Source organism: Protomyctophum bolini (genome assembly GCF_963924005.1).
Source record: "Protomyctophum bolini genome assembly, chromosome: 5".
In the NCBI taxonomy this organism is placed as follows: Eukaryota; Metazoa; Chordata; class Actinopteri; order Myctophiformes; family Myctophidae; genus Protomyctophum; species Protomyctophum bolini.
The window spans coordinates 35071340-35131070 of record NC_137866.1 but is presented as its reverse complement, the minus strand read 5'-3'; the positions used below and the strand labels follow the sequence as shown (position 1 = coordinate 35131070).

Sequence of the window (59731 nt, the reverse complement as noted above, 5' to 3'; positions counted from 1 at the left end):
ACGTCTGCGTGTGTGTGTGTGTGTGTGTGTGTGTGTGTGTTGACTGTGGCTTGATGAAATATTTCTCCATCATCGACTGCATGCAGTAACCTCTCCCCTGCCCTTCTCCAAACGTATCAATTTAGGGTGGAATTAACATTTGACAATATATGCGTTTTAGCAAGTGTACGTGGCCATGTGAGTGAGACTGTGTTTGTCCTGTGAACCCTGGGAGTATGTTTACCCTGCCTCTTGTTTGCCACTGTTTCTATTTGTGTTGTGGTTAATATTGGACAGTGGTCAGGAAGATTTGGGGAGATGATGAGGGAACTATGTGCTCGCCTGCGGGTCAGAGTGAAGGCGCAGGGGGCCTGGACAGTGACCCTAACAATGGTCCGTATCTCTCATCATGGAGGGGGGGTGTGTTTGACACACAGCGTGCTTACCCAGGATTAATGGTGCCCTCCCACCCGAAGCACATCACACTCCCTGCTTCTCTGGTTCATTATGCCAAAGCAAGGCTTAAGACTAGCATTGCCTCATGAAGACAGACACTCTCTCAATGGTGAATTTAGTTGTAACAACAAGGTATGTCTTTAGATTCTAAAGACATACCTTGTTGTTACAACTAAATCTAAAGTTTAGAAGATATATGTCTATGGAAGAAAAAGAGAAACACCTTCAGCCTCCAAAGTTACAACCCAAAAACTACCGTTAAACAGAAAGAAAGTAAGTTTGCACCCAAACTAGAGCCAAATAACTCTCATTTAGTGCTGTGTAGGAGCTGTTTCAGTAGAAATTATGTGTTAAATCTTGTCTTGGGAGAAGAGGCATGATTTATTTATCTGAGATATGACCAGGATCAGTTTCAAGTCCACCAGGTTAAAGTCAAGCTTGACTACAGACATGTGATCATATGATATGGTCAGTTCCCCTGGGTCTGCCTGTAGAGGAATTTGCATCCCTGGTGGTAAAATAGGCTACACAGTCTAATGAGCAACGTAGTAAACAGGGCTATAATTTGACGACTTTACTGAGACAGGTGATTGTTACCGGTACTCTCCATTGTTGTAAATGCAGAAACAGTTGCTATTTCATCAGACAGACTGTGATATTTATATGGCAATATTATGTAGTAATGTTTGTTTAGAGCACTTTTAACAAAAAACGTTTGCCAGCCAAGTCCCTGAACTTGTTTCTTTTTATACAATAACACTGCATTCATGTCTCGTAACGTATATAGTGGCAGTGAACGTTACACAAGCCCCTCACTTTTTAGTGTGATTTTTGAGGGGCACTAGCCGATAGCCCCTCCTACATACAGCTTTTGTAGTTTTGTCCCCACACGTCAATGAAGGGACAATGAAGCGAACATTTACGTCATATGTAGACGGGAAAATCGGCTAACCAATCACATAAACTTTTACATATTGAATGGATATTGAATGGGTTTTTGAGGGGCGCTAGCCCCTCCTATATACAGCTTTTGTCCCCATACGTCTCATATTTGCCATTGACAATGAAAGGAGAAATTAGCTCATATAAGCCTCAAATATGACATACATTTGTGGAAACACAAACATTAAATGCCATTGACAATGAAGGGAAAATCTACGTCATGTGTAGACGAGCAAATCGGCTAACCACTCACATAAATTCAGTTGTTCATGGGATGATGTATGATGATGTATAATGATAAGAGCGCCCCTCACTTCACACGTGTGTAGACAGAATAGAGGAACTCTGAGTCCATTGACATCAACACATTTAGCTTTTAGACATTTCTGACTCACAAACGCATTCTCACTGTGACAAATTAGTTGTTACTGACTAAACTCATGGACAAGAGGTGGTAACTTTCCCGTACACAGCCATGTGTCACGTCCTAATGTGTCCCCTCCGCCATCCCTCAAACTGGCCTTGACCTCTGAGGAAAAAAGAAAGGGGGTGGGCGTGGGGGGCTGAGAAAGAAAGCAACTGAGCACCAATGATGAGCATGCTGAGCTGACAGGCCAGCTTGTGGTGTTCAACTATTAAACATCCGACACTGATAGATGGGGACAGTATTTAGGAGGGCACAAATGTCACCATGGATCTTGTGCTGTGGCGGAGGTGTCACATTGTTGTTGGACAGTGGCCTGAACGCCCGGGCTCGTCCCACGGGGACGGGAGAGCACTGTCACAACAGGACACTGAGGACAGGAGGAAGAAGAGGAGGGAGAAGAGATGGGGGTGTTGGGGAGGAAGGGGTCTAAGAGTGGACTTAAACCTCTTAAAACCTCTTTGGCCCTGATTCACTTTTGAGCTGTAAGCATGCCATAAATCCTTTAGACGAGGTATCTTATACATAATGTCCAGCTTGTGTCTCTTTATCAGAGAGCTGTTTGCTGGATGCCACAGCCTCACAGCGGCCTGGGCTGTACTGTTTACTGATGGCAACAGGAAGCAGGCGCTTAGATTAGAGTGGCCTTGCTGCAAAGGATTTTGCGGTTAAAGTCCATGGCTATTGTCTAAGCATGCGTGTGTGTGTGTGTGTGTGTGTGTGTGTGTGTGAGTGTGAGAGAGAGAGAGAGAGAGAGAGAGAGAGAATTTGGGTGGGAGCAAGTTAAGCTATCAATAATGATGTTAGCTATGCAAATTATGAGGAAGGCAATGCAATTTCTAAAATAAGTATATTTATTTAGTACAGTATATTGCCTAATTTGTATAACAAAGGGCCAAAACATTTACACAGTAAAATATTTGAAAACTAAAGTTGTCAAATGCAACGTTTAATTGTTATTAGAATCCAAATATGCTCACTCGAATGCCAATGATCAAATACACTCAATTACCAACAAAACAATATCCCACAAAGCACAAATCAAACCTACAGTTTAGGAAGCCTCACGTTTCTCCTGTCTACTTGTGGAATGTAAAGCAAGGGCGTCACAACAGCCCACATGAGTAAACTAGAACTGTATACTCCTCCAGTGAGCTATCTTCATTTATTTTGGACACAAGATGAAGTAACAATATCCCAGGTAGTATCTCCATGTTTTTTTATATACTCTGCAGGATCCCACCAACCAGATACAGTACAATTATACATTCCAAGTTTTAATCTCTAAGATCTACACTTAAACTACCAGTTACTGTAGACACGTTGACATCCTCAGTTAATTTATCCATTTCGTCCTTATTTCCCGAGTCACATTTTACTCTGAGAGTACAAATACACACTCGGAGTTAAACGAACGAACACGGGATTTTATCGAGTGAGACCTCAGTTAGGACAGAAGACATACAGCACATCATTCTGACATCCAATTGCATCTCAAAGGATCACTTTAATAAAAATCAATGTTGAAGTCTATGCACTGATATGGACTTACCAGTGTTGCTGGTGGTCTGTCTCGCCTGCTCCGTGTCTTGATATAGTTTTGGGCTCAACCCTCCCCTCAGATTTTGTACTATTGACTGCAGTCCAGCCTCCAGCCTCACACACTGAACTTGCAAAATGTGTACACATACAGACATGTATGTCCAAACACACACGCACACTCACTCACTCACGTGTGCACGCACGCACGCACGCACACACACACACACACACACACACACACACACACACACACACACAGTCAACAGAGCATCCCTTTCAAACAAGACAATTACTCAGAATGAAACTGTGCGCATATTACAGTATGTGATTCCACGTATGTCTACACTTGCGTAAGACAAAATAGCTCTCTGAGATTTTCCATTATAGTGAGTACTGTATGTTACTATGATTTGTGACGTTAATGCAGTTCCCACTTAAAAATTGTAAGATTTTCTGTTCATTTAAAGTATTGTTAAACGAATATTAACAAAAATTAAATACAGCTTGTGTGTGGTCAACAGGAGACAGGTCGCATACAATCAAATCTTGAATCTTTACAACATTTAGGATTATTCTGTGTGTACTTCTTGCTTGTGGTGTCGAGATGTACAGTATATAATCTCGTCCTCTCAGTCACCATATATCAAATAGAGCATCAGCTGAAAGGCAGCGATTTGATATGTGTACGGTGACTCGGTGAGTTTACTGGGATACGTGATGACTAGCCGAGACGTCCTCAGCACGACGACAGGCATGTTAAGAGAGCCTAGGGGTTTGCTGAAGCCGTCTCATTAAGACATTCCCAGTATTGTATGTTTATAAACAGCCTCTTGTTCATCCCCTTGATGGATGGCTGCTCCCTATCAGTGTCTCTTCCTGCTCTGCTCACCCCCTGCTCCGCTTAACAAGCCCTCTGCCACTGTTTCTCAACGGTACACTCCATACACACAGATCTCCTCGTTGAACCTTGCATGATAATTCTTCTTCTGACCTCGTTTCCTGACTGGGTGGGCCCTTAATGTCTCTTATGTGCATGTGTGTGTGTGTGTGTGTGTGTGTGTGTGTGTGTGTGTGTACATGTTTAAGTGTGAGGGGATGAGAGTGTGTGTGTGTGTGTGTGTGTGCATGTGGAAAAAGGGAGGGATTCCCAGCGACAGCAAGAAAAGCGAATGCACTAATGAAGAAGAACGTGGTTGTGTCAGGGCCTTTCCAGGAACGGGTCAATAAGGAGGTCCAGCACAGGCCTCGTGCGCCAAGGCAGGGCCTAAAGGTCGGGGGTCAATTTGAAAAATGAAAGTGGAGTGCACAAAGAAGGCGTATCCCCTTTTCCGACAGAGAAGTCCAATGCTTGAGCCCTGGGTTACATCTGACACCATGCTTTTAAAATCACAGCTTGAGCTTGCCTCAAATTACACTGGTACAGGGTTTTATCCCAATGGCTTGTTTAAACCATTCAGAACGGGAACCACTTTTGGGTTGCCATCTACAGTATATAGCAAAAATCGGTCCAAAATGGGTTAAAACAGAAGGAATGGAGTGAAACACCTGAAACAGTTCAGTTGATTTCTGGTAGATTGCAACTGACCCAATGAAGAGATTCAACATTTAGCACAAAATACCAAACAGATTTTAGTGCTGAATAAAGTGACGAGAAAATAAAACTTCATCTGTGGTGGTTTATTACCTCAGATACTGCATGCAATTCACACAATTTTGCAGTACAGTGAGCAATGAGCATGTGACCGTTAACTCCCATTAAAATGAACAACTGTTTCAATGTCAAAATCTATAACAGAATAACAAAATAAAAAATATCTACATTTGAGGAAAATATCTAAAAATGGAGGTGCATGGTACAGTAGACCATGTCATGGCTAAGTCCTTACCGCACCTGGCCGGGTACGAATCCGACCCGATGCTCTTTGATGCATCTCTCTCTTTCCCTCCCGTCTCTCTACTCACTGTTGATATCAAAATAAAGCACAAAAAGGTTGACAAATATAATAATCTTAAAAACAAAGAAAAATAATACAAACGGATTAAGGCTGTCTGTGTAATCAGTCAATTAAAACAGTACTTGAACATACCGTTAACATATTTGATATAGATTTACACAGAAGCATTTTGCAAACCTTTTTTATACATTTCAAGATCAGCCACATGACTGCGTTAACATATGAAGCTAAAATACAATTATACATACTTGTCATGGTGATTCACAGTAGACATTATTCTCAACTCCTGTAAACAAGTCAGTTCTCCATCACAAAAGGTCTGTGCAGTGGCTAGTGTCATCATCATTGTCATAATATTTGGCAACTTTACAAACACTGGAATGATATTCCAGAAAACTGGGTACAGTCTAACAGTTGGGCAGCCAGGTTGCCCAACAGGTTATATCTTATATCTTCCTGCACTTTTTTAAAATAGGTTATGACCTAAAAAACCAATAGAGAACAGTCAGTTACCTGACAGGAGGGAAGAGACCCTTTAAAACAAAAGCAAATTAAGAGCAATTAAAAACAGTATGGTGACGCCTTTGCTGTGTACATCACAGCATCCCTCGCACCGCCGTGACAACAAAAGAATAATCTGGAATTATCCAAATGCTTTCCATTACAAAATAGAAACAACAGATCAGGAACGTTTTAAAAAGAATAAATAAATCTATACAATTGCACTAAAATATCTTTTCCCATGTGTCTCTGTCTGTGATTATAAGGAATGATTTGGAGGGGTCAGTTGGGATTGTGAGTGTACGTGTGTGTGTGTGTGTGTGTGTGTGTGTGTGTGTGTGTGTGTGTGTGGGGGGGGCGTTGGTTCTGGCGATCCATCAGCCCAGCAGAGCAGAGGTCTCGTTGTAGGTGCCATACTCTTGCACCGGGCGTTTGCGGTACATCAAGAACTGGAAGGAGATCTGAACCAGGGAGTAGAGTCAATGTTTTAGGAAACCTGGTAGACAATCACTTCAGGCCTGACGTCGAAATAAATGTACAAAAAAATCGAAATCATGACAATTTTCTGAAAGATTTGAGGCGCATTTTAACGATAGAAAAATAGCAGACCTACAAGTTTATAGCGCACCACTCGGTGGCGTGCTATGAGCTTGTAGATATGCTATTTTTCAAGTATAACCACCAAAAGGGGTTCCCGCTCAAAATGGGTTAACTAAACATGCAGGAAGATGCCAGCAAGGTACACAGATTTAAAAAAATTAATAAGTTGGTTTGAATGGGGATGTACTGCCATGCTGGATTTCATTTCTACCACTAAGAAACAACGTATTGTATCCTAACCAGGCGCGGAGACTCCGGGGGTGCCTGGTAGCTGAAACACCCACGGTTAAAATAATAAGCCAATATGCACCCACGTATTATGAAGACTGAATTTCCCCTCCCCCTGCTCAAAATGTCACGTAGTCACACACCTTTACGGGGGTGGGGGGCGCTTGGGCAAGAGGTGTTGGGCCGCCCAACTTGGGCATTCAAATGCTAATAAGGTGGCTTTTGTTCTGCTGCCAGGTAGAGAGTATAAATGTTGCATACAGTACAGTACAGCTTTATTTCCATTTGACTACGAATCTACGATGAAGCACCGACTCTGGCGCCTACTGACAAGATCCCGGTGCCAGACAACGTAGCTGCCGAGGCTGACAGCACTATCAGCACCAACACAACGGCTCTTTTAAGAGCTAATAGCAGCAAGCAGTCAGCAGCCGAGGGGCGCAAGCCGCGCAAATATACCCGAAAATATCAACCCATCTGGAAAGAGACATATCCCTGGATCCTGGATCTAAAGAGACTAAAGACATATTTGCGAGCCACAATGGGACAAGCAAGACTCAATCACCTTGTTCTAATAAACTGTCACAGCGATATGGTGATGGCATTGGACATGGATGTTATATTTCCACCGCTGGGGGGGGGGGGGCAGGGGGCGGGACTTTGAGCACTCACAATCATTATTGAAACATGACGCCCCTGATCCTAACACTAATAGAATACATATGGCACCACTAAGAAACTACGCACTGTACCACTAATACAATATATACTGTACCACTAAGAAACGACATACTTTACCACTGAGAAACTACACACTGAAAACATCCCATGTTGAAAACCTAACTACCAGCTGCTGGATACGAGCGGTTTCTAAATCAAAGACCTGAGAAATACTGTCACTATCTTGAGCTTGTAGATTGGCCACTTTAGCTATTTTGCACAACACAGTTCGGGAAAAAATCTACTCGCATTTTTCAGGTTAATATAAAAATGGGTTTCTGATTTACTTGATAAATCAAAAACAGTAATGTATTTTAGAAGTCTTTAGTTGCAGCCCAATAAGCCCATCTGCCTGTGAGAGATCAGCGCAGCATGAAGCATAACCAGTAGGTGGTGCTAGTGGGGAGAACCCAGCAGCCACTGTCAAAACCAGTGGTGGAAAAAGTACTCAAAAAATTATCAATACTGCAATATAGAAATACTCTGTTTCAAGTAAAAGTCCGGAATTCAAAATTTACTTGAGTAAAAGTACAGAAGTATCTGCTTCAAAATATACTAAAAGTATACCAAGAGTAAAATACTCTTTGTGCAGAATGTCCCATTCCACAAGTTCAAAATGTATACAAAATACGGCACAATGTGAGCTTGCAGATCTGCGACTTTCAAATAGCCAAAATATATACAGTGCTGAAGTGGTTCGTATGTTTTATTCTAAATACTGACCTAAGCTTTCTAAATATTTGAATATATATTCAAATATTAATTAAAAAAATCACAAAAATGTTATGCTGCCAATATACTGTACAAACCCAAACGGGGTTCCCGTCCGGAAGGGGTAAAACACCGAAAGGGATTCCCGCCCAGAATGGGTTAGGTAAACGTACCATGACATCCAGAGTGAGCGTGCCCAGACTGCCTATGAGCCATGGCAGGTGGTGAATGATGTAGCTGCCTTCGCCCAGCCCGTCGTCAGGTTCCTTCATCAGCACACTCAGGCCATACGTGGTGTTGCCCACGATGACCAGGGCGAACAGGAAGTAAGACACCCCTTCTGTTGACCTCCTTTTGTACTGCAGGCAGAGCGCCAAGGACACTTTGGTTAGGTGACAGAAGTCATATCATATTGTATACTAATACTAATAATAATAATAATACTAATTGTATACGAATCCCATTATGTGTTCTCTCCTGTGTCAATACTTACATTAGTGTACATTTGGGGCAGTCTGGAGCAGAGGTAGAGCACCGAAGACACAGAGCCAATAGAGAAGCCTATGATCTCCCTGGTGGTGAAAGCCTGGAGAGTGAGGGTGAAAGATGCACGAGTTCAACACAAACAACGACGCTAATCGAATCAATTCATTTTAGCCACTGCCTGGTTAACTAAAGAGACACTCACTTTTACTTGAAAACTGAACACTGAGCTGTCAGAGACTGATAGCAGGGCACGACCTTTGAACGCGGAGGATGTTTCATCCTGTAGGTGTAGCGGTCCGGGGAAGACTGCAAGGTTGGCGCTGAAGCCCAGCACACATACCACAGCCACCCCATTCAGAATCCTACCTGGAGAGCAGAGCAGAAGAGGGTCATTTAGATATAGACCACAAATGCTAATGATATTATTTAGCATGAGTTAGTTAGTTATCGTAGTTACTTTTTAACACTAAAATGTTGCTTCGCACTCAATTTACATAACCATTTATCCCCAAGGGTGTCAAAACTTTTTTAGGTTCCATTTTAGGTCACAGGCCTATGCTACGGTAATTATTGTTTTTGGAGCCCCAACCTTTCAATTATTCAAACATTTTTAATTGAACATAAGCAGACAGAAATGTAGAATACTGTTCCCGCTATATAACTCCTATAAACCCTTGTGGCCCGTGGACTGCAGGTTTGACATCCCTGATTTACTCTAAGGCCATTATTTACTTCAATTTTGCACTTTGTGACACGCTCTGGATAAGAGCGTCTGCTAAATGCCTAAATTTTAAATTGGGTTTGCTGTCAATACTGGGCGACATGGCCGAGCAAATTCCTCCAGGAAGGAAAGATCATCAATAAGCAAATAAGGAGCACAATAACAATAACAACATGCACCACGTTGTTAGAGGGTTCAGGGTTATAATATTGATCTAGGGGAGCTCAGCGCAGACACATTGCAAAAAGAAAGATATTGTGCGTAAATCACGTTGCCCTTAAGGTTGCTGGACTATGACATGATCCTCCGGTATGGATATAAAAATGTACTGGTTTGTGGGTTTTGTATGATTATGAACACATTTCTGAGTCTTAACTGCCAGCAGTGTCCAAGGAACAGAATTAACATCTGAATTAAAGGCTAGGTGGACATGTCAACCACCGTCAAATTGTGTCAACCTAGCATCCCTAAATTGTTTATTGTTTTCCCCCGGAGCTGATGTGGAGCATAAATCATTTTGTTAATCGGCCACATGTGGGTGTTTTTTCTTAGAACTTGTGAGAATGACTGTCTGGGTCTGGTATTTCTCATGTTGACTTTCATGAACACTTCTAACTAAACAAGATTCACACCCGACCCTCTTAATAATTATTTCATTTCGTCATTAAGACGCCATTGCTGTGTATAGTTAAACTATGCATGCAACACACACATACACACACACACACACACACACACACACACACACACACTCAGCTAACCTCTTACACAAACATTGTTCTTGTGAGGCATTTATAAAGATCACCATGCCATTTGCAGTGGCACGTTTACAGTAGGCTTGTCTCTAATTTGACATAGCCTAGCGATTTTCAAAAAATACTTCACATACAAGTACAAAAGGACTTCACAATGGCTGGCATTTTGATAACGCTTTTCCAAGTGCTCAAAGCGCTTTACAATGGTTCATTCATATATTGGTAGGTGATCACACACCAATGGTGGCAAGCTCACACCAACTGACTCATTGGAGGCAATGTAGGGTCCAGTGTCTTGCCCAAGGACACTTCGACATGTGGACAGGAGGAGCTGGGATTCAAACCACCGACCGATGGATAATTGGACGACCTGCTCTACCTCCTGAGCCACAGACGCCCCAAAAGCACATGCATAGACAAGACTTTTGTCTTGTCTATGATGTGACATAGCCTAGCGATCTTCAAAAAATACTTCACATACAAGTACAAAAGGACAAAAGGAAATGTCTGTGTAACTAAGCTTCTCAGAAGAGCGAAAACATTTGTTTACGTTGTAACTGGCCCTCAACATATGGCTTAACGCACTTACTACAAAAATATAAACAGGATTTTTTTTGTTAACATTGCATTCTTTGAAAAAAAATACAGACATTTTCTCTGAAAATGTGCAGAATACAACTAAACTTGACTAGTATCACTGCTCACATGCTATCACTGGTATAATTACCATGCTGCCTGCTGTTGTCCTTCTGTATTCATTCACCCATGATACTACTTATGTACTTACTTTTTGTTTATTGTACCTTTCCTTTCTGCCCTGCCAGCATTTCAACCATGTTGCTATGATACCTGAATTTCCCTCTGGAAACCAATAAAAGGTTTATCTTGACTTAAACTCTTAAAGATATTCAAATGCTTCAATGCATACAGAGGCTACTGACAGTGGTTTTGACAGACAGATATTGTGCCCATTTTAGTGCTCAAGCAGGAAAACAATTAGAGGGTGAAAAACAACTCACTGCTGTGGTCCATGTTCCTCGTTTTGTAGTAACAGTACATTGCTAGCATCAACACGTCAGCCAGAACATAATACACTGCTGTGTATGTCTGAAAAGAGAGAGAAAGAGAGTCAGTCAGTAGTTAAGCAGTGAAAACACTGTTTGTATATGTTATAATGTTAACACTTATTATGCCCAGAACGTCCCCACACGTCTTTATAATTACACCCATATGAGGCCCAGGACATCTGGAGACGTCATTAGATAATTTTTAATAATTATATCAGATAAAAAGTGTTAATAACCTGAATACAGAACTAAACACTTTTGCATAGTGGGCACTTGAGAACTGGGCACTACTAAGTCTTAATGAGTAGTATGATATGCACTATCATCATACGTTACTTATTAGGTGCATCCACAAAAGCGTGTGGAAGCAGTGCAGCCACAGCTGTCTGGACTATGTGTGCACACACACACACACAGCTGTTTGGACTATGTGCCCACACCCGCCAGCACACACGCACATGCACAGGCATGCAGTGCACGTGTGGTCAACTTACTTCGAACAATAACACATACCTGACACAAACGCATATGCCTGTGTGACTAATATGGCATCCCTGACCAAACGTTGATCACAAACCATTCACACCGTCTGACAAAAGCTGCCGAGTGAGTGACAGTAGCACAAATTAACATAGGAATGAGCCAGGCTGCATAACAATGGCTAATTGGCCAGTGTGTGACCTGTTAAGTATTATAGGGTGTTTTTTTAAAGGAGGCATAGTTTTCAGATTTTCTGAAGCAGTATGAATATTTATGTTACTTTAGTTAACAGGCAGTGGCTGATAATGATGATAATGATAATGATTTTATACTGTACTGAAAAGATGCAAGTAAAGAGAATACAATGTAATATATATATATATTGTATGTTAATTATGAATAGGTCTATATAAGAGTAGGTTATGCGAAAGGTAACCCTGGTTCTTTGACTGTTCGGTTTCGGCTCTAAAATCAACCAAACCAAATACTAAATATGCATTTTTTAGTGGTGCAACCACTCCTATAGATAGCCATGTGTGTCCCTGGGTCTGTCCCTGGCTGGGTCTGTCTGAGCACGGAAATAGCGTTATAGCGTTTGTTCACTGTTGCACAGCCTAACACACAGACACACAGGTCAGGGAGGAGGGCTTGTACAGTACAGTACAGCACAGCACAGACTAACATCAGTCACTTTTTTGGGTGCGGAAACCGCAGATGTGTCGTCTCCGCCTACAGGAAATACGTAGGCTGCGACCATGAGACCCGTTACGGAATCGGTCCATAAGCGTGTGACAAAGCAATTTGCCAAAAACAAAGAAGCACCGTTGTTTGGTGCACTCAACTGAATTTGAATAACTGGATTTGATTCTGGGATGAGTGAATGACTCTGCTAAACAGTAGCTGGTGAGTTAATATGATGATGTAATCTCTCTACAGAATAGAGGGCAGCTGTTGATATCACACCAAACTTAAATTATCTTTTCCAAAGATCTATTTTGAGCTAAGAAATTGTGAAAATCCTGCCTGTCTATTCTGTCCCATAGTATTGTGTATTCTTGACACACCAGCTTGTGTTCTAGGACCCATTGTGTAGGGGAAATTAATCTTCTGTGTGTGTATGTATATATATATATATATATATATATATATATATATATATATATATATATATATATATGTATATATATATATATATATATACACACACACACACACACCGGTATATATATATATATATATATATACATATTGATATTGAACAATGAATTATAACAATGATTACTTTTAGATATGGATTTTAAAATGAAAAACAACCTGAAGATCCCAGAACCAGTTTTCAATGTGTGTCCTGACCTGCTCCCTTCCCCAGGTTAACACCCACCAATCATTTTAGATATTTTTTTAGTACTACTCATTCGATACAGCACCAAGATACCCATGTACCTGGCTAAATACTAATTGTTATGATGAATTGAACATGGTGGGCCCCTATTGTAAACAAGTGTAATGCTTTATGGTGTCGTCCACAGTTAACAGTTTTGTGCTTGAAATGTACTGTCATTCTCCAATCTGTTAATAAATTCATCAATCAATCAAAACTCACTTGCAGTGGAAGTTGGTCCGCTAGGAAGGACCCGACCAGATTACAGCTGTCACCTCCCAGCCACAGCAGAAGAAACCAAATGGACAGAGCACTGTCCATGTTCCCAGTTTTGCATGAACTGTAGTACTGTCTGCAAACAAAGGCACAACGCAATTAATGACGCCAGCCAGGTATAAAAACCTTATTATAACAACCTTAGATACTTGTCCCAAAACAAAACACTTACGGCATTGTGGACATTATGAAGCAGAGAATGGAGAAAAGACCTAGGTAGACACTGGCCATATCTCTGCTGTCCACGGCACATTCTCCAAGCCCATCCCAAACCCATTTTGTCCCATTAGGACACAGGGTGGACATGTTTCCTTCGCCGCTGCCTCCAAAAGAACCTCTTGTGAGAACCCCATCTGTCCACGTATTCATCTAGAGAAAGAAAATAATCCTTAGTAAAGTTTATAGTGCAATAAATAACATAACACTATAACAAGGAGGCAGCCTTGCACACAGTGGACCACATCTGACCCAACTAAATTATACACTCAGCAATGAAAACACATTTGATGTCAAACTAAAAAAAACAAGAAAAAAATTCCATAACCAACCATACTTGTTTTGTTTTACATAGATAAGTGTACTTGATGGATATACATTACCTCAGCTCGAACTATCATCTTCTCTACTTTTAACTTCATTCATGCATCTTGTTTTTTCTCATTATAATACTATTATTATTATCTTGTTTATTATATTGCTGTTAGCACAGTCTAGCAGAACATGGCTATTTGCCTAAAATGAGTGAGTGACAAATAAACCCCTCTTGATTCACTAGGGCGGGTCAAAGGTAACACCTCAATCCCATTGTCCTGATTGTGAGGACATCAATAATATAGTTTGGCAAAAAATAGCCTTAAATAAAGCGGGCTATTGTCATTTGCGTTTCGGTTTCCGACTTTCAGTTTGAATTACTTGCCCAAGAAAGAGAGACAGAGAAAACAAAGCAGGGCATTTACATATCGGGTTGATTATGGTCTACTTTGAAGTGACTCTAAAAAACCCAGGTAGGTTTCTACTGCGGAACCTCTAGCCCCTCTCGGAACCCTACATAAAGCTTTTATGAAATTTGATGGGCAGAAACTTTACTACATTCGGGTTCTGCTTGCGGGGCTACGGAACCTCCGAACCTGGCTGCGGCAACTTTTGTAACCTATTTCCCAACAATGTATCACACCTTTCAATATGTCTGACATTTATTTACTGATGGATGTGTGTCATGATATTCCGCTGTGATACAACTGTTTGTTTGTTTTGACAGCCTACAAAGCCAACAAAGAAGAGCTTCCGTCCGTGTTTTTTGAGGACATTCTGCACAATCTATGGAAAAAGTCAACACAAAGACCCAGCTAGCCAGCCGGGGTAACATTAGCTAGCCAGTAGAGTAGACACAGGTAACAATAATACATCTGATCGGTTCAGCCTGCGGCGTTACATCAACAGCAATCCTCAACGCCTACATGAGATCAAATCTAAAGAAGATAAATACAACCATGAATCTTACCTGTATTAATGTAGACTGCATTGCACTAGTCCCACAAGAGCCTTCCAGATGGCAGATTCACACTTCTGACTGCAGTGCTAGTGCAGTGAGGAAAAACAACAGTCAGACAGACTGCTACTGTAAACAATTTGGTTTTCATCGAGCTGATTGGTTCTCGTGCATGCAACGTCACAGAAACGGGGCCAATGATCTGTGACGAGCTGGAGCAAAACAAGAAAGTATGTGGTAATAATAAAATAATAAGTATATGTATATATAAAGAACAGTACATTTATACACGTTCACTTTTTTGAGAAAGAAAGAAAGAGAGGAAAATAAAATAAAATATAATAAAGCTACGTTATTCGCAAAAACACGTACTAGATCTAAAAACACTGGTATAGTTTGATTCTCTCAACCTGTTGAATTCCATGGGTCCAAGATGTTTTTTTTTAAATTTCATCCTGCCTCCATGACATTGACGTTGTGCTTTTTGTGTAGGACGAAGGAGTCAATTTTTTACAAGTTGAGTTACAAGTTACAACACCGGGGATTGTACTGTGAACATTTCACACATTCAGCTCACATATCAACAAGGCTTGTTAAGATTATTATTCGCTCATTAGCCTGCACACTCTGCGTCTGCGCCCACATTAAAGGGCCTCCTCTTCTACGAACTCTGCATTCTCACAAGATGATGTGAAGATCCATTGAAACTCACTGATGTAACAAACAACCACACAATCAACTTTTTATCAACAGTTTAATCCTAATGTATATATAGGCTACTCAGTAGAACTAAAGGCTATTTGTTCTAATTTGATATCCTGTTTATTTGATCTTAACTATATCCTGTTTATTTGATCTTAACTGGTTTATTTCCTTATCGCTATGCCTATGACATGCTCTATCATGTGTTTTATCTTGTTTTTATAAAGCACCTCCGCTTCCAGCAGCTGGAGAGGTACGTATATAGCCTAGCCTAATTCTTCAAATGCATTACAAATGTGTAGGCTACTTTAATTATGTAAATTAACACATAATGCATCCTATTCATGCCTTATCGTCTGGTAATGAAATGCTTTTATGCGCGGTAGTTTAGATTAGATTCTCTCTCAGCTGATGGCTCTTCACGTGTCACCACGGACTGCAGCGCAGACATTCCATTCCCTCCATGTGTCCTGTATGTAAATGTGCCCATTATTATCCACATGTGGATTCGACGTTCCAACGGAAGTCAAGACATACAGATCAAGCGAACTAATCAATAATTAGAAAGTTGTCTTTACCTGCAGATAAGGCTCGTTATAGCGCCGAGAGAAGAGGCCACTTGGATGTGCTGGAAATGCAGTGAGTGTCAGTGACTTCCGAGATAAAGTACATTCAATCAGCTGACTGGTCCCAATGCTGACTAAGCACTGCATGGTGTCAGCTCCTCCTGGAGACAAGTCTTTTTTATATATAAACAATTTGCTGAATGTAAAAAAAATAATAAAAAGAAACAAAGGAAAAATGTCACTTCTACCCAGCTCTGGTCCATAGCTCTAATGGACTATGGACTATGAGCTAACTTCTACCTGGCATTTTGCTGACTGGAAGAAACAGTGATTAGTGTTTTAGTTGCCTGTAAAAGTAGCAATACCACAATATAGAAATACTGAGACTAAAATACCTCCTTTTAACATTTCACGTTCACAAGTAGCCTAGGCCTACATTAGCTCTGGTTCATATAGCCTTCCTGCTTCGATTCTGCGAATTTCTGCCCCATGAACCAGAGCTAGGCCTACATGTACAAGTAGCTTACTAATTATGCAAAATAATAATATACCGGTAATCAAATTATAATCATATTATTGGACTCTTCATCATTTAAAAGAGTGATAGTTACAACAAAGTTAAAACAAAGCTCTATATTGACAGTAAGTAATTATGCTAGAGTATTTGTTCAATAATTGGAGTCTCCCTGCATCCATGCAGCTCTTTAATGAACAGAAAATACAATTTCAGGTGGGTCACCAATTTCATCCAATCAGGAGAGACCTCATTTATCAGCTATAGTTTGATACCAAATTTGTCTGCTCATATTTTTTGTTTCATCACATCCAATTTAAACACGTTTATCCTGTAGCAGTGTAGCCTGTAAGAGTAGGCCTACTCTCTCCCCAATTATGAAATTGGTATCCAGACATGAAAAGCTGGAAAGATGGGGAGACCCCATTAATAACTTGGAGCTGGTAAAAGTGGGGCTGATTTTATGACTGTGCTGCTGGGTATGCCTATCAGTGAATGTTTTTCTAAATCTACAAAGTAACTGGTAACTAAAGCAGCAAGCTGACAAACGAACAATAATTTATCTGGGGAACCACTAAAGATCCATGGGTGTCTCCGGATCTTACATTGAGAAACACTGTTTTTTTTAAAGTGACATTTGAGTGACTGGGTCAAAGATATAGGGCTCCATTTGTCACTATTTTTTTTTTACTATTTTTTAAAAACATTGTAGAATGGCCATTTCAACTATTCAAAAATGTTTAGCAAAATAGTACAAAAAAAAAAGGGCAAAGAAGTTTAGGGATAAGGGGTTTAGCGGTGACGAAAATGGGGCCCATAGTCTTCCCAGACACCCAAGTATCAGTTTGTGTCAATGTAAATGCACATGATTGACAAGCCTTGGAATTACAATAAATAACAGCGCCACCAAAACCCAAAAGCCCTTGAAAATGAACTATTTATATATTACAATGTTCAAGAAAGAAATCCAGTCTAATAATGGTTCAACTCGAAGGCCTGAAAACTGTCCGTTGCCCCCCCCTCCCCCCAACTTTCTAGTGATATAAAGAAAATACATATAATACATATACAAGTTATTTACAGTATAAAACAGTGTGGAATTATCAAATAGCCTACTTAATGTAATAATAAAACCTTAAAACTTGTGGTCTAATTATACTAAGGCTAATCAACATCCTAACTGACCATCCCAACCTTACCCACCACTTTAGACAATAGGATATATTTCAAGAACAGATTTTTATTGATGACTCACCCAAACATCTATAGGAATACTTTCATTGGGTTAGATTCTCTTATTTACACAATGCTTCCACAAAGTCATACAAATACTTGATAGGTTTCATGTCAAAGTATATATATTATACATTAAGACCTGGGAATGAGAGTTTCAAATGTTTTGTAAAGCAACTGTCACAACAAATCTACAAACATGGTAATAGAAAAAAAATAAGTGGACTGTTCATTAAATTAATTACCGCAAAACAAAATATTTTCAAGTCTGTACAATAGAGTTCTTGCGTGTCCACGAACTGAGGATGATGAAGGATTGCAGATCTTCAATCGTTCTGTCTTAAAAACGTCCAGACAAAGGCAGATCTCATTACGCATTGTGACAGATCGTTCCGAGGCATGAGAGAAACGATCAATCTTGTCTTTTGACATGTCGCCTTGAAAAGAAAAACAGAGTAGCGCGGCGCGGATGAAGAAGACGGCTGTTCCTCCGCTTCTCTTGTCCTCCAAATTCAGAGATGAGTCTCGAATCTCACTTTATGTGCATAACCTTTTCATCCAATTTTAACCGCTTGCGCCTGGGCTGTACAAAGTCGTCTCCAGAGTCGTCTGTGGCCTCCTTCTCCTCCACCTCCTCCTCAACTACTGACTCGTCTTCCGGTGTCTCAGGGAAGCTTTGGTCGGGGTACATCTCCAGGAGCTTCTCCTCAAAGATGATGCTCATCGCCTTGCCTGATATTGCCATCTCCGAGCTCACCTAGCGAAGGGGAAGGGGGCGGGGAGTGTCAACGGGAGAGGAGAAAGGAGGTAGGAAGGGAGGGGTTGGGAGAAAATTAGAGCTGGTTAGGACTCTTTGTGGCAGGTCGGTCCCAGTTCAACCTTGCTGTAGAGACAGAGCATAGGGTATCTTGCCTCCACCACCGCCCCTGACTGCCTTTCTTTACAATTTCTTATTTTGTTGAGTCATTCTGCACAATGCAATGATCCAACAATCTACCAGTAGATTCAAACTACAAAAAGATTGTATAAATATTTGTATGGCTTTGCTTCCCCCTCCTTTAACACCAGGTAAAAACTGCAGATCCCTGCATCTGCTGGTAGACTTTTAGATCTTTCACGTGTTCCTTGTGAAATCATAATTCCGAATTAATGGTTGTGGAGCCTCGGCGGGGGGCAGGACACCCGTGTGCATTTGAAACGGCTTACCTGGTTATTAATCTGTTTCTCCTCATCATATACTTGGATTATGCGAGACATCTAAAAAAAAGGGGCGATAACAGTAAAGACAAGAAAAGCAGCAGGGAGGCAGGAGCAGAGCTTTACAGCACAGGCAGGTTAGCCAACAACCCAGTCTGCGCTGCAAGTCCTAGACTATACCTCTTAGCCAGTGAAGTGATGTCTCAATCGGTGGTGTCATTCTACAAAGCATCTCACTTCCCAATTGCTGATGCTGCAGCGTCACATGCTCTATTCAGAGTCACCTGCCTCTGACTGGTGAGGGAAAATGATCTGCTTGGCGTCGTCAATTCTCAATGAGTGGCAGACAGGAAGACAGTTTGAATTGAATTAAATGGGCATAAAACCCAAGTCCAATTTTTATAGTTTGTTTTCCTGTACAGCTTAAAAACTATAGAAGGATAAATACATGGCAGGCAGACCTTATAGCACAACATGATGTAAGCAAAGCAACGCAGCTAATACAATTATAATGGACTACCGTCGATGCTTTGCTACATTGTTACACCTACAGCTAACACCCATTATTAATTGTATTAGCTGCAGCTGTGTTTCTTACATCGCTGCATACTATAAGGTCAGCGTGCCATGTTTTTGAGGATGCGTGGCTTTTGAAATTAGGTCATATGGCATCCAAGTCTATGGACTTTTAATGTTTGTTTAGGGTGAGGTTAAACAAACATAGACGTCATGTGGCCAATATAAATACAGCTTGTGACTGATTTAGTTTTATACAACAACACACTGCATTCATGTCTCGTGTATAGTGGCAGTGACTCTGCAATGAATGAGGCATTTTTATGTACAGGAAAACAACCAACAAAGCCTTATGTTTTGATTCAAACGTTGTTTTGCACTTTCAATGATCAAAAAGTAGCTGACACTAACCACTTCTTTGTAGTAAGAAGAGAGATCTCCACACAGACATATCGTATATAGACCCTTAAAATTAGGACACACAAAAGGATTCTCACAAACTCAGACAGCAACAGACTGGATATAACCCAGGCTCAACACTACAATAAGTTTGATTACATTACAAGTCAACTTACAAAACGAGTAGGCTTCAAACCAGAGCCCAACTGAAATCAGATTTTTGGATCCAATGCCGAACCCATTTTATAGAGTCCTAGCCCACCAATTACAGACGTTTTGACCGATAGTTGTTTTTTTTCTATAATTTTTATCCCACGATTTTGTAACCCATTTTTTTCACCCAGTGTCAATTATCTAATGTAATCCTGGGCGCTACACTCCCTCTGCCAACCTGGGGAGAGTAACGGACTGACCTCATGCTTCCTTCAATGCATGAGGAGTCCAAGCTGCTTCTTTTCACCTGACAGGGGGGAATTTCCCTGGTTGAACGTAGCGTGTGGAAGGAACACGTTATTCCAACCAGCTCCTTTACCTTCCATCAGGTGCCCCAGCTGGCCAGGGAGAGGCAGTTTAGAGACCAGGATTACTGCATGTTTTTTGTGAGGGTAACTATACTAGGGGACAAGGGGAGAACATGTAAACTCTCCACAGAAAGGCCCTTTCGCCAACCCCACCTCTGGTATGGCTCTGACACTAATGACATGGAGGAAAGAATATGCCCCCCAGCACCCACAGCGTCCCCAGTGGGAATCAAACCCAGGACCTTCAAGCTGTGAGACGACAGCACTACAAACTGTGCTACCTACCGTTCCCTATTGCCCGATGGTTCTCATAAAAGATACAAAATCAAATAAAAACTCAGATTTGATTGAAGTTTCTATTTGAGAACATTTAACTTAAATATATGAAATGAACATTTAAGGGCTGGCTGCAATGGCTTTTTGTGACCTTTATTGTTACATTTCTTAGTAGTACAGAAGTTGGTTGTGTCTCAGCCAATCACATTCTCAGTAGACTTTCCCAGTCGCCTCGGGCTATGGGATCTAAATTAAACACTGCCTTGTGTCGGCACCTGTGCATCCCGGGGCAGAGAGGCAGGCCATTTCTCGCTGCAAATGTGCTCAGTTACATATTTTAGTGTATTGTTCAAGTTTAAAACGGGAACGTTGGTATTGCACCGTCAAGCTGCCACATTGTATAAGATTAAGAATGAAGTAGCAGCTGTAGCATCTCGATCATGAGAATCCGCTGCATGTGGAGGGACATTGAGCTATGGGAATGGGAATCACACAAGTGAATGAAATCATGATTCATGATTCTTTATAGGGGCATGTTTGCTGATGTAATTAAAAAGATAGGGTAAGTGATTTTCTTTGCTTAAAATATCTGTTAAAAAGCAATATATTATGATAGTACCGGTACTCATAATTTGCTAGAATAGAGTGTTCAGTAACAGGAGTCTCCATGTCTCTCCAGCTTTTTATTAAACAGAAAATGCATTTTCAGGTCGGGATAGCAATTTTATCCAATCAGGACAGAGAATGCAGTCAAGATACAGATTAAACAAGTGTAATTGTAAGTGATGACACAAAGAAATGAGCAGACAAAATAGGAATTGGAACACTATAAAAATTAAGCTGATAAGTGGCTACTCTCCCCTGATTGTCTGAAATTGTCACCTACCTGAACATGTATTTTCTTTTTATTAAAGAGCTGGAGAGACAGGGAGACCTCTGTTACTGAACAAACACTCTATAGCAATGATAACTATCAGAATATAGTGATTTCAACAAACAACCTTTTGTTTTAACCAAAACAATATACCACTGTACTTTTAAGTACAATGTTTTTGATTGACTTTTACAGACTTTGGCTTAAAAGTATATATATTTTTTTTTAAATGTATGTTACTGCAACTTCAAGTGGGGTATACAAGTATTATGTTTGTTGAGCTTTGTCCATTAGTAAACGCTGCATCTGCCATATATTTTTAATAGAGGAACAGTTCCCTCTAATGGTACTTTATCATATTGCTGGTTGAAATTGGTTTAATAGCTCCTGCCAATGTTATCGCATTAGGTTTTTGTTTGACAGCAAGTCATTACATTATTTTGAAATTAGAGTGTTACAGACTTTCGATATAAAATAATTATTTCCAATCGTGGGGATCTATTGATAACTACCGTATGTGCCGATTATGCTCTATAAGTGTGAAAAAACCTTTCAGAATGTCTTAAATTATACAATGAACAAGCAAGTAAATATAAAATACACATAAACCAAACTTTAGTTTAATTAATTACTAGAAATAACCCACTTACAAGCTCATGAGTCAAAATGTGATGCATTATAACTATAAGCTCATTATCTGCTTTGTGTCCGTGTAGCATAGCTCAGTCGGTAGAGTACTCGCCTTTCGACCACAAGGTTGAATCCCAGGCCCTGACAAGCAGTAACATGGCTTGGGTGTGGCAAGTCATTCGCCAAGTACTGGGAGCTGATGGTAGGTGTTGCGCTCCACCTCAGCAATTGATCTCCCAGGGGTCTAACGCATTGTGAAACGGGAATAGACTCCCGCAGACCCGCACTCTGGCCGATACAACAATATATGGCGATAAAGTTGCATCTGATATCGGTCTGGTTCTATTTCAAAACGCACCCACGGCGGGATGGAAAAGTGGATGTAGCAGCCAGTTTACAAGAATGGTGAAAAGGAGGGAGACAGATGTACATTCTCCACACACATTTATCAAGAAAAATCTCACTGGAAGATTTTTCTTTTCTCTTCAGGAAAATAAAACCACAATATTTAAAGACCACATTTAAAAAATAATACATTTAAAAAGCTAGCTTTGAGAAGAAAAAAAAGAGAATTCAAGCTGAATTGACCACAGACGTGTACAAGAGTCAGTGTTACGGTCCAGATGCTGCGTTAGTGATATTCAGCCAATGTTCCCATAGTCACAGATGAAGTGAGCACCCAGCGACGCCACACCACCACTCCACAGCACTGCAGCCAATGTTAAGTCAGCACACCTCCATGCAAACAGTAAGTATGGCTGCACCATATAGAAGAGATGTGCCATATGTTGCTGCTTTAGCAACACCGTAAGCCTGAGATATACTCAATTGCTCAATTGAGTGTTGTGCACCGACAGCCAATCTACAAGCTCACAGTGCACAAGAGCTTGTAGATTGGCCATTTTCAGTGTGCGACTGCGACACAATAGAGTATAAATCATATAGCATATCGTCTGGTCCATATGCACAAACGTACGCATGCGGGTGCCCATGCCACCCTTCCCCAGCTCGAAACACCCCAACCCCTGTCGTCGTCCCCACATACAAAAGACACAAAAGCAGGCTGAGGAACTCATGCCACTCACCTCGTTGTACTTGGCGCAATTGTTGAAGACGAGACGCACGTCACTGACAAAGCCCTGAAGTGTCTTGTAATACTGGGAGCTTCTCAGCTGAAGCTTCTTCTTCACCTTCTTCAGGTCCATGGGGTGCTTGATGATCTTGTAGTAGTTTGGCACCTGAGTTGGAAATGAGCAGGCCACAACAGTCATGAATACAATCAAATAATAAAATGAAAGGTCAATGTGTACTTTTGATAGATATTTGTGGGTGGGTTAACTTTGTGACAGTGGAGAGTGAAATGAAATGTAGGGGGGATGATATTCAGCAAATGGTCCGGCTGGCCGGAAATGGAACAGGCACTCGCTGATCGGAGCATTGCCACCCTGTAACCATTCTATCGGGACCCCCCTGAAAGCCTAATTTATTACTTTTTTTTTACTCAGAAAATCATGTCATGGGTCCCTAGAAATTGGTATTATTACTATTATTGTCTATTAAGGTAGAGGACATCCTTCTATTCAACTAATGAGACCTTCAACAAGTAGCCTCTTGTGCTACTACTATGTAAAAACAAGAATAGTATCATTGACTGCCAGGTGTAACAAGTGCTGTCTCCGTTGTGCATCTGTCCCCCTTTTTATTATCATTTCTTTTTTGTCACAACCTCCCGGCCGTCGTTTGGGTTAGTTTCCGACGTTCTTTTGTCCCAAATCCCAGGAGGCGTGTGTGCGTGTGTGTGTGTGTGTTTGAGTGAGAGAGAGAGTTGAGTGAGGGAGATAAACTTACAGAACTGGCAACAGGATCCCTAAAACCCACACTGAGCTCATGGCAGAAAATGTACAGCAGGAGCCGCTCACATTTCTGGGAACACAGAGAGACACGTTAGTATTGATGGTTCATGGTGTCACAGAGACTCATGGCTGTGTGTTGTACTGTCTGTGTGGCAGCGTTACTGACCCGCCGGTCCTCATGTCCCAGAGCATGGTCAGCCGCCTTGGCTTTCTTGGTGTCATCGGTGTACTCTATCTCCGGATTGGTCAGGTTCCGACAGAACGTACAGAGGAAGTCACCCCTGAGAGGAGGGGGAGAGGGTAATGCTCAATTTGTGCTCCATCGTACGACAAGTGTTGTGGACCGAAAATAGCAGATCTGTAAGCTCACACAACCAAGTATAAAATAGGGCATAAGTTGTTAAAGGGTACTGAGCTTAGTGAGCTAATCAGTAATCACACACAGACCACATACCTGGGGAAGATTTTGATGGTCGGGACATGACACTTCATGTGGAACACTTTGGGACAGCGGTCGCAGCACAGCAGGTCACCGCCGTTGACGCACACGGCGCACCAGTCCTCGTTGGGGTCGTCCTCCTTCACGCCGGAATTGGTGGTGGCGTCGGCCGTGGCCACTCCCCCTGCGCTCTCCGCCGTCCCTTTGTCCGAGGAGTTGCCGTTTGTCAGCGGCATGTCCACGGCGGCGACGTTGTTCAGGAAAGATGTCGCGAACGTCGTGGTGGATGTCCAGGTGGAGGGGACGCCCGTGGACGTCGTGTTGGATGACCAAGTGGAGGGGACGCCCGCGGACGTCGTGGTGGATGACCAAGTGGAGGGGACGCCTGCGGACGTCGTGGTGGATGACCAAGTGGAGGGGACGCCCGCGCAGGACGTCTCAGTGCCAGGCTCTGTCTTGATGCGCTCCCCTTGGGTCTGGTGGACGTCCAGGCCCGAGGACGGCACGCCCGGCAACGCCAGAGGACTCATGCTCTCAGGACTGCTCATCTGGGGAGGGAGAGGTTTACACAAGCAGAAATCAGACAGGATAGATTTGCCATATGATGAACATGAACAACGCTTTTCAACGAGAAAAACTCTATACTTGATTGATAGAAGATGGGTATATATGGGTATACTAATTCAAATACATTGAAACCGCGTTATACGGGAAAAAGGGGTATTTACTTTTTCATCCGTGTACAATGCCCAAAAATGTCAGTTGAAAATACATCATCTTTGACTTACAAGGTAAAAATAGGGTGTCCCGAGTTTGCTAGGACTCGTGATCTATGCTAAAAATGAGTGTATGTATCATATACCATGCAGGCGCTCCTCCCAGCATCCTTCTCTCGCTCCATCTTCACATTGGAGGAGGTGCCGGTGCTTTGGCAGCTGTAGTCCTCAGCCCCAGGCTCCTGTTTCACCCTCACCTGCTCTGTTGGAGCACTGGTGGCGGGCACCAACCTGCCCGCTGAGCTACAGCTAACACACACAAGACAATCAATGAATATAGTACAATCTGTTTTCATTTGTGCAGTTCACATTTCCAACCAGCAGAGGACATCAAAGTCAAGGTACTGAAAATATTCTCCTTTCAAATGGATCCTTCAAGAATAAAAAAAAAAAGGGAGAATAATAATTGATAATCACCTCCTCTCTATCTAAATCCACAGGACTGATTTCAGTTAATAAAGACAAAGCATTGCTCAACTGTGTCCATAAAAGGTTTTAGCGGGAAGATGCATATTAAAACATAACATTTTCACCACAAATAACCAGAATGCTTTCTTTGCAGCTTCCGTGTTATCTCCAGTGATGGGGAATTGAAGCAAAACTGCTTTATATGTAGCCGCTGTGAGCCGCTGTGCACCAGACTATCGTAAATCATTTGTGAGTTTGTACCGCATCGCTGAGCAAATGTAACTGGTTGTAATGATAGCCAAGGGGTCTGAGCTAATGCGAGTGAGCACTGTGCTCATAATAAGGGGTCTGAGCACTGTGCTCATAACATAAACCCCCACCTTCCTGAATAACGCAGAAAGGAAAGGAGGACGGTAGAGTTAGTGTGGACACGTGGCATTCCTTAGGTGTGCGTATCCACTCGTTATTGGATATATTAACGTCAGATTACGGTACCCGTTTACTTGACAATTAATAGTCATGTGCGTTCATAGATAGAACAATAATTATCTCTTTACTGCACATCTGAATTGCCAGTTAATTATGGAAATCTGAACTCTGAATCTGCAATGGAGATGCTGTTTAAAAGCTATGCGGAGAAGGTGGTGTTCCTTCCTGTGCTCTCACTCACTTCATTGCGCATTGCATTCAACGCATTGAGCACTTACTATGAGACCTAGCAGATCATGTCTGTCTGTCTGTCTGTGTGTCTGTCTGTCCCGCTTTTGTGCCCATATATGGAGCTGAGTGATTTGTGTCACCATGACTCGGCCATAACCATATAAGGAGTCCCCAAAGCAGCTATACGTCCAAAACCCAAATATGTACGAGCTGCGTTCGCTTCCCGCGTTTGCGCGTCTTACTGGTAAATGTGTAATCATTATTGGAAGTATTACCAGAATACACACATATGTCACCCAGTGATGTCACACAACATATCACACTACATTACTGGGTGGTGAACCAGTGATGTCAGAATGTGTCACTGTGTGTCAACCCAGTGACAAATTCTGATGTCACTGGGTGATGTCACTGGGTGTGTTGCTGTTTCATTGGCAAGAAATGTGGATGTTACAGACATGCAACCCTATGACTAATAATGTGTCAAGTATTACTTTAAGAGTATGAAATGGTGGCAAAAAATGACCACAGCTACAGACAAAACTCTGCTTTCAAATAAACTATAGATCTCTGTGTGAGTGAAAACAGCCCTGTAGTAACTAGTAAACTACACTGTTGAGAAGCGTTACACCATTTCTGGCGATGCAAGCTTTCAAGATTTCCTGATGTGAGCCTCATTTGTTATCAGTGCCTTGTTCACAACAGTTTGTTGACACTAGACTTGCTCTCCTCACAGGGATTTTTAGAAAAGCTGATATTTTTCTAGGGAAATTTTAAAGGATGTGTAACGGCAGTTACACAAACAGTGCCACTGGTCACTCACAGATGTTATAGTGCTTTGCCAACAACCTTGAGCTCATCACCACCAACCATGGAAGTGACCATTGGCTTCTGGGAAACCGTCCCCCTTGCTATGCTCCTGCCTCTGCCCGCAATGAGGGCAAACGGTTCATCTACTGAGTAGAGGGACATAGGCAGTGACCTGGCCTTCCTCAGAGACCAGAACAACTCCGCCTGGTTCCCTTGGTGAATCTGTCCAGATTGTTTGCGTCTGTTGTGTGTTTTGGTCCATGCAAGGGCCTGTTTCTTACCTGCCCCTGCTGCCTGTGCTGGACGTGCTGGAAGGACGTGCTGGAGTGTGGTTGTTAGACAGACCTATGCATGTAGAGAGTGACAGAGAGAGAGAGAGAGAGAGAGAGAGAGAGAGAGAGAGAGAGAGAGAGAGAGAGAGAGAGAGAGACACACCGGGTTGAAGTGGAGCAGAGATCGGAAGCTGGTGAAAGCCAAAGTTGAACTGTACTGAAGATTAGGGATTTTGAAACTATTCATCACAAGACAGTTTATCATTAATACAAAAAATGTGACGATCAAATCAGTATATTCATTTAAACATGCATTGTCTTTTAAAGTGAGTAATCTAGTTTTGAGTTTGCTTGATCACCGCACGCATGCAACACTGTCATATAAAAAACTGACAGAAGCTGATCATTCACAACTGTAACTATCTCCAGAGTCCTGCAGTCCCGCAATTAAGGAGAGACAATCTCATCGGTCACTAGTCGACTTCTTTACAATGCCATTCTAGCCTTAAAACCTACCTACATATGTTATTAATATATTACTTTAGCATGAAATATAGGCTTTTCTAAACCAAGCCTTGTTTCAAAAATGGTTACCGTATGTGCTATGTTATCGTATTAATCTGTGAATTCACTATAGTCTACAGTTTAACCCATTGATTCTTAGCCATTTTAATTTCAAGGACCCCCAAATTAGAAATAGAAATGAGAAATTAGCCTAGGCCATTTCATTATGGTTTTCATATCTGGACTGGGACCCCAGTCTACATGGCCAAAAGCCAGTGTTCAATTTCATTTAACTTTTTGGTAACCATGTGTCCGACAACAATGAAGCATCGTGTCTGTCTGACTGACTGTAGAAGGTGTTTCTACCTGATGAGCCTGGAGAGTGTGTGACGGGTAGAGGAGAGAGATTCATGTCCAGACCTCCCAGACCCCCCAGACCCCCCAGCAGGGAATGTGTGCTGGCTGCGAGGTAGCGATTAAGAATGTGGCCCAGGTTGCTGGAGCCCGCGTCCTCCAACTGGTGGTGCCAAAAGAACACAGTGGTAAGACACACACACACGCACACACAAATGATAAAGAGAGAAACCAGATTCAAGACTGGATGTTTCAGAGGCAGAGTGTTTTGTCAATTGTATGCAGATGGATGTTTTTACTGAGAGCCCCCAGCCTAGAGCAGATTGATTTTCTTGTTTTAGCCATTTGGGTATGTTTGGATACAATTCTGAATGTGTAATCTAGCCTAGCGTATATTAGAAACCTGCAGATATCGATGATTGATTCTAGACAAATTTAGTATGAAATCCTCGTTCATCAGTGCTCATTCCAACTTCTTTAATTCTGTGCTTCAATACATCTACCAACATATTCCTCATGCTTGTGCAAAGTCATGTGTATTGTTTGTGCGCATAACAACTCACTCTCAGCCAAATGTACAATGTATTTTAACCATCAACCTGGTTAAAATGCCACTTTGAGCATGTCATCATAGGCAAATTATTTTATTTATTTATTTAAGTAATTTATATACTGTATATATATTAATTATTTCTTTTTTATCCCACTATTTTTCATAACCCATTTTTTTCACCCAGTTTCAATCGTCTAATCCTGTGCGCTACACTTCCTCTGCCAACCTGGGCAACAGACTGACCTCATGCTTCCTTCAATGCATGAGGAGTCCAAGCTACTTCTTTTCACCTGACAGGGGGGGGGTTCCCCCGGTTGGACGTCGCATGTGGAAGGAACACGTTATTCCAACCAATTCCTTTCCCCTCCATCAGGTGCCCCGGCTGGCCAGAAAGGCAGTATAGAGATCAGGATTACTGCATGTATTTTGTGAGGGTACCTACCCTAGGGGACACGGGGAGAACATGCAAACTCCACACGGCCATTTTGCCAACCCCACCTAGGGTATGGGCACTGAGGACGCAGAGGACAGAACACGCCCGCAGCGTCCCCGGCGTGAATTGAATCCAGGACGTTCTAGCTTTGAGGTGACAGTGCTACCGACTGCGCCACAGTGCCCGTACACCGTGCACCATAATTTCGTTGTGCAACACCTAGGCTGTACCAGACACAGACTTGTGACCAAATTAAAAAGGGAATGTGCATCCCACAGGAAACCAGAGACAAACGCATGGCCAGGGCTTAATTACCTGAATGGGTGGGATCTCGGGTAAGCAAGGGAGGTTCTCGGGGTTGGTGACGGACGGGATGAGCTCGATGGGACCTAGGATGGGGCTTGCAGGACCCCGGTGAGCATGGGCGCTAGCCATGCTGGCGCTGGTGGGGCTGGTGGGGTTGGCGTTGTGGAGCGACGCCACTGGGAAAGGCCCCGCGTGCCCCGGGTTAGAATGCTGAAAACGACAACGCGGAATTAGCCGGGTAACTTGTTGGATTGTATCAATGTATGTGTTGTGAAAAAGGGTGCATGCATTGACGGTGAGAAGGACACATGCATGCTGCACAAGACACACAAATATCAAAGTAGGAAAAAAGGTGCCAAACCCCTGATTGCAGTAAGAAACGAAACCTTTGGTGGCTCATCTCTGATTCTATAGACATCTGGACACAAAGAAAGATTGTCCGGATATAGTGCAGGTCGCTATTACCGTGGCCATGCATGCATAGCATCGATGTTTAGAGACATAGATTTCTCTTAACACGAGAAAATAAATCCCAAAGAAAAGCAGCTTTCAATGTGTGGATACATGTAGGCGAGGCTGAGTTAAGGAGGGTAGAAGATGTTGACAGTGTACTGTCAAGAGAGCTCCTGCCAAATCTAATTCAGAGTCAATTACATCTGCAAAATCAACTGTGCTTCTATTGGATTGTTAAAATCAAAAGGACAGCTAACAAGGTTACAAAACCTCCAAGTCTTTTGGGGCCAGAAACAACACACGTATATATTTCACAGGCACAAAACAAGCAACACTGGCATTCATATAAAATAGCATTTTACCCACTTTAGCTTGAAAACCTTGTTTGGGGTCTTTATCACTCAAGCTCAGTATTCAACAATGGCAGTCAAATTAGCTTAGGTTGTCAACCTGATAAACACTGCTGCTTGTGTAAACAATTATTAAAGAGATAAATAAATGAAGTTGAGCTGTTCATTTGGATATCATCTAACAATCATGAAATTACATTATGAGCATTTCTATACAGCACCCAACTCTACCCTGCCTCGCCACATGCATCAACCACAGCTGAGATAACACAACAGCATTTATGGCAGTTATACAATTGCAATGATCGTAAATCATTTGTCATGTTAAATCAAACAGTAGCTGCAGTGAGTATGTTTGCAAGAGAGAAAGACACCACAGGTAAAAACGAAAAAGCCTATTTCTCGTTAGTGTGCGTTTGAGAGGAGGGGGGGGTACATGTGTGCACTGACCTGTCTCTGCAGCTGTGGCTGCATCATGCTTGGGTACTGCTGGCCATTGTGGCGCGGCTGGGCCGTGGGCATGCGGCCCGGAGGGGGCAGCCCCGGCAGACGCATGTGATGGGACGAGGAGTACATGTGGGGCCCAGGCGGCCCGCCGTTCATACCCCCGGGGCCCCTCGGGAGCTGCTGCATGCTGATGAGCCGTGGGGGCTGGGGAGGGACGCACACAAACCCACAATTGTTCACTTGCAAATCTTTACACAAATGGCATTCAAATAAGTGAACGAATTGAGAATGGGACCTTATATTATAAACATCAATGCTCTATTGTCATTTATTTTGTATCTGTGATTGCACCAGTACACTACATCCATAGCAGTATTCACCAGTGCAGGTGGTATGTACTAGTACATCTATACCAGTAAGAGTATTTTGTAGTAACAGACATTTATTTGATTGTACGACAATTGTTACATGTTTTGTTTGTTTCTTTTGTCATTGTTTTTTTGTGGCTTTCGCCATCATTTTATATTTTTTATAGAGGTAGGCTGACAGGAAATGGGGAGAGAGATGGGTGGGTGACATGCAGTAAAGGCCGTCGGGATCGGGAGTCGAACCCGCGGCACACTGCCAGACTTGATTATCAGCCAAGGTGCCTGGACCGCTGAGCCACAGCCCAGGCCTGTTTCTTTCTTATTGTATTATTTTAAATAGTAATTTGTAAGAGTAGTAACAAAATGAGTGTCAGGAAAAACTCGAAATGGTGGAAAATCTAGCCTGGCAAAAATGAGCAGTGCCTGTATGAGAACTTGTGGCATGGTCCAAAGGAATCCAAGAGAATGACTTTACGACCTACGGTTCAGGAGTTCTAGGCCAAAACATGACGTGGGATGTTGTAGGGCCACCACGCATGAGGCCTATTTTAAAAATATGCAGTGGAGGAGGTTCTTCTTTGGCATACTTGGGAGTCTTGTGACACTGAATTTATGATTTATGACTGGCATTTTGTGCAAAACGGGCTCCTCCCACAACGTTTGAAAGCCAATCCTATCCAATCGGAATGGAATCTTAAAAATGTGACAGATACATTTACTTTGAAAACCTGCATCTCCCGTTCGTCAGTTAGTCAACCCCATGCCTCCATATGGGGTCACGCCTTGTGACATCACACCTCCATATATGGTCACGCCTCGTGACATCACGCCTCCATATATGGTCACCCCTCGTGACATGCCTCGCCACCATATATGACCATCTCCATATATGAAGATCACGACACTGACCTCATCCAACCCTGGATAACCATACATGGAGAAGACTGGATCATCACCTAGATCTGCATATATGGAGCCGGCCAGCAACTCTACGTCTACGAATAACTCATTAGAAAGAAGAAAAAAGAGCAGGGTACAACACTTTTCTTTATCGTCATGATTTGTCAACTCGGCTGTTGGCCTGGCCCGAGGCTTAAATGCCTTTAAATAAATACTTTTGGAAACTTCTACGGGGGAAAATGAATGGGTTTTTATATTTTTCCAAGAAGAATACAGATTAAAATCTAATGGAATAAATGGATGATCAAATGCAGGAGTTTCGACGATTCAACCAACTGTATAAACTAGGGCCGTCGCCCCTCCCTCCCCTCACTGGTGCGAAATCGGGTAGGAAAAAACGGGGAAGCGTGTCTGACTCGTGAGCCAAGTGACTGCAGCCATCACAGTAGAGACCACTTGCACCATATTTGCACCAGGCAGAAAGCAATCACCGTAGAGACCGCTGGCACCATATTTGCACCAGGCAGAAAGCAATCACCGTAGAGACCGCTGGCCCCATATTTGCACCAGGCAGAAAGCCATCACAGTAGAGACCACTGGCACCATATTTGCACCAGACAGAAAGCCATCACAGTAGAGACCGCTGGCACCATATTTGCACCACGCAGAAATAATTCTGTTTGCAGCACAATAATAAAGCTGAAATTGAGCCACCGTTCTTTGATGTTATGCACTGTTGAGTTGACCATGTTAAAATGCGGGATTCTCACAGACTACCTGAGTTGACTATGTTAAAACACTGACGAGATTCTCAGACTACCTGAGGGCTGAGGCTGCTTTACTTAATATAATATTAATAATGTCAGTTCAGTCAGGTTAAGTCAACACATTACCTGCATACTGTAATATGTTGATTTAAACTGACTGAACCATGTAAAGTAAAGTAGCCTCAGGAGTCGCTGAGAGTGCCATTGTGAGCATGTAGATTCTAGATTATATATATATTTTAATATATAAGAAACAGCATGTACAAGCATAATATTAATAATGTCAGTTCAGTCAGGTTAAGTCAACACATTACCTGCATACTGTAATATGTTGATTTAAACTGACTGAACCATGTAAAGTAAAGTAGCCTCAGGAGTCGCTGAGAGTGCCATTGTGAGCATGTAGATTCTAGATTATATATATATTTTAATATATAAGAAACAGCATGTACAAGCTCACATTGTGAGCAGAGCTTGTAGATCTGCTATTTTGCATGATACCGTTGTACGTTAAAATAGGGCAAACTGTTACATTCTGAAAATCAATGACACATTTTCAATGATATAAAAATATAAAGAAAGTATGCTTCACGATTATTTGATTAATCCAAAAAGTAATTAATAATAAAACTATTTGTATAGCACCTTTCATGACATGAAATGCAGCTGTAGAAGTGTAGAAGTAGGTCTTGAGCTGTGCTTTAAAAGTTCCTACAGAGGCTGCCTGACGAAGGTATACTGGGAGTTTGTCCCATGCCGTCGGCCCGTAGAAGCAGAAAGCTGCTTCACTGTGTTTTTAGTTGGCGGTTTGGGACATATTTAGGCAGGCAGTCATGTAGGTAGGAAGGTGCGAGACCATTGAGAGCTTTATTAACTAGAACTGCACTCTGTCGAGTGCCTACTTGCTTGTTGCACACAAGTAGTCCATAAATGGCCTACTAGTAGTGCGCAAGCAGAGCATGCAAGTACTGTATACCGCTACAAACTTTAAAATCTCAGCCTCTCTTTGAAAGAACGTTTGCAATATTTAATTATTAGGTTTAGCTATTTGCTACGTACCTTGCTTTTGGAGGAGAAAAAGTAGTATTTTGAAGTATGGTAATGATTACTTATGCCTGTTATGGCAGTGGTGTCAGATTACATACATGTATGTATACATAGGGGCATTACCTTTAGTCCACCCCACACTGAAACATGTCATCGTTACTTCACCATCGATAACCAATTATACCCTGACATTGGTACATATATGGGAGTTTGTCCCAAGCCGTCGGCCCATAGAAGCAGAAATCTGCTTCACTGTGTTTTTTTTCACATGCATGTCAACAACATGCATGTGGCAGAACACACCCTGCATCTGGTCAACAACATGCATGTAGCAGAACACACCCTGCATCTGGTCAAAAACATGCATGTAGCAGAACACACCCTGCATCTGGTCAACAACATGCATGTGTCAGAACACACCCTGCATCTGGTCAACAACATGCATGTAGCAGAACACACCCTGCATCTGGTCAACAACATGCATGTGGCAGAACACACCCTGCATCTGGTCAACAACATGCATGTAGCAGAACACACCCTGCATCTGGTCAACAACATGCATGTGTCAGAACACACCCTGCATCTGGTCAACAACATGCATGTAGCAGAACACACCCTGCATCTGGTCAACAACATGCATGTAGCAGAACACACCCTGCATCTGGTCAACAACATGCATGTGGCAGAACACACCCTGCATCTGGTCAACAACATGCATGTAGCAGAACACACCCTGCATCTGGTCAACAACATGCATGTAGCAGAACACACCCTGCATCTGGTCAACAACATGCATGTAGCAGAACACACCCTGCATCTGGTCAACAACATGCATGTGGCAGAACACACCCTGCATCTGGTCAACAACATGCATGTGGCAGAACACACCCTGCATCTGGTCAACAACATGCATGTGGCAGAACACACCCTGCATCTGGTCAACAACATGCATGTAGCAGAACACACCCTGCATCTGGTCAACAACATGCATGTGTCAGAACACACCCTGCATCTGGTCAACAACATGTATGTGGCAGAACACACCCTGCATCTGGTCAACAACATGTATGTGTCAGAACACACCCTGCATCTGGTCAACAACATGCATGTGGCAGAACACACCCTGCATCTGGTCAACAACATGCATGTGTCAGAACACACCCTGCATCTGGTCAACAACATGTATGTGTCAGAACACACCCTGCATCTGGTCAACAACATGCATGTGTCAGAACACACCCTGCATCTGGGCAACAACATGTATGTGGCAGAACACCCCCTGCATCTGGTCAACAACATGTATGTGTCAGAACACACCCTGCATCTGGTCAACAACATGTATGTGTCAGAACACACCCTGCATCTGGTCAACAACATGTATGTGTCAGAACACACCCTGCATCTGGTCAACAACATGCATGTGGCAGAACACACCCTGCATCTGGTCAACAACATGCATGTGGCAGAACACACCCTGCATCTGGTCAACAACATGTATGTGGCAGAACACACCCTGCATCTGGTCAACAACATGTATGTGGCAGAACACACCCTGCATCTGGTCAACAACATGTATGTGGCAGAACACACCCTGCATCTGGTCAACAACATGTATGTGTCAGAACACACCCTGCATGTGGTCAACAACATGCATGTGGCAGAACACACCCTGCATCTGGTCAACAACATGTATGTGTCAGATAGGGGTGCAACGGTCCCTCTACTGTGCTGTAACTGTACTGTACTGTCACTGTACTGGCACACACGAAATCATCATATATACAGTTAATAATGTGCGTGTGTGTGTGTGTTAGGTTGCGCACAGGTGGTGAAAAACAACCATGCTGTTTTCATGCTCATACCCAGCCAGCCAGCCAGGCAGTGGCTTGCACCACTCAAAAAAGTTTATTTATAGCATTTTCTTTTCTTCTCTCTTTTTTTAGCATACCGGTATATTATTTTATTAGGCATTTCTGCCTTTTTATTATTTTAAAGGGGGAAAAAAACCTTATATTGCTATTTTAATGTGCCTCATCATTATTTTCAAGGGGGAAAAAATGCACCTATGCGCTCACACAGGGCAGTATAAGCACATGCAGGGAAGAGGAGAGGAGAGTGGTTCATGGGGAGGGGATGGATTCACACAGTGAATGCGTCGTGTTGCACAGAAAAATACAAAAGTTTAAAATAAGTCTACATGAGGATTTAAGGATATTATGCTTATATTATTAGAAGAAGGGCTTCTATCTACAGTCATGGATTGGACATGGAGTATTTTGTTGGGACTTTTCTGACGGAATTAATGTCCTGCTGCGGGTTGTTTTTGCTCTCCCTCTCTTAGCACTCAAACAGCGAGTGCAGATGCAGAATCAGATCTGAACAAAGTGCTTAGAAGCCTGTTGGTGCGAGGTTACTCCGCTGTGTGTGTCTCTGTGTATGACGATCAATAATTATTCCAAGAACGACGTTTAAAGACGAGGGCTGGATTCTCCTCATCATGCCGTCTCTCTCTCTGTGTGTGTGTGTGTGTGTGTGTGTGTGTGTGTGTATGTGTGTGTGGGTGTGTGGGTGTAGGGGGTGGGCCGACAGAGTGCTACACTTCTGTGACCGAAAGAGTGCTAGACTTCTTAGTAGGACGGTGTGTGACCGATAGAGTGCTAGACTTCTAAGTAGGCCAGTGTGTGACCGAGAAATACATTCTTCGCAGCTGTAAGAAATGAATTAATGCAAACCGAAATAGCGCGGTTCATTAGAGCGCATTGAACCGTGTATGCTGTACCGAACGGTTCGGTTTTAAACCGAAAACCGGTGCACCCCTAGTGTCAGAACACACCCTGCATCTGGTCAACAACATGCATGTGGAAGAACACACCCTGCATCTGGTCAACAACATGCATGTGGCAGTACAATGTCAAACCATTGCAATGGAAAGGAATGTTTATTATTACTGAAACACGATGCTACAGGGTTCATTCGGTCAATGCAATAAATAACCCTAACCCTGAAGAGGTAAATATTTATCTGAAGAAAAGTTTGAAGTTTGTGTTGAAAGACACAGGGCAACTTTTCTTGTGACCACCTGTGCTCTAACCTATGGCGCGATACCCGTTGAAATCACATTGTACAAATAAAAGGTAATGGGCCTCAGACACCAAGACTGCGTTTTTAGTTTTTCATGATGGAATGACAGACGTTTCGGCTATCCAGCCTTCATCAGTGTGGAAGACATGGGGTGACATTTCAGAACTTCTACTTGTCATTGTCACTCACAGCCAGCTTAGTGAACTAGTAAATATTTTGAATTCCACAGATAAAACTGCTAGGACTGCCAGCTTAGACTCTCTAGAGTACTAGTTTTTGAATTCCCCTGATAAAAGGGCTAGACCGCCTGCCGCCCTGCTCACCTGCTGCTGTACCATCTGCGGAGCGGCTTGTCGGGGGAGCTGCTGAGACAACTGGGAGGCGATGCGCATCTGTTGCTGGATCTGCTGTTGGTGCTGCTGCTGCTGTTGGTGCTGCTGCTGCTGTTGGTGCTGTTGTTGTTGTTGCTGCTGTTGCTGTTGGAGCTGCTGCTGTTGGTGCTGCTGCTGCTGTTGGTGCTGCTGCTGCTGCTGTTGGTGCTGCTGTTGATGATGCTGCTGCTGTTTCTGCTGGGCGTAGGCAGCCTGCTGCATGTGCTGCAGCCGCAGCTGGGCCAGGTTGATCTGCGGAGGATGTTTGCCCGGGTGCACCTGGCCCGGCGAGATGGGGGGGCCCGCCATCATGTTGGGAGGATGCGCCGAGGGCGGCTGAGGGGGTTTCTCGATCACCAGGTTGCCTACAGTTGGGAGAAGATGGGGGAAGTGGGTTGGTAAATATCAGCTCCTCCGAGGCTGGCTGCCATATTCTTCTCCTCTCATCTTTAGAACGCTAAAGGTCCTCGCAGGCCGGGGGCATCGTTCCCGTGCGATTAATTCGAACCCAACAGATAAATACATTTTCAGGTCGGGATACCAACTTTATCTAATCAGGACAAATTTATCAGTTAAAAATGTATAGTTCCAGTTCCAATTTTATCTGCTTATTTTTGTTACTTCATTACTTCCAATTTCCCTTGTTAATCTTGCATCTGGTTCTTCTCTCCCGTTTAGATAAATTGTTATGAGGTGGAGAGATGGAAACCCCCCTGTTACTGAACAAACACTTATTTTAACAAATAAATATAACTTAAAGCATTAATTTAATTCATTACTGTTTTATGTTTGTGCTTCTGATTTGTCTCCAGGTGAATTATTGTTGGCTGCAACATACATTTCAATATTAACAATGATTTGCTATGCAAATGTATGATTTAAATGAGTGGGACGATTAGTCTCATAGAATAGAAAATATGTTAAATCATAGAAATTATATTCAAATTAGAGCCTGGAACTTAGTTTGTGTGCGATTAATAAAACATATGGAAATATTTGTGTTAATAATGAGCACCTCTCACCTAAATTTACCACGTTCTTGGCCCAAAAGGTGGGATCACAAAAGAAGCGCACAGCTCCATTGGCCTGAGGTGCTGGCTCCATCCTGGCCTTCAAAACATGACGGAGCTGGAACAGGATCTACACACACAAAACACACGCAGTCACACACATGCAGTTTAATTGCTGCAAAGCCCAATGACATGGCAGCAACACATCAGTCACAAGCATGCATGAACAATGGCCTCTGGTGACCAACACACCAATAAACTCACATATGAAACCTGGCAATATATCACCACAGTTGGGCATTACTTTTCCAAAAAATAGCTGATCTATGAGCTCACAACTTGTCACATCATGTTGTGATTGCATAGCAGCAACACGTTGTGAGCTTGTATATCGACATTTTTTGCGCAATACTGTCATACGACAACATAAGGCATTAACTTGAGATGAAATGGGTAGATAATTTAAAGGTTTCTGACTGAGAACAACAACAATAATATAGCTAAGTAACGTCTCCAAAGCAGCCATTTGTGAACAGCATGTAAATCACACTGTTCATCGTGGCCAAGCACATTTCCTCCATCTTGGCACTTATAGAACAGTTGAGTGTCCGACACTCGCATCTGGGAATGATCATGGAAGCTCAACTGCTGGTTCTAATCAACAGTTCAATCCAGAATCAAGATGGGTCCATTGTTTGAGCTTAAGCGTGAATACCCACATGCTTTGCATGTACACGGGGAGCACCTGGGATAATGCAAGAGACAGATCAGAGGCGATTTATACTTGGTTGTGCGCCATGTCGTGCACCGGAAATAGGCTATCTACAAGCTCACAGCGTGTCGCAAGTACAAATCCGGCATTAATATCTCAAACAGTTGAATGCCTAAGGCTCAGCCTTAGACCACCTCCCCTTTAAACTCTCCTGGCTCCTTCTGAAAGGTCAATGCCCTTTTAATTGGAAACCTTCCTCTGTGTAGACTGACTCAAAGTGTGGCTGTGGGAATGGTGACTGTGGTTTCGCATTCTGTAGCATTATTGGAGTGCTCTCTATGTATAGATGAATCCATGGAGCTGTGACCTGTAGGCCAGGTGTAACCAATCAGTGCTGCGGTGTAAAACTGCGCTTAATGGTACACTGCAGCTATGGCAGCGCCGATGGCATCCCCTCGTGGATTCGTCTATGCCGTCTTAAGGTATCCAAGTGTTCTTGTCTGCAGGTGTTCTGTCCTTTTTGTGCCGTATTAGTGTGTCATGGCTCGTATGTTTGGCTATGTTCTATAAGACTTCTACATCACATGGAACAAACTATAAATGGTGCTGATGGATTGTGACTTTTTGTTTCCCCCCCCCCATAGAGCACAGAAGTCTGACATCAATATCGGTAGAGGGCGCAAATCCACTTTTTATTTGCATTGTAATCCCCATAGGAGGATTTTAGATCGCCTCATACAGTATATTAACTGTTTGAAAAATCTAACAAATCATCCAGGCCGCTTCACTCATGTATATGAAGAATCAACTGACTGAGAGAGATATATATGAAACGATTTTAAGATGAGCCCATGTTATTCTCCATAGAGATATTACTTCCATGAACCAGGGGAATCGAGGGGACGAGCGAGTAACGTCAGGCGCTCTATTCATTAATTTGTTCCATTTAATTTCTTAGTTTTTCTTGTCGCTTTTGTTTGCATGTTAAAAACATTTTTTTTAAGTTGATGCGTACCAGCCTCTTGCTGTAGAGCAGTGCCGTGCTACTACCGCTGGTGATGGCCCAGTGGCAGAAGTTGAGGACGTGGTTGATCTGGTGGGCCAAATGGGCAGTGTCCTTGTGTTGGGTCACAAGTCTCATGCTGCGCTCTTTGGTCACACTCTGTAAAAGAAAAACACACAGAGGTAAAGTTTGGATTTAGGCTAACTGGACAGATGACCTAAGGACAAACTAGCTTGCCTATTATGCAAACATGTTCCCATTTAGTCGCATGGAAATATAAATGAGTGCCATCTGTTGTTCTGTTGCACAACTTACTGAGCAGTCACCCCCAGAAATCTGTGAACGCCAAATTTGTCGTGAAAGACTGACCGTGGAAGGTTTGAGGTGCCATGGTACATGCAGAACAAGTACCTGCCGCTTGTCATAGTTATGGTTGGGAACCAGTTGCATTGAGGATAAAGAACCGACTGAAACATAACAGTTCGCCCTAACGATTCCCAATTTGCCTTGCAAAACATGCAAACATGCAAATGCACATTTGCATGTTTTCACAGTGCGGAAATGCGCAAACGCGCATTTGCATGTTTTCACAGTGCGGAAATGCGCATTTGCGTGTTTTCACAGTGCGGAAATGTGCAAACGCGCATTTGCATGTTTTGCAAAGCCTTTTTGTCACTCTTAAAAGGTTTTTGCATTCTGTGAGCAAGTGACTGAGGTCACCTGCATTGGGTGTCTAGAGTTGAAGCAGTATGTGAAAACGCACGTGGATCTCAGAAAAAGTGTCAAGAGAAGAGAGCATGGCTAACAGACAAAATAAATTAAGTAATTGGTTGTACAGTAAGCAGGGCAAAGGCTGTGCCAAGTGCATGAAATGCAACACCATGATAACATGCAAAGGTAGTAGCACACCTACGGTAATATGATTAAACATCTTCTGGTACACCAAGTCAAATTGACTTTGCCAGCAACACAGCAGCTAGCAGCTGCAGCGGATCCCCAGCAGACTAGTACTATTAATAACATTAGTTAATTATCTGTAAAAACTACTAACTATAGGGCTTGAAATGTCCATTTCTGTAGGCCTACAAAATAGTTGATCTACAAGCTCTATTTTCACAAGGCCACCAATTAAAAAAGATTTAAAAAAAAAAGTGCTTCTCAAATATTCAATTGACCTAAATGAGCAAGTTGAAGTCGGTTATTGCAGGTTGGTTAAGTTGGTTCAGCTATAAAGTATCAATCAAAATCAAACTGGAATTAGGAATGAAATAAACAGCAGTTGTAAGTAACCAAGAACAAAAGTTAATTGACGTTTACAAAGAAAATTCACACCCATATGAAGTAAGTGGTGCAACTCCGTGTGGGTCCCCAGGGGGGGCGGGGGTTCCAGACCCACAGGAACGCACCAAGGGTGCCGGCCCGATTCCGGCGAGCCACCCCGTGTCCGAAACGGTTGAGAAATGACAGAGTTACCGTGTGGGGTACTGTACTGGCACACCCGAAATCACCATATATACAGTTAATATGTGTGTGTGTGTGTGTGTGTGTGTGTGTGTGTGTGTGTTAGGTTGCACAAGGTGGTGAAAAACCATAGTCACTTAAGGAAGTGGTTGCACCACTTAAAAAATACATTTTAGGTTTGTCTTGCCCAACGTTGGGCAACTTCCTACCAGAACGTTTCTACAAACTTCCTACCAGGAAGTTGACCAATACCTTACCAGGTATAGATTGTATAGTATATATCACTGTTGTTGATTTACTGTTCATATGTTCACACACTTCTAGATATCCATTTATCTATGTACACACTGACTATGCCCGCCAGGCCGGGATGGCCAAAGGGATTATCATTACTGCAAGTTTTCACTCCTGCAAGTCTGTCCATCCGTCAGTCCATCTGTGAACAGCTAATCCCGGGCACCACTAGACCAATCGCGTGAAATTTGCATGTACACTTCCAGTAGGCGAAGGTTTTAGGCTCCACCTAAAACATTTTAACCTCATGCTGGCATCTGCTACTACTCCTACAGATCTTGTTGAAACCTCTCGCAGATTGGTAGTTGGTACACATCATCTCTGTGGCCGTGTGAGCAAGGTATATCTAACAATCACTTCTGCCCAAAGGGACTGCCACAAACACAAACATTTGCACCGTGCACCCTCTGTCATGAAAACTATTTTCCCTGCAGCTGTCTTGTGTCCTGTCAGCTTCACCCCATGACAGACAACCTTTCTAGTTATACCCGTTATACCACAGTTAATTAACCACATGTATAGTAGTCAATATTCTTTTTTAAATACTTATTCTAGCTGTATCTTTTTTTCTGTATCTGTCCTGTGTTCATAACGGTGGTACTACTATCACCACTGAATTTCATGGCAATTTGGGATTTGGAAAAAACGTGTAAAAACACATACCTGGCAGGGAATGAGTTTTAAGGAGCAAATCGCCAAGGAGAACTGGTCAGGCTACGACTTGGCCTCACTCCCTGAACCCACCTCAGCCCTGCCCACTTTGACAGGCTGGAATGGCTTAGGGTTGACGACAGAGTACAGCATCTTGCAATGCATCTGGTCCACAAGATTCGCTACACCACCATGATACCCATGTACCCGTCTAAATACTTTTATAGCCGTGCTATTATGGTCATTATACCACAGCCATAAAGCAATCAGATTACGTGATTTGACCTATGCGTTGTATAATTCAAATTCATCAAAATATAGTAACAAATTAAAATAATTAAATCTTTTCTAAATAAAAAAATGTCTTAGCAGCTGTTCTATCACATGTTGTGAGCTTGTAGATCGGAATAGCCAAAGTATAAAATAGGGCTTAAGTAGTTAATGGGGCGGCAGTGGCTCAGGTGTAGAGTAACATCGCCTCACCAGGCAACCCACTCTGTTTCAAAAGTCTGTATGATCCAGGCTGGGACCGGATGATGTGGTTACGTCATGTTGTAGTATTGTTTTGTAGTCGCCAGACAGGATGAACAGGAGGCGACAACTTCCTTTTCCCTCTCAATAAAAGCTCTCGCTTACGAGAGCTTTTAATCAAACAGGAAGCAACAAACAGCTTCCTGTTTGTTGTAGGCAAACCATTGCCTACAACATGACGTAAGCATATCATCCGGCTCCAGCCCGGATCATATACCGAAATGAAATGGTGCCCAGGCTAGGTGTAGAGTGATCGGTAGAGTAGCCGGATGGGAGCCGGTGGTTCCCAGTTCGATCCCAGGCTCCCTGGGATGCGCCTTGCATGGTTTCCTCCGCCATCGGCGAATGCGTGTGTGAATAGGTGAATGTAATGCACAATCGAAGCACTTTGGATAAAAGCGGTATATAAATGCACCATTTAATGCATGTTTTGAATTAATCAAAAAATAAATTGCGCAGCGATAGTTCATGGAGCCAACTATACTTCTAATAATCTCTCCCCGGACAACCCCATTCATTCTAAATATTTTTCATGGAGTATTTTACATTGGGTACCGTACAATATACCCGTGTTTAGTGATGGTGTGAAAAATGTATGTTTAGTGTTCTAGTTAGTTAGTGTTCTAGAGTACTTGAGGAAATGTACCGAGTTACTTTGTACCACTGGTTGCAGACAGTTCACTTACCTCCAACTGCTGCAGCAAGGCCTTGCCCTTCTTGTTTATCTCATTGATGAGTGTGAATACGGCAATCTTGATCTCGTGTTCCACCTTCCTGTGCGTCTCGTTGAGCTCCTTTATCCTGGACAGAAGAACATAACTTTGTTTGTATAGCACCTTTCATGCATAAAATGCAGTCCAAAGTGCTTCACATTAAAATAACACATAAAAGAATGCCTGAAGAAAAAAGCAAACTAAAGAAGCGATTATATTTGGAGATTCTAGATGCTACTCAATATGTACAATTTGTATGTACGACGACTTCCCAGTTTGATCCCGGGCTCCCCCACAGTTAGTGTCAAAGTGTCCTTGAGCAAGACACTGAACCCTGAATTGCAACAATTTCATCAGGAGATAGAAAACCATTTATCAGCTTCAATGTTGTTTTCCAGTTCCACTTTTGTCTCCTCATTTATCGTTTCATCACTTCCAATTTCAATTGTTTATCCTGTATGATTTCTGTACTGTACGAGTACAGTTTTAACTGTGTGTATACAAAATACGTATTTTGTTGCACTTGAACAGCTTCCGATTTCATACTTTTTCCATATGATCTCCAGCAAGGAAAGTATGGAATGGAATTCTCGTTTCTTACCTGCTTTGCACCTGAGAGACAGAGTAGTGCACATAGTTCTTCTTCTCCTGTAGCTTGGTCATGTGGGTCTCAATGATGCCCTTCTGGTTCTGAAAGGCCTCCTCTAAGAACTGGTACCTGAAGTGCAGTGAGGAAAGTTGTGAGGACTACATTTAATTAGCTTGTGTGATCTATACTGGACAAAACATTTGTATATTATACATATTGGCAAGTCTATTCACTAAAACAAAACCTTCAAAAAAAGCCCTTATAGTTCAGCTATACAACGGGTTGTGCGCGTGTAGGTCTATTTTAAAAGACATTTTGAGAAGTTTGACAGATGTTTAACATTTTTGATAAAAATAGGAAATTAACTAGAAGGAAATGGACAGATAAAGAGCTATGGTGGCTCTTTTTCCCCCTATACTGTTGAATGACAAGACAACAATAGTTCTCACCGGGCATGATGTCAGATAACCCAACTATTGAATGGCACAATGACATAGCTGGATAAATAATCCAGCAGCTACTGTGGCTGGTGGACAAAAAAAGGTTTGTTTCCAAACTATAGTACGGCCATGATAACTAGGGACACCCTGAGGCTGCATGCTTGAACAAGCATACTGAAGGTCATGATTGGCAACACAAAGTAGGAGACAAGTGGGCAGGCAAGAGAATGTGTCTTCTTCTGAAGATCTGAGATTTGCGTGTCATTATAAAACGCCCAAAGTTGCTACTCTTACTCATTGGTCAATTGTATGTTGAATTTTTATGTTGTTCATCTATAAATTCCACAAATCTGTGTGTGTGTGTGTGTATGTGTAGGACGCATATCTCAAAAAACACCCAACCAATCACTTTCTCATTTAGCGCAAGTAGACGCCAAGGGAGTTCAGTGTTGAGTGTGAAGTCGGTCAGCTGCCATGCGCCACAGTTACATGCAAAGTCAAAGAAGAATTACAGAAATCGTCTGTGAATGACATGCAAATTATGCACGCGAGTACAGGGCTGCACTGACGTCGTACACGCAGACAACAGGTATTGATTGCACCGACTAGTCGTATAATACATTATCAGTACTGCATAGCACAGCTAAACAAAATCAACTTCATTCACGGTTACCGTTACCTATGTTCTTTGTGTTCGAGCAGCTGGCAGTCCCTGCAGGTTAGCGTGTCACAGGTCTCACAGTAGAGTTTCAGGGGTTCCTGTTTGTGGACAGGACAGAAGACAGGCCTCTGCCCCGGACTCACTGCTTCTGCTGAGACAAACCACAAGCTGAGTCACATAGGTGCCCAATAAGGATTGTGACTGTGTGGATTGGCGATATACCATCTGGTATTATCATATACCCAGCCTTTATTTATGATAGCATGGGTGAAGATAGTGATAAGAGCACAGAGGGGTCATATGTCAAAGAGAGGGTGCTATATCCGATATGGCAACGGCTGCCAAACCAAGCTCAAGAACACTGTTGGTCGCCTAAGTCAACATGTAACTCAACATGTGAAACATGGCCTCCACGGTTGCTGCGTTTATCAAATGCTAACTTCTTGTCGTCTTTGTGACTAAATAAGCCTGTAGGTATGTGATAATAAACTTGTGGTTAAGAGTGTCCGCCCAGGCCGAGACTGGGAGGTCGGGGTTCAATCAATGGCTGTGTCACACACCAAAGACAATACAAATGGTACCCATTGCCTCCCTGCTTGGCATTCAACATCAAGGGTTGGATTGGGTCCCTGTGATATACTAGCATCATGTCCACAGGGGTATATTTGTATGTCAAGCTGCCTCACTCTAAGGAAATAGGAGACAGGCTCCTGACCTATGTGCCATATGGCTCGGGAACTGTGGGTTCCCAAGGCTTGTGTGATAATCACCTGGGCATTCACTCTACCCGCTGGTAACCAACCTCAGGCCTGGCTGCTACAGTCCTCACTACAGCTCAGAATGATATGCCAGCCCTCGTTTGCATAACCTCAGGCAACGCAGAATGCCCGGGTGACAATCAATATGAATTATTATATGAATATTGCATCATCCAGCCCCAATATGCCTCATGCAGATCTGGGACAACAATGCAATGCAAGATTCTCCAACAGAGAAAATGAAAGAATTTCAAAGAAAACTAAAACCTGCTGCAGTGCTCACTGTGTGCCGCTGTGTTTTATTGTTCTCTTTATTGTACTCTCAAACACAGCGGTTTAGTTTGTTTTCATGCAAAAAAAAAAAAAAAAAAAGATTTTCTCAGCCAAAAATTGTTAAGCCCGGGGTTATTTAAAGGATAAGACCACTTTTTTGAGGTTTGGGTTGTGTAGTTACTTTGCCATGATGCAACTCCAAATGTGGACAAGAAATAAAAAATTACTGCTCCAGTGATTAGAAATTGATAATTCAAAATATGCTCCTCATTGACTTACATTGTAGCTAAAACATCTCTCAAAGTCACTCTTTTAGTACGTAAACAAACACAAACAAAGTTGATTCAGACAATATAGAGCATCACCAAAACTCATGTGGTTTTATTTTTTCATAAAAATGTTAGATTCCTGTTGATTTTACTATTTGAAGATCTGGATCCGGATCCAGTCCGGGTTTTCTTCCCAATAAAATGGATAAATCAACAGGAAGATAACATTTTGATGAAAAAATAAAACCACATGAGTTTTGGTGATGCTCTATAATGTCTGAATCAACATTGTTTGTGTTCGTTTACGTACTAAAAGAGTGACTTTGAGAGCTGTTTTAGCTACAATGTAAGTCAATGAGGAGCATATTTTGAATTATCAATTTCTAATCACTGGAGCAGTTATTTTTTATTTCTTGTCCACATTTGGAGTTGCATCATGGCAAAGTAACTACACAACCCAAACCTCAAAAGAAGTGGTCTTACCCTTTAATCCATTAAATCATAAACCGACGGACCGGATGTTATCCCAGATGTGGCTGAAGTAGCTAGATGTAGCCAAAACACTCTTGAGGTATGATTAATTCTATCGCAACTAGCGACAGGACCGTGGTGGGCCGTCTAACACATAATCTTTTCTTAGAATTGGACGGAATGGGCCTGGGCCGTGGCTCAGCGGTCCAGGCACCTTGGCCGGTAGTCCGAGTCTGGCAGTGTGCCGCGGGTTCGACTCCCAATCCCGACGGTCTTTACTGCATGTCACTCCCCCATCTCTCTCCCCCATTTCCTGTGAGCCTACTTAATAATATACACATGAATAATATATAATTAGTAGTTAACTAAACATTAGTGTTTTGTTGTTCAAAAACTGTTGTTCTGGTATGCAAATTTCACAATACACAATACAATTGCTTTTTTGAGGGCCCCTCCTATGACCAGCTTTGTGTGTTTGTGTGAATCATAGCGATGATTTGATTGGCTGATCACCCCATAGTGATGATTTGATTGGCTGAGCAAAGTACATACATATTGAGGATAAAAAGTGAGGGCAGAAAAAACACACCAAGTGTGATTCTTTTTTAACAGATCACTATGAATATGACGTTTATTGTGGTTGAAATACAAGACAGGAAAGGGGGGTTGTTAAATAAAGAGCCCCTGGAAAGGTCTCGTTACCTAGACTATTACTGTTACCTATGACTAGGCCGGTGAAATGTATAATCTAACGCAATCAGACTCTGCAGCACTATCACCATAGCAACCGCCTATCGGCAGTGCATCTCCAGCAGGACTGCACTCACTGTAGTGTACATAGTGAGGGGATAGTTTTAACTGTGCTTCATGCACAACCTGCCTCGTCAGATCTCCCGTCATTCATTCACAGTGTAGACGTGACCCCGTGTGTTATGATGATGGGGGCAGCTTACCAGAGTCGCCATCCCCCATTGTGCGGATCTTGTGGTCCTTGGTTATTTTTACCCTCTGGTGAGCCTCCACGCACGTCTTACACAGCCACTCGCCGCACTCCACGCAGAAGCCTATGCCTATGTCGTTGTCTTCGCAGCTGGTACATACCTTGGGAAGACGAGAGCAGTGAGCACGTAAACAATCTCTCCGTACCAGTAGCCTCCTGAACCTCTCAAAGTAAACCCAGTGTCAATGCCTAGTGTCCACTGAAGCTTGCCAGCTTGGCAGAGCATCAGGGCTAGGTTGGATTTTTACACATTTCATACATTGTTGCCACAAGTACCTGTGCTGCCTTGTCACCCGACGAGCTGGTAGCCTCCGAGTTGTCTTTGACAAAGTAGTTGTCGATTATGTCACTCTGTTTGTAATCCTGGTGACATACTGAGCAGCGCATCACATTCACTGGGAAGAGGAGACAGAATACAGGTCAGCAGGCGGACAGCTTGCCCGTTAAAGTTGCACTATAAACGCTGAAATATTTGAAAATGTGATTCAGAGGCCTGTCATTATCTTTACCTGCCTGTTCAATTCATTGAGATTCATAACATTATTATGAATTATAAGTAATAATGGGCCAACTTCATAAGTAGAGATGCATTAGTAAAAGGTTTTCAGACAACTTTAAATTCATTTCCATAATTTAGGATCATTCCTGACATTATTGAACATTCCTGGAACTAGGGCACCCCAATGCCTATTCATGGCACGGGGCTAATTAATTTAGTGTGCGTTGAAGGAAATTCAATCACATCATCCTAGACATTTTTATTAAAATATTAAATCAAATTACAAAACAATAAGAACCATTTCTCTAAATCTGATAATTTCGCATAGTTCATTAAATTAGCTGGCAAAATTGAGTTTCAATCTTACTCCCCCAAAGACTAATTAGCTTAAGGCATTGAAATGCTTTGTGACTATTAAGTATAATGTTATGCGCAATATAAAACTTCTCATAAATGTTTTACATTGAAAAGCCTTAAGGCATAAGTAGGAGTCCTATATGCCTTAAGGCTTTTTTTCCCCCCTGCACCCACAAACTTAACTCCCCCTCACCAGCTGGCTGCAGTGGAAACCGGTGTAATCCGGTTTGAGCCAGTCTAAACTGGCTTGAGCAGCACACAGCCGGTTTGTGTAAGCTCCAGCTGCACAAAGCTGTGAGTGATCAGTTGTGAAAGCAGCTGGAGCCGGATTGTGTAGAGGGCCCCCCCCCCCCCCACACACACACACACACACACACACAGATGTCAGTGAACTGGACGGACATATCTGAATATAAACATGTAGGGCTAGGAGAGTCTGTTAAAATGCAAGCCCTCACGTGCGTGCAATCGTGCATGCAAGTGCACACTCACACGCACGCACGAACACACACAGACACCCCTTGTGTATGTATAGTGGCAGGATTTTCTTCTCTTTTTTTGCAATGAGGAACAAAGAATTACAACATTATGGGAATCCAAAATACTTTTGATCTGTGTAGCCTATCCATCATCCACCTATCCAGTGATTCCAGTCATGCTGTGTTTCCCTCCCTGTGTGAAAAGTGGCTGTTGTCTCTCATGGAGCATCTAGTAGTAATGTGCAGGTTAACAGTGGCCTCACTGAGGCATCACATGGACCAGTGTCTGGAGTACTATCAATAGTGTCAACTGACCTTCTGGATATAAAAGGACATTATTACAGAGGTTGTGTATGGGATGGGGGTCATTCAAAGGTCAGCCTTTATTAAAACTAGCTTCATGGGCTACTTGCTGCAGAGAAAGTGATGACAGTTAAGCTGCTCCGTGTCATAAGACTTAAGTCTCGGGACAGTGCTTCCTTTTCCATTTCCTCATTTAATTCAGTTTTCCTCTGGGGACAAAAAAGTATCTAAGTGAAGCTTGACACTTGACCATTCTTACCACAGGTTTTTTTGTAGTTATTTATTATGGACAACCACCTTACATCTAACTTGACTGATCACAGAGACCTCTTTTAAAGATATCAATGAGTAGCCAAGGTAACCGTTTTAACCCTTGTGTCTGGCAATAATCTATCTAGTCAATGAACAAAACGATTTTGCAGTATTCAATAGTAAAGGAGTCAGTAAGAAATATCCTGCTTTGGTTAATGTGCCACTCTGCACTGAGTATGGATGCAACAGACCATAGTCTGAATCTGAAAATAATTTCCAATGATGATGATACTAGGAGCCTTTAATCAACCACTATTTTAAATTAAAACTCTACACTTGCATACCATATTATTTCCTTATTTTTATTCTTCCTTTTTTTACTGGACACTAAAATAGAATTTAGAGTAGACCATAAATTCCAAGGCATTAAATTCAATTGAAGCCAATACCAAGGAGATTTTGTGCAAGACAGAGCGGATTAAGATCATGTTAGTCTGCAATGAAACAGAGGCCTATTAATTTAGGCTATTTGATGGTGCAAGCAGGGTGGTCCGCTCCGACAACTCAGTCGTAGCATAAACACTGAACTACCATTGTCTTGGGTGGAATTAAGAGGAGTTCTCCACAGCCAATTTTGTGGATGTTTAATTTGTGAGCTTGACTGTGTTCAGCGAGCAACCCCTACATTTTGATTCAATGGAAATAGCAGGTGAGAAAGTGTCATTTCTACATCGAATTCTGAACATGGAGCTTTGCCATCTTACTGTTAAGGCTCGTTTCTGGAACAGGTCTCGCTAGGAGCCATTGCCCTCAGTGGGGAGTACGTCTTCATGACTACGACAGCACACAGACCATCTGGGTTGCTTTGATTGGCTGACACAGTCATATGAGAGAGTTGACAGTCTTGGCACCATGTTTCCTACCACTTAAGGAGATAAGGTTGAAAAATCACACCTGTGTGAAGTGAGGGGCGCTAATATATTAAAGTCTAACTCATGTTGATTAGGTGATGTAATGGTGATGTAAAACATTAAACAAACGGTGCCAAAACAAATAAATGGCATTTAATGTTTGTTAGGGACAAGATGACATAAATGTTCCCGTCATTGTCAATGGCGTTGTTAAAACAAGTATTCTTTTCAACGTGAATATGTGTTTCACATTGTTATGAAAAACAAGATTCTGTGATTGTACAGAGAACCTCTAGTAAGAAATAGGACTTGTCACTTCATTATAGGACTTTTGTATAATTTTCTGGTTAATCACAGCTTAAGATAAATGGTGACAAACACCGAGTCCACAATTGGGCCTACGGTTTAATATAGAAGTTGCTGTGGCACTAAACAATAATTAAGGTAGTGGGCCCCGCAGCTCATACTGAGACAATTAGCTTACATGGTCATGTGTTCCAATTACAGTGGCAGGTCCACAACAACACTGCAGGGTTCAAAGCCAAACTTGACATCTGACAACCAAATAATACCACCATGTTAGTTAGATACTCGGTTGTAGAGCTAATAGTAACAAACAACAGTATTCATGACCTTGTGTTGATGCTTGATGGTAGTAGTGTATTGTATCATTGGACACAATACACTACATATTAGGATTAATGGGTAATGAAAAGATGATAGACAGTGATGGACAAAACTGCTGGCAAGACATCTTATCCAAATGAATAGTTGCACTTAGTTCATTTTCACTTCTGTTACTTTTGTTGACACCTGAATTTACCCCAATCAAAGGTTTATCTTATCCATCTGTAATTCTATGAATCTGTTACTGTATGTCTCTTGTGCTGTCATATAGTACTACTACTGACGTGATGTCACTTCATAGACTTAGACTAGACATCAAGTACTCCGACAAGGGGTAATGCACTTGTCATTGCATTACTTTTTGGGGTTATCTTTTTAGACCAAGTGTGGTACGTCTAATAAAGTATTCAATAAATCAACCAAAGGTCAATCTACACAGTATATCTTATATAACATTGGTTCAATCACAAACTTTTTTATATCAAGGACCCCCAAATTAATATGCATTTGGCCGCGGAGTCCCATCTGAAAATAACTTGTGCCCGGGACCCCCCATACAAGCTTTGTGTTAAAATGTTCTATAATAATCTACAGTTGTTTCCAAATATCCCATGTACTGGTATATAGGGTTAAAGAGGGAGGTACCCCCTGGCTGGAAGCCCCTCAAGGACCCCGGGAACTCACTTTGAGAACCGCTGTTATGATATAATTATAATAATCTAATCTTAAATTTAGAAGTTATACCGATACATAAATGTTATAATGATGTCTGAAAAATGTCATGTTCATATCTAGGCTTAAATGTTGACTCTCTTGTTGACAACTATAACATTTAATAGTGGCCAAGATAGGTACACGTAGTGGATACAAAAAGGTCCATAAAACACAGGTTATGATGATTATGAAGCACAATCAGTAGGTATACATCGATCGCGCCTATGGTATACAATACATTGAGTTCCTACATAGTCATTAGTACTTGAAGTCAAAGACATAAAGTTAGGTATTAACCGGGAGTCCGGGACCTAAGTACAGTGATTTTGAGTCTGTACTGCTTAGAAATAGTGTACAGTATAATCTCTATAGTAGTGCATTAGTGAGTGCACACTGCACATTTTAGTAATAAGCCATTAACAGCATTAGTATGTCATTGTCAACTTTAAGATTATAGCTCACATCTGTGAAGCATTCATGAAGTTGAAGTCAATATTTAGTGGTTAATAATAGTCTAAACTTAGTTAAGTGATGATCACAACTCAACAAAGAGCTAGATGCCAATCATATACACATGATCTTGTTAGACATCTATAATGGAAATACATAAATATAAACTTTATTATGCAAATAATTGCATGCTGTAGTCATCAAAAATGTACACTGGCAAATACAAAAAAAATTAGTCAGGCTTGGTTGGGAGGCTGAAGTAAACTACTCGTAATGGTAACCTACACTTTATAACAAAGCTAAAAGGGATAAGTATAGGTCTCAATTTTTTACACAGCAACAGTTTGTGAAGGTGTGGTTGCAGGACGAGTAGCCTTGCAGGGATTGAGGGATGCATTCGTGCTCAGTAGAACTAGAACAACGGACCACAGGGGGTGTAAATATTGGAGGTCATAAAATCTACGAAATGCCAGTGCTCACTGGGCTGCATCCATTTGTAACTCTGAGTGAGAGAGCCAAACAAATTGGACAACGTGTCCGCCCCCTTGAGTTCAAAGTAATCGATTAATCTGAAATACATGATGCAGGACCGACTCACCTATGTGTGTGTCTGTCTGGCCGTGTTGCCCAGGCACCTGGACGCTGATCTGTCGGTCGGGCTGGGGAATACATTTCAGGCAGAACGAGTGCAGGCAAGGCAACAGTTTGGGCTCGCAATCACGGCTCTGGAGGTTTTGTTTACACACGGCGCACGTATCCAATAAATTGACTGGGACTGGGACTGGGACTGGCGGGGTGGTAGTGGTGGTAGTAGTGGTGGTGGTGGAGGCGGCTGCTGCTGCTGGCGTGGTGGTGCCCCCCCCTGGAGCAGCAGCAGCCGCCACGGGTGGAGGGGGAGACATTTCCGTGGTGAGTCCGCTGCTTCCAGAAGCAATAATAGCAACGTCCTCCGCAGCAGCGGTAGCGGCGGCAGAAGGAACCGGGGACGGGGTGGTCACCGAGGCGGGCTCCGCGGTACTGTTCTCCGCCGTCGTCGGCGGACTAGCAGTGCTGCTATCGCTGCTGCTGTTCGCGCTGTTGTTGCCGTTAGCTTCGGCGCCGTTAGCGTCTCCTCCTCCTCCTCCGCTGGTGGTGGTGGCGGCGGAGGGTGTCGGAGGTGCCTGTGCCTGGGGAGGAACAACATTCTCCGGGGACTCGGTCTCCTCGTCACCGGCCTTGGTCGGGTTCGCCTCGATGATTATTACCGCGTTGTCGTCTTTCGACGCGTCTGGGTCCGCGTTTTCTTGAGCCGACGGGACTGTAGTATCCGAATTACTGGAGGTATCCATAGCCTCCTCGCCTTTGTTGTCCGCCATCTTCCTTCCTCTTTGAACCGATTCACGTCGTGCGTGACTGTGTCGAGAAGTGCGTCGTGACGCTATCGGCAAACGTTTTATGAAGTTAACCGCGTCACCACCAGGCGGGAGCCTGCTTTCCTTTTACTGATCAGTGCTCACATCAGGCCCATAGCCCGCCTACTGTATCCGCTCATGTGCGCGCCCACATACATGCACTCACAGAGACCGGTTCCGTGTCCGTTCTACACCGGATCTGCAACATGAAAAGAGAATTGGTTGCATTGCACGGTGCGTTTTGGATATGAGCACCCTCCATTCCGAACGCACCCCATAGGAGGAGCGCTATCCCCAAAATGTGGAATGCCCTACCAACAGTCGTAAAGGAATGTGCATTTTGAATCCTCACTCTCCTTCAAAAAAACTAAAAAAGTCCCCCCCTACTGTACATATTTTTTCCTTTATATGATTTTTTTCCCCGTACTGTCTGTATGTCATAATGTTCTGATGAATTGAAAATGGAGGACCCCAAGCCGTAGTACTTTTATGGGTGATCGTATTTCAATCCTCTTGGACCTTGAACTGTGCTTTCCTTAAACTGTGCTTATTCTACAAACTGTTAATAACATGTTCAATCAATCAAACGATACAAACTGTTTGATATTTTGACTATGAATTTCAGGATTTGACTTGACTATGGATTTGACTATAGGCCTATAGATAAAACGAGGGGGGATGGAGTGATCGAGGGATGAATGAGAGGAGGATTGAAAGATGAATGAATACAAATAATGAAGGGAGGAATGGGAGAGAGGGAGGGATGAAGGCTTGTATGTAACATGATGACACTTAAAATATATAACTAGGCTAGCTTCCATTGAACATTTTAGTGTGACGAGAGACTTGTAAGTGTCTTGATATATAACTGCTATAGTTATACTGTATGCTGTTGCTACTATTAGCCTATTACTATACATGTAACTGTAAGTAGGCTAACTGTTCTTGAAAACATCAGAATCTTCTGATGCATCTGTATACATCACCACTGACCAGTAATGTAACCTGGGATCGTAAGGTGTTTCATGTCTTTCAATAGACACCCTCGCCCAGGCGACCCGCAGCCACGGCTTGTACAGATGGCATTCACTTGTCCCCATGGTTCTCCTCTCCGGATCCAGAGCCGAGTCGAATGTTCATGATGGCTCTGCTCCTTGGTGTTCCTGTGATGCCCAGGGCACTTAGGGCTTTAGGAGTGAGTGCCCCACAAATCCTCTGCTGCCAACTTCGATGGGCATACTTCTTGCCTTCCATGGCCCTGTGTACAACAGTCGATGACCAAGTGTTCGTAAGTGTTCAAGGGCCTCCCCCAAGCGGTCAGCTCTTCTTGGTGCTCTCTGAGACCAGAAGGATATCTGGCATCAGCGTGGTGCTGACAATGTGCTGGTGGAACCTCAACCTTTAAATGATGCCACTAATATACTATAGTCCGGCAGCCGAGGTGGACGGGTGGGGAATTTGCTATATAGTTTTTTTTTATTGGCCTAAAATATTGTCTACATACATTCATGAATCCACTTGCTGATCAGCTGTCAGTATTGAGCAATTTGTTAATAGGGGTTTCTTGTGACCCTATCACAAATGTGATGAGGTCAGCACATTTTGGGCACATTTGGGCAAGTGGCTATGGCTGTTTTTAGCCCAAGGCGTGTTTTTTGTGCAAATGCTTGGAATGGATTCAGAATCATGAAAACCCCCTAGTTTGACATGTGTCACAACATGCTACTTAAAGCATAAGGAAAGTTTGACATTTTTTATTTACATAGGATGTTAATGAAGAAACCCCTATAAAATTGCTCAATACTGACAGCCGGTCAGCAAGTGGATTCATGAATATACTAGATAATATTTTAGGCCAATAAAAAAGACTATACCAAATGTCCCACTTTAAACAAAAGAAGCCTGTCGGACTACTACTGGTCTGTTACCACTGCTGCTACTGCTGCCCACACCTCAGCCTCTGGCCAAATGGTCTCCTCTTGGTGCTTACACTCTAACTCTTTGTTGCCTTTATGTAAGTCTTAACATAGTAGTTTGCATAATTACTTGCGCAAGCAGAGCGCGCAAGTAATCGTTTCGCTTGGTCTCTTCGAAGTGAAGACAAGTTTTCTTCAACGGTGAATCTGTGCCTGGTTTGCTGGGACTAGTTACAACATTACGTCATCCTTGAGAGAGTACATGGTGTGTATATGACGTAATGTTACAAGTTACAAGTTACAAGTTACAACATTACGTCATATACACACCATGTACTCTCTCAAGGATGACGTAATGTTGTAACTAGTCCCAGCAAACCAGGCACAGATTTACCGTTGAAGAAAACTTGTCTTCACTTTTTGGAACCAAGTAACCACAGTATACTGCTAATCAAATTACAACTACATACTCTGTATGTAGTTGTAACTAGAACAACTACATACAGTCTGTGCCTGGTTTGCTGGGACTAGTTACAAGTTACAAGTTACAACATTACGTCATATACACACCATGTACTCTCTCAAGGATGACGTAATGTTGTAACTAGTCCCAGCAAACCAGGCACAGATTTACCGTTGAAGAAAACTTGTCTTCACTTTTTGGAACCAAGTAACCACAGTATACTGCTAATCAAATTACAACTACATACTCTGTATGTAGTTACTTGCGCAAGCAGAGCGCGCAAGTAATCATTTCGCTTGGTCTCTTCGAAGTGAAGCCAAGTTTTCTTCAACCGTAAGTCTGTGCCTGGTTTGCTGGGACTAGTTACAAGTTACAAGTTACAAGTTACAAGTTACAAGTTACAAGTTACAACATTACGTCATATACACACCATGTACTCTGGTCCCAGTTCTCAACGATGACGTAATGTTGTAACTGGTCCCAGCAAACCAGGCACAGACTTACGGTTGAAAAAAACTTGGCTTCACTTTTTGGAACCAAATAACCACAGTATACTTCTAATCAAATTACAACTACATACTCTGTATGTAGTTGTAATGTGATTTGTAATTTGTAAATCTGTGCCTGGTCTGCTAGGAACAAACTACACAGATGACCATATCTCTTACGTCATCACTGAGAGCTAGTCATACATATACACACCGTGTACTCTGGTCCCAGCTCTCAACGATGACGTAATGTGGTATCTGGTGGGACCAGATTACACAGATGACCATTTCTCTTACGTCATCACTGAGATACAAATCCAACTACAGATTTCAGAAGTATTTTAGATCATGTATATTTCAACAAATTTGAAAGTATTATTACAGAAATTGAAGTTAGAGACACATATTACTCTGATCATGATTTAGTATTAATATCACTATAGTACAAAATGAAATACATTTAAAACAATTGACAATTTACAATAAGTAATAAAATAATTATACTGTATAATATATTTTAATTCAGTTTATATACCTTTTTTTTCATCACATATCAATGATTCATTTTTCTGTAAAAAAGTAGTTAGGTAGCAAATAGTTACACGTAATGATTATACATTTCAAACGTTCCTTCACAGAGATACTGAGATGTGATAGTTTCCAGCGGTCGAAAGTACTTGCGCGCTCTGCTTGCGCACTAGTAGGCCATTTATGGCCTACTAGTGTGCAACAAGCAAGTATGCACTCGGCAGAGTGCAGTTCTAGTTGTATATAGTGTACATGATGTTACTCATCACTCACTTCGTTTTCTCTTTCTTGCACTCTTTATTCTATCTCTTTGTTTGCTGTGCTTGCTGTGTTTGTTGTTTGAATGTTATGTTATCTATGCTGCTGCATTGTCTGAAGGAAGCCAAACAAAATTAAGTTTTATACTATACCTGTACACAAGATGTAACAATAACGTACAACCTTGAACCTTGAACAATGTCAGTAGGCTATACCTCAGACCTCAGCTGGTGTAATTTCATTGACTTGGCAGAGAAGCCACCAGGACATCTGGCATGAAATAGAGGATGCAGTTCTAGGACTAAACAAACAAAAATGTAAATGTAGCCTTGATATTTCTCATTGTTTACACATTTGACTAGGCCTATTTATGATCAATACAACAGTAGAGATAGCCTACACAGATATCGACTTACACACAAAACTCTTCAAAAGAAAAACAACGCAAACATGATTACAGCTGTGACCAATTGCAATGTACCATTTAATTTCTGTCAAAATGTCATCCACCTCACATAAACACACACACACACACACACACACACACACACACACACACACACACACACACACACACAGTGACACGTCACACACACACACACACACACACACACGCACACACACACACACACACACACACACACACACACACACACACACACACACACACACACACACACACACACACACACACACACACACACACACACACTGTAGCACCTCTTTGAAGGTGTCATATAGCACCTTTGTCAAATGGTCTATAGCATAATGGTGTTATTGTTGCACCTTTGTCAAATGGTGCTATATAGAATATAGAATCATTAGAGGTGCCCTGGCCTATATAAATGGTGTTAAATAGTATGCAAAACTCTCTTTGGCTCGCAATCATATAGGGGAGATCTTTTGCTGGTACCAATGCCAAATGGTGCATGTAGAACCAGAGTTCTCAAACTTTTTTATGATAAATTAAGTGTTTCACTGCAAACCCTCATCTGAAATGTATTTGTGCCAGGGACCGCACACACGATTTGTGTGTTTAAATTATTTTCAAAAAACATTGAAAATGTTTTTTTAATTGTTTTTTTAAATCTGTTTAAAAATCTACAAGCTCACAATGGGTGGCATTGCTGGGGACCCCTGGAACCCTCTGAAGTAATAGCCTACTAAATGGGGGTGAGCATGTTTTGGCCATACTGTACATGTAGGAAACAAGAGAGGGTCTCAGACTTCATATGGCCAGTAATCTATGACATATGATATAAGACTTCATTTTGGCCATGGTTTCAGACAAACTCATGCATCTATTTAGAAATTTACTTTACTTCCCTCTGTGTAATGTACAGTATGAAGCCACTTTGTGCAGCATGTGACCATTATTATGGACATAGCGGTCGGATCTGTGACTCAAGACGACCAGATCTCCATAGGCTATGCCTAGTTGCCTACTTAACTGTTTATGGTTATGTTTGAGTCAGTGACATATATGGGCGTATCAGATTTGTTTATGGTTATGAGAGAAGGAGGCACTGGAGCAGCTCAGACAATTTAGGCCCTTACTTTATTAACAGGGTCGAGATAAAAAATGTTATGTTTGAGTCTCATCCGTGGCCCTGCCAGTGCCATCAATGGCTCTATGAGCATATCAGGTTTGTTTATATGGCTTGCCCTCCCATTACATTACATTATATAACATTACATTACATTATATTAATTATATTATATTATTTTATATTATATTATATTATATTATATTATATTATATTATATTATATTATATTATATTATATTATATTATATTATATTATATTAATATATTATAGAAAGCTATTGCTATTGTAACAACGGGATCCAGATTAGAACATATATATATTTACATTTTCTGAAAAGCACACTGGACATACAAAGTTTCCACCCAATACCCATGATGAATTGAAATGAGGACCCTGATGTAAACAAGTCTTAGTGC

General features: G+C 42.2%; 2 protein-coding genes across 10 annotated transcripts; both read right to left on the bottom strand.

The window, feature by feature from the left end:
- Positions 1–5005: 5005 nt before the first annotated feature.
- On the bottom strand, positions 5006–14853 carry slc66a1 (solute carrier family 66 member 1). Its single transcript, XM_080763843.1, has 8 exons — positions 14726–14853; positions 13397–13593; positions 13171–13300; positions 11040–11127; positions 8747–8910; positions 8552–8644; positions 8232–8417; positions 5006–6260 (listed from the first exon to the last, which is right to left on the bottom strand). The coding sequence occupies exons 1-8, from the start codon at positions 14744–14746 to the stop codon at positions 6177–6179; spliced, it is 963 nt and encodes a 320-aa protein (XP_080619969.1). The 5' UTR covers positions 14747–14853; the 3' UTR covers positions 5006–6176.
- A 1815-nt stretch (positions 14854–16668) lies between these two features.
- On the bottom strand, positions 16669–54082 carry trim33 (tripartite motif containing 33; the record flags this gene model as incomplete). Of its 9 annotated transcripts, none has more annotated exons than XM_080763502.1 (21): positions 16669–18485; positions 18935–18985; positions 23227–23379; positions 23990–24064; positions 24161–24275; positions 24449–24981; positions 25296–25458; positions 27369–27432; positions 28230–28380; positions 29519–29719; positions 29871–29927; positions 30763–30963; positions 37246–37658; positions 38316–38433; positions 40031–40177; positions 43642–43756; positions 44270–44386; positions 45377–45509; positions 48083–48230; positions 48406–48524; positions 53320–54082. In XM_080763502.1, the coding sequence occupies 21 exons, from the start codon at positions 54074–54076 to the stop codon at positions 18261–18263; spliced, it is 4056 nt and encodes a 1351-aa protein (XP_080619628.1). In that variant the 3' UTR covers positions 16669–18260. The 9 variants fall into 9 exon arrangements, with proteins under 9 accessions (XP_080619628.1, XP_080619627.1, XP_080619622.1 ...); XM_080763501.1 differs by having other exon boundaries at positions 37246–37662; positions 38317–38433; XM_080763496.1 differs by having other exon boundaries at positions 45377–45506; positions 53320–54076.
- Positions 54083–59731: the final 5649 nt, after the last annotated feature.

Excerpts from the sequence above, each read along its gene's own strand:
- slc66a1 (XM_080763843.1), bottom strand. The coding sequence starts at position 14,746 with ATGCAGTCTACATTAATACAG. Across the intron at positions 13,301-13,396 it reads TTCATAATGTCCACAATGCC|ACAGTACTACAGTTCATGCA; the intron begins GTAAGTGTTTTG and ends CTTTGTTTGCAG. Across the intron at positions 8,418-8,551 it reads TGCCCCAAATGTACACTAAT|TACAAAAGGAGGTCAACAGA; the intron begins GTAAGTATTGAC and ends CTCTGCCTGCAG.